This window comes from Sesamum indicum, linkage group LG12 (assembly GCF_026168435.1).
Source record: "Sesamum indicum cultivar Baizhima isolate 11 linkage group LG12, ASM2616843v1, whole genome shotgun sequence".
In the NCBI taxonomy this organism is placed as follows: Eukaryota; Viridiplantae; Streptophyta; class Magnoliopsida; order Lamiales; family Pedaliaceae; genus Sesamum; species Sesamum indicum.
In genome coordinates, this window is record NC_142668.1 from 9,917,654 (window position 1) to 9,989,742 (window position 72,089).

The 72,089-nt window shown below is 31.8% G+C and overlaps 5 protein-coding genes and 8 non-coding genes across 13 annotated transcripts; 9 read left to right on the plus strand and 4 right to left on the minus strand.

Moving 5' to 3' along the window:
- Positions 1-2,159: 2,159 nt before the first annotated feature.
- LOC105178438 (general regulatory factor 9) lies at positions 2,160-6,632 on the minus strand. Its single transcript, XM_011101902.3, has 7 exons — positions 6,420-6,632; positions 5,455-5,761; positions 5,276-5,363; positions 4,186-4,295; positions 3,951-4,099; positions 2,627-2,676; positions 2,160-2,544 (listed from the first exon to the last, which is right to left on the minus strand). The coding sequence occupies exons 1-7, from the start codon at positions 6,490-6,492 to the stop codon at positions 2,542-2,544; spliced, it is 780 nt and encodes a 259-aa protein (XP_011100204.1). The 5' UTR covers positions 6,493-6,632; the 3' UTR covers positions 2,160-2,541.
- Positions 6,633-9,586: 2,954 nt separating this feature from the next.
- Positions 9,587-9,658, plus strand: TRNAG-GCC (transfer RNA glycine (anticodon GCC)). The gene has a single exon. It is a non-coding gene; the product is annotated as a tRNA-Gly (tRNA).
- Positions 9,659-9,670: 12 nt separating this feature from the next.
- LOC148784846 (small nucleolar RNA snoR114) lies at positions 9,671-9,758 on the plus strand. The gene has a single exon (XR_016063462.1). It is a non-coding gene; the product is annotated as a small nucleolar RNA snoR114 (small nucleolar RNA).
- A 2,593-nt stretch (positions 9,759-12,351) lies between these two features.
- TRNAG-GCC (transfer RNA glycine (anticodon GCC)) lies at positions 12,352-12,422 on the plus strand. The gene has a single exon. It is a non-coding gene; the product is annotated as a tRNA-Gly (tRNA).
- Positions 12,423-12,438: 16 nt separating this feature from the next.
- LOC148784847 (small nucleolar RNA snoR114) lies at positions 12,439-12,526 on the plus strand. The gene has a single exon (XR_016063459.1). It is a non-coding gene; the product is annotated as a small nucleolar RNA snoR114 (small nucleolar RNA).
- Positions 12,527-15,317: 2,791 nt separating this feature from the next.
- TRNAG-GCC (transfer RNA glycine (anticodon GCC)) lies at positions 15,318-15,388 on the plus strand. Its single transcript has one exon. It is a non-coding gene; the product is annotated as a tRNA-Gly (tRNA).
- Positions 15,389-15,399: 11 nt separating this feature from the next.
- On the plus strand, positions 15,400-15,485 carry LOC148784848 (small nucleolar RNA snoR114). Its single transcript, XR_016063463.1, has one exon. It is a non-coding gene; the product is annotated as a small nucleolar RNA snoR114 (small nucleolar RNA).
- Positions 15,486-17,525: 2,040 nt separating this feature from the next.
- Positions 17,526-17,596, plus strand: TRNAG-GCC (transfer RNA glycine (anticodon GCC)). Its single transcript has one exon. It is a non-coding gene; the product is annotated as a tRNA-Gly (tRNA).
- Positions 17,597-17,611: 15 nt separating this feature from the next.
- On the plus strand, positions 17,612-17,700 carry LOC148784849 (small nucleolar RNA snoR114). Its single transcript, XR_016063458.1, has one exon. It is a non-coding gene; the product is annotated as a small nucleolar RNA snoR114 (small nucleolar RNA).
- Positions 17,701-20,217: 2,517 nt separating this feature from the next.
- LOC105178437 (ATP synthase protein I-like protein) lies at positions 20,218-24,329 on the plus strand. Its single transcript, XM_011101901.3, has 9 exons — positions 20,218-20,693; positions 21,151-21,200; positions 21,290-21,362; positions 21,454-21,549; positions 21,702-21,782; positions 21,873-21,964; positions 22,304-22,396; positions 23,882-23,950; positions 24,058-24,329. The coding sequence occupies exons 1-9, from the start codon at positions 20,340-20,342 to the stop codon at positions 24,194-24,196; spliced, it is 1,047 nt and encodes a 348-aa protein (XP_011100203.1). The 5' UTR covers positions 20,218-20,339; the 3' UTR covers positions 24,197-24,329.
- A 509-nt stretch (positions 24,330-24,838) lies between these two features.
- On the minus strand, positions 24,839-30,772 carry PPC2 (phosphoenolpyruvate carboxylase 2). Its single transcript, XM_011101900.3, has 10 exons — positions 30,291-30,772; positions 29,131-29,522; positions 28,862-28,946; positions 28,185-28,407; positions 27,967-28,070; positions 27,779-27,866; positions 27,499-27,653; positions 26,168-27,166; positions 25,674-26,060; positions 24,839-25,310 (listed from the first exon to the last, which is right to left on the minus strand). The coding sequence occupies exons 1-10, from the start codon at positions 30,453-30,455 to the stop codon at positions 25,008-25,010; spliced, it is 2,901 nt and encodes a 966-aa protein (XP_011100202.1). The 5' UTR covers positions 30,456-30,772; the 3' UTR covers positions 24,839-25,007.
- An 11,364-nt stretch (positions 30,773-42,136) lies between these two features.
- On the minus strand, positions 42,137-46,383 carry LOC105165631 (trihelix transcription factor ENAP1). The gene is made up of 2 exons (XM_088876783.1): positions 45,157-46,383; positions 42,137-42,490 (listed from the first exon to the last, which is right to left on the minus strand). The coding sequence occupies exons 1-2, from the start codon at positions 46,232-46,234 to the stop codon at positions 42,477-42,479; spliced, it is 1,092 nt and encodes a 363-aa protein (XP_088732909.1). The 5' UTR covers positions 46,235-46,383; the 3' UTR covers positions 42,137-42,476.
- A 5,713-nt stretch (positions 46,384-52,096) lies between these two features.
- LSH10 (LIGHT-DEPENDENT SHORT HYPOCOTYLS-like protein (DUF640)) lies at positions 52,097-56,954 on the minus strand. The gene is made up of 2 exons (XM_011084706.3): positions 56,286-56,954; positions 52,097-52,321 (listed from the first exon to the last, which is right to left on the minus strand). The coding sequence occupies exon 1, from the start codon at positions 56,815-56,817 to the stop codon at positions 56,299-56,301; it is 519 nt and encodes a 172-aa protein (XP_011083008.1). The 5' UTR covers positions 56,818-56,954; the 3' UTR covers positions 52,097-52,321; positions 56,286-56,298.
- Between the last annotated feature and the right edge of the window lie 15,135 nt (positions 56,955-72,089).

Here is a 72,089-nt window from a genome sequence, read left to right on the forward strand (position 1 = left end):
ATACTCTAATAAATATTACGGACCAAAATGAAGTCTAATACTTTTTTAATAGAAAACACCTTCTGCAAAGAAGATAACAAGTGAAAATTGTTGCAATTTTTATTACAGTAAATGTTCTTTTTCCTAATTCATGATTAACCTTTTTCAATTTGCTAGGAAAATAATTTTTTATCTTAAATATCCAGACCAAATTTTTGTGAACATTCTTGAATCAAATAAAAATTGGCACACATTAAACATAGAATGCTAATAATTTGAACTTCTTTCATAAATTAACTTAGGCGCTACCAAAAATAAAATCTAGTATCAACATGACAATCTTAAAATTATCATGTAATAATAATTTTAATTTTCACATATCTAATTTTCAAGAATTTATTGGAGATAAAAAAAAAAAAAAAATGTGTAAGTTGTTCTTGATAATCAGTAACACATTGCTATAATGACAATTCAATAACAACACAAATATAGTGATAATTGTATTTTTCGGCATTGTATTATCACTTTACACGATCATAGATTATCTTAGTGACAATTATATGCACAATTTTCTTGCCATTAATTACCATTTGTACCAACTTTTACACAAAAATCATTATGTTGACAAAAGAAAAATTCTTTTAATTAAGTACATGTAATCGGTGACAATTTAATACCATCAGTTAAGTTTTTTGTTACTAATATTCTCTCTTTTTTCCTTATGTAGTGTTTAATAGTACAAGAAAAAGATATTATTCAACTTTGATTTCCTTTTTGCCTAAATAGCTAGAAGGGTAAATTACTAGGGCTCCCTTGAGATTTTTCATAATTACAAATATCCTCTCGTTATTTGAAAAATTACAAATACCTTTCTAAAAATAACTAATACCATAACAAATATCTCGTTTTAACAGCTCATTATAGGAGAGTATTTGTTAGGGTATTATTATTTCAAGGAGATATTTATAATTTTTCAATCAACACAAAAATATTTATAATTAAATCAACCCTAAAAAAACCCTTATAATTTACCCTGGTAAAAGGTAGCACATCTTTGATTCCTGCTGCCCTGTGCTAACATGATTAAAAGGAAAAACAGAATGGAGAATAGCATCAAGTATAAACATTGTCAACATGCACCCAGTTGGCAAATTCCAGTACCAGAATAAATCCAGATAAGCAAATACTAATTCCAACCCCACCATCATAATAGATGCCGAAACTAGACCTTGAAAACACTAAAATAGGGACATGTGGGATCACTGACACACAAGTTTGAAGGAGATCTAGCATCTAATTCAAGAATAAGTCATCACCGATCATCATGTCTTAATAATAAATTTCCAAGGAGATCGTATATCTAATTCAAAAATAAGTTTGCAGTCCTTGAATTGAAATTCGAAAAGAAGATTCCTTTCAAAGATTGTAACCTTTTCAATTTAATTTCAAACAGAAGATTACTGTGTCCATGTCTTGTAGCTATTTTTTGAGAATGCAATTATGTGCATGAGCAACTTTATTTATTTGATGTACACTCGTGCATACGATCGGGCTTGAAGCTTATAAATCACTGAATTCCTCTTCTACTGCCGATGCAAACCACCACTAGCCAACATCATTATTAAATTAAAAGATTAAAAGTTTTAAAATTAGATTAAATCTTGCAAAAAGATTTTCAAAAATTAATCTTGCCTTAGCATTTTCTTACTAAACATTTGGAAATATCAAATTTTACTTCTCTTTATCGTAAACAACTTGGAAAAAAGAAAAACTGAAACTGTTCTTCGCTTCTGCTCCCCTTTCCGCTTCTACTATCATCACCAAACGAAGCCTGTTTTTTCTAGTCAATGATTTATTGTCTTTTTTTCCCTTTGGTAGAAATTCAGAAGAGTCATTTACCACTTAGACTGTCAGATTTGACGACACAAATCACAGCTACTTCCCACAAAGCAAATGCCATCATATATCCGTGCCACAATATCAATCAAACTGAACCCCTGTGGCTAATTTATACTTAACATTCCCCACTAGAAATTTCCACTGCACATTTCCATCGTATTTTTCCTTCTAACCGAATGCAAAACTGTTAAAAGAACAAAAGAATACTTAAAATGCTTCACACTTACCGCGAGGCATCCAAGTTTTCTGATTTTAAATGAAATCAATTAAGAGACTCAAAATTGACTGAAAAAGTTCCACATAAACAAGGTAGCCTTCCAAATGTGACTTTGCCACGTGGTCTACTAATCAACAGATCCCGGTTTTGGTGGTCTATAAAGTGGAGGCAAGAATAGATCGTATATGTCCGAAATGGCATGCAAACACAGAGAGTTCGATCTAGGCTAAGGTAGTCGCTAAAAATAAACCACCTATAGGCCACATCAAATTCACAGGCAAGGGGATCCAATATAAACCACAAGCCAACACCAATCATAAACAGTAAACAAGCCATAAGACACGACTGTAAAACGAGTATCCAACTACGACAGAAAACAAACATCCCAGCTGAAATCAATGTTCTCTTTATCCACGGATGTGGCAGGCCCTAATCATCCAGAAGCCTCACTGCAAAGTGAAACAGCAAATCAGAACAGTCTAGCTATATATCAACCTGTGAACTACTACAATAGACATGGAAATAACTCACCTCTGCACCCTCACCTCCAGCTTTGGCAGCATCCAATTTTTGGGCTTCGTCTGCAAGAAAGGAAAATGATGTTAACAAGATTCGATATTTTCAGATACAAGGATAAGGAATTATCCAAAGAGGTTCTCCAATTCAATGGCACATCAAATGAAATAAATTTCCAAGCCACATGAGACTGATACTAGGGAGAATCTTCAATTCTCTTCTCAGACTTGAATGAAACTAATCCAATTTTAGAATCTGTTCCAGAAAGGAGGTTTTGTCTATAGGAAGCTAAGATGAGTGATCTCGTTAACTGTTCCAGGATGCACCAAAATATTACAAATCACAACAGGGATTCATGTTCAAGTCTGAAAAGGACAATCCTCACGAGTATCTTTATCGTGGTGGCTCTATCTATCCGCAGAATAAGGCAAAGAAGAAAATTCAAGTTTTGACACTAACGCAAAACTGGAAGGAGTATTGCCCAGATGCATTTATTATTTAAATGCATTCATTTAACTTAGCAGAGTAATAACTTTAATATTGACAAAGATAAACGTGAGAGTATCATATGCAAATTTGACATAGGCAATATTGACTTTATCTATTTCCTGCAAATGGCAAGTTCTGCCAGTTTTACAACTGCTGAAGAACATTGGAATCTTTATCCAGAAAAAGCACAGAAATATACAATAAGAACCTTGTCTATTTCATTTATTCTCACAGAATAATACTGCCAGTTAGCCACTTCTGAAAAATATCGCAAAAAGTTAAAATTCAGTGGTCCTATCATCAAGAAGTTGCAGGTCCACCTGGAACTAACATCTCATGTATAGGATTTAAAACATAGTTACATATCAATATAAAAGCAACAAATGTGCACCTACAACATAAAACTCAGAATACAGTATCTTAAATACATGTACATCAAATAACCAGAGGCCATGCACAAATAGACACATCTACTGGCTCCCAGGAAATGGTAAAAGGTCACAATATCAACAGCACATCTCTACTCTATTGCATCACGATGTCCACAACATAGGTTTATTCTTTGACATAACAAAGTTTCTTCTTGCTTGCTTGATCACATGATAGTTCCAATTTCACTTGCATTTATATCATGTGTTTAAAACTCGTGGAAATTCCAACACGAAACCAGATTTGACAATTTTGAAGTGCATATTCTTTCTCTGAGAGAAGGTGAGGACTTACTAAAAAGCGAAGTTCATTAGATAATAATGATTGATGATGCCAAGAATAAAAATATTAGTAGTTAAAAGAAAATTATTAAGGGACTGAAAAATTTCTGCTCCAATATTTATCAAGAATACTACATTACCTGCATCCTCCGGGATGTCAGAGGTCCAGAGTGTCAGATTGTCCCTAAGAAGTTGCATAATCAAGGTGCTATCTTTGTATGATTCCTCGTTCAAGGTATCAAGCTCGGAAATTGCTTCATCAAAGGCTTGCTTGGCGAGGTGGCATGCCCTGGAGGTACAGTTAAGTTAGCTGAAGAGTGATAAAGATACAATTCAATACCGATTAGATTCAACAAAAACAAAAATAAGCCAAACCTTTCAGGTGAGTTCAAAATCTCATAGTAGAAGACTGAAAAATTCAACGCCAAACCCAAGCGGATGGGATGTGTTGGGGGTAACTCTGCCTCAGCACTGGTGGTAGCCGTCTTCAAGCAAGTACCAGCAAAAATATAAGCACACAGATGCAGATAGGTAGATTAGTATGTGGATGAAGAGGGTGGATCAAGGTTTCACACTATGCGACAGCCAAAAATGGTTTCCAGAATCCATTAGACCACTCACGTGCGCTACCTAAACAAACTCCTGGCTCTTATAACTTAAGACAAGGCGGGCTTGAGTGGCTATGATTTCCAGAATAACTTAGATATTTCATTGTTATTTATTAGAGTGGAAAAATATTATTCACACTAAATAAAGAAAAGGCCTTCAATTTGCAGGAATTGATATGTTACGCTTCAGCAAAATAGAAGGCAAGAAACAAGAATAACAGCGAGATCAGAAGTCAGGAATTGCAAGTGCAATTTCATATTGAAAGAGACAAAAAAAAATTATATTAACACCAAATACTTATATTCTAATTCAACAGGGATTAAAATATAAGATGCGCTTTAAGCATCATTTCCTTTCCCTTGAATGAATCAAGAAATCCTTTCCTCCTTCTCATACACAAGAATTATGATATAGTCCTTCCAAGTAGAAGTCACACACCAACTCCTTAAGGGAAGGGCCAAATTGGGGGTCAAAAGTGTAGGCAACGCAAGCATAGACTTCCGTTATGCTTCCAATGCTCAGGTTGTTTCCCTATTACAGATGTGATATGAAACCATCCGACGGAAAGAATGAACCAAAATTGCCATGGAAGACAAGTATACTGGTCAAACATATATCACAAGCCCCGCAGCATATAAGAATCTAAGTTATCAATTTCAAGCATCCAGACATATATATATATATTGTTTTATCCATTCTTAGATTCAGTTTTCTAATAGATAGTCGAAGCAATATCACTTACAGCACACACACAAGCATAAGCCCTATAGACATCCTAAAGTTGACTGGGCTGAGGGAAAAAAGAAGGTTCAGACGTGTACATGAAAATGTTAATAAAAATACAAGTGAATTGTACCTCGTATGCTTTCAGTGACTGATCAGCAACCTCTTTCCTATCATTACCCGTCTTGAACTCAGCAAGATACCTATAGTAGTCCCCTTTCCTACAAACGTGAGAGAAAATCAATTCAGCACCAAGTATAAAGTTACAAACTCAAAATTGCAAAATAGAACAGACGGCGAAAGGCTCCTCACATCTTATAGTAGAACACTGTGGATTCACCAGCCGTGCACGAGGGAATCAGATGTTCATCAATGACAGTCATGATGTCACTACAAATATTGGTGAGCTCTGCCTCCACCTTCTGTCGATACTCCTTGATCCGCTTAGCATTCTGCTCGTTCCCTCTTGACTCTTCCTTCTGCTCAATTGATGACAAGATTCTCCATGAAGCTCTTCGGGACCCAATCACATTCTTGTACCCTACTGATAGCAAGTTCCTCTCTTCTACTGTCAATTCCACATCCATCTTGGCCACCTTTTTCATTGATTCAACCATCTCTGCAAAATCCATTTCAAAGGTTTTTGAACCAAAAGACAGATTTATTTTTCATTGTGTAAGATAAGTACAATGGCATTCCACAAAAACCAACTTTCAAATTAACTTTTGGGATCAAGCAAAGGCACCAGTAAGAAATTGCATGCCAGAGAACTTCAGAACAGTATTTGCTTCACAAGAATCAAGAATGTTTTAGCTTTACCATATGATCTATTCATAATTACATCTCTACCCTATTCACATTTTTGCCCATTATGCCATTCCCCAGAGAGGAAACAAATACAATAGATCAAAATGAGAAAACAAATGCACTGCGAACTACTCCGTCAACTCTACAAGGACCAAAAAATCAATTAAAGATAAGTAATAAAAACGAAGACAAAGGAATCAAAACGGCACAAGGAAAACGATGAGACTTCAAACACCACTGAGCTCAAAACCTCAGGTCAGTCACAAAGTCGGAAGGCACTGATGTAGAAATTTCAACTCCCAAACCTCCGAACCATAGCTACAGCAAGCAGCTATATCAGCTACCTAAAGTTCACTTCTTCAAGCTCCCCAAAATTAGCATGTAATCAAACAAAACGATAAGGCAACAAGATCCATACTGAAATACATCTATACAAACTATTACTCTGTCGATAAAGGAAAAGGGCTTACCGTCATAGCGCTCGGCCTGCTCGGCGAGTTTAGCGAGGTAAACGGCGGTCTCGCGATCTGCAGATGAAGCCATCGCCGATCCAAGTGACTGGAAAAATTCGTACTTTCTCTCTCTAGGTTCCGACGACTGCCGATTTATTGCGACTCGACAACGATTTCTACGGCAGGAAATGGAAAACAGGAGCAGTGTGAGGAGAGAGAAAAGTGGTTGAAAATATTTAGAGAAATCATTGATTGTCTGACCGGCTGGTATGTTCTGCTCTTTCCCTCCGGTTTCTTACGTTTTCAACTAAAGTCGTGGGACTTAGGCTCAATAAAATCGATTCTCTCAGCTGTGGCAACCCAAGCACGATTTCTAATCCAAATTAAAGTTAACCCTAATTTAATTGAAAATTCGTCAATTATCATATTAATATTTAAGGTAAATTACAAGAAGTTCCCAAAAGTTTATCATAATTATAAATATCATCTCGTTATTTGCATACGTACGTATATTCTTCTGAAATTATAAATATCTTAATAAACATCCTCTTATAACAGCTCATTGTAGAAAATATTTGAAATTTTAGGCGAGTATTTATAATTTAACAAATAATAAGAAATATTTATAATTAAAAAAAAATCTTTTGAAAGTTTATTGTAATTCACCTAATCTTTATGAAGTCTAACTATAATTAGGTCTTGAGCCTACTAAGTATGAGTACTTAAGGACACTGAGGCCAATTTATTGGTGAAGTTAAGGTTTCGTAATATGCTTTTATACATATCAATTACTTTACTTTTAAATTTTATAATTTAAAATTTAAATTTTTAAAAAAATTATATCCTTTTGAAATACAATTTTTCTGTGTCTCGAGATGGGGTACCAAATTAATTATCAAATAAAATAATATCACTCTCTAACACGGTTAAAAAGTATATTTCAAATTTGATATAGATCGAAAAAAAATATACAACTTAAAAAGATACCATCTAGGGAATAGTAGGAAGAACAAGTTTGAAAAAAAAAAATACACATACTAATGAGGTCCAGAGAAAATATTTTGACTTAGGAGATATTTTACGGGACAAATAATACGAGTTCTTACATGGGATAAAAGGTATGAACTCCAAAAAATCCCGTATGAAGTAGGATTATGAGAAAGATATTTGAGGAAAAGTATAATTTCGTACTTTTAGAGAGGGTCTAAATGTAATAAATTATTTTTTTAAAATTCTGTCGATATTTTATTCATACAAATTGGTAGGAGGATTTCGTTTCACCTTTTTATTTATGAATGTGAAAACGTCCCATTATATAGTTATAATTTTTGGAGTTTACGTATATTACCGACAAAATTAACGTTTTTTTTTTGTGTTATTGATATGTATCTTGACATTTAATGTGGGACAATTTCTTAAAGGTTGTATCAAGATTTAATATTCCCGTCTCTATTATAATAGAAGATTTGTTAAGATTCGTGTCTTTTTATTCAGGTCGTTTCGATTTGATCAAAACTTTATAAGTATGTATGGATTCACTGTAACCAACCAATCATTTTTAAATTTATTATTTACGTGAAATTATATAATAAGAATAAAAACCCGTCCTTTATACCCCATATACAACTTTTGTTATCCTAATATTTCTTACAACCTTAAATATTTCTTCTTTACGACCCGTCTAACTTAGTATTCGAGGGCTATACCCAAGACCTTTTCAGTAGCTTTTTACTATTTTCTATCTTGTAAATCTTCATTCAAGTATATTTGATGAATTTCAAAAAAAATATTTAAATACTAATGATGTAAACAAAATCCCAAGCTAAAAATAATGACATCAATATTGTTGATGGCAAAGATGCTATAAATAATAACAATAATGTGGGATAATTACACTTTTCTCCTGTGTGTTTGATATAATTACATGCAACTCTCCATGATTTGGAAAATTACATCTAACACATTCGAAGTTTGCTTTCGTCTAACAAATAAGTTTTTTTGTTAGACAAAATTCACCAAATTTGTTGATATTAACAAAACCCTTGAATGAAAATTGATATGTGCCATCAATTAACTTATTGCAGGTCAAATAATTTTTTTCGACTAAACTATCGATATAACCGTGAAGATTCAAATGTATTAATGCATAAATATGTATAAAGGTAATTTGATCATAAAAATATTTATTTGACTTGTAATAAATCAGTAATCAATCAGAAGTAAATATAGTTTTTTCTCATATTTTTTAATAATATCATCAAATTTGATGAATTTTGACTAATGGAGGTATTTATTTGTTAGACATAAGCAAATCTCAGAGATGTTAGATGTAATTTCCCAAATCATAGAGAGTTTACGTTTAATTACACCAAACTTAAAAAAAAAAAGTGTAATAATAATAATAATAGATCTACCAAGAAATCAAGTAAATAAATAATTAGTATAAAAGTAGACAAAAGATCTACCCAGAAAAATGACAATTAAAATAATGGACACACCAAAATATTTAAAAAAATTTGGCAACAATAATGTGAGTTATATAGTATTAATTTAATTATTAGGTGAGTGATGTTTATTTTTCTTGGAGGAGCCATACAAGCTTGTCTCATGTCTTGTCTCCCCCTTCTTCACTTGTTACATTTCTTCTTGTCTGCCCAATGACTATGATCAGTTACTTCTAGGCCTCTGTTGCCTAAGGAAAAGGGTTAAATATAATTATCACTTATAAAGTTTTCATCCTACATCAATTATCCTCTTAAAATATTAAAATTTTCGAGAATCTCCTCGACTTTTATTTTTAAGTTTGAAAAGTTATTAATACCCTTATAAAAAATTTGCTTTGTAAAAAAAATAAAAAAATATAATGTCAAAATTACAATTTATTTTATTTTAGTTTCGCTTGTTTATCGAACTGTTTTTATTTTGTAATGTTAAAGTATCTGTCGCTCATTTTTTTTAAATTTTACTTATTTGTCAAATCAAGTTAAAAATAAACTTATACATATATTAATTCAATATTTTTTTATAGTTCAACAGCTCTTTTGGTTTTATTAATTGAATATTTGTTTTAGTAAATATGTAAAGATATACGCATATATAAATTTATTTTTAATTTGATTTTATAAGCAACTGAAACTAAAATAAAAAACGTACTTATGTATATAATAATGCTGTTAAGTCATCAAGCACCAGTGGTCTAGTGGTAGAATAGTACCCTGCCACGGTACAGACCCGGGTTCGATTCCCGGCTTGGTGCAAAGTATCTCAGGTAGCTGTGATGACATCTGCGCCCACAGAGACGGTTGGGTCTGTCTCCTCGTTCCGAAATTCGGATGAAAATGCGGCGTTGCTGAGCTTTACCTGTTTACTTGTTTTTTGTTTTTTTTTTAAATTATGTATGTATTCAATTATAATCACATATATATATATATTTATATTTAAAGAAAGTTGCAATTACATATTTATGTAAAATTCTATATATACATATTTTTAAAATTTTAGCTCTCTAACTTTTTTGGTTAAATGTTGAATCAAATAATAGTACAATAACTGGAAAATGTTAAGAGGCAAATATGGATTGATCTCTTTCATTCATGAATTGATGCTAATTTTTTTTTTTTTTTTGGTTATTCCTTGTATGAATTAAGAAGGGGCATTTCGTTAAATTTATTTAATTGGATAAAATAAAAAAAATAAATTAAAGAATTGATTGAAAGTAATAAAATAAATTTAATTTTAAGTGTATATGAATAGAAAAACAGTTTATTCAGTTCATATCTTATCTATCAAAGATAATTACTCTGAAACCTTAGGATTTAATAAATAGTATAGATATAAATTGAGTGTGAAACTATGAAAAAAGAAAATATTAAAATATTAAAATATTAATAGTAGGATTTTATTCATTATATTAACATGGCATGATCTATGTCGTTTGATATTTTCATATTCAATTCATATAAAAAAAAAAATTCCCTCAATGAATACGGTGATGCAACATGAGGATAATCCAGTTCATGTTTATTATGTGTGTAGTTTGATCCCTCCTAATCAAAGGTACTTAAAACTTAATTACGATGGAGCATCTAAAGGAAACTCAAAGGATGAGGTGGAGGTGGCTCTTTCAAAAACCAGACGAGGTTTGGGTGATCCGACGAACACTTATGTTAAATGGGCTGCATTGAGTTTGGAGCTGGTAAGGGAAAGACCATATATTAAAAAATATATATTTGTTTATACATATTTGATCCGCTTCAGAATTTCAGCCTTGAGCAATAATCTTGATCGTCTGATGTTCTTCAGACGGATCTAAAACCTGAAGCACAAAAGATTAGACTAGTCGGGTTTGTCCCTGATAAGAACACTCCGACGCCCAAGTTAGATTATGTTCTAAACGGAGATAGGTAGTAATAGAATAATGGGAGTGTTTAGAATTTCATTACCTTTCTCAGTAATCATTCCTCATATTTATAAAGCGACTTCGTATACTTAAGGTAAATACACATGTTTCAGATCTCATGCTTTTCTTTTAGATCAAACGATTCTACGTTGATCAAGCCTTCAGAACGCACAGCAGATATGTCTCCTTGATCTAGGGCATAATCCCTGTCATTAAACTTTTTACCTTATGAAGAATACTTGTCATAAAATATGATCTTCCTTGAAATCCTCTTTTCACCTTTAATCAGGGGATACTCTTGCCTTAATGATAACTTTCCATTATCAATATTCTTTTAAAAATATATTGATTTGATATCACAGTTCAATATAAAATGCAATTTCATTAACTAATTCAAATAATTGTAAAACTCAAATGATTTATAATAATTAAATAGACCATAATAAAAAATGTGTTATCCCTTTAACTTATAAATTGGGCTTTCATCCCAATGAACAAAATGTACATATTCTTAGGTTCCAAATCATGAAAATTATTAATGGAATGATAAACTATAAAGCATTGACTATGGCTAATTGGTAGAAGATTCTACACTACTTTAAATTCAATAAAAATTAAATAAATGGATATGTGTATTCTAAAATTCCCATGTATTTGGGTAAGATTCAATACCCTATTTATAAATTTTTAGTAAATTAATTAACTAGATTTACTTAATATTTAAAAAAATTAAACTTTTGTTTCAGAAAATATTCAATTAATATTTTTTGTATATTGATACTCTGATCATTTTTGGCAACTTCAAATTAACTTTTAAGTAAATGTTAATTACACTTAGATCTCCTTTAAAAATACAAAATTATAATTTTCATAATGAAGTTCTAAAAAATTATACTTACACCTTCTAGAACTCACCGTATACACCCGACCCCCTTTTGTTATGGTTTGGACAACAAATGCATACGTTAGCAAAAAAATAGCTTAATTTTTTTTATTTTACCCTGCATTTAGCATTCCTATGTAACGATTTGATACTTATAAAAAAAACATAATAATATTAGATGGATCAATGTTTGAGTCAAGTACATATATATATATATATATATATATATTAAGAAATTTAGGATTCGGAACATTTTCAGAACACTTTGTAAAATCAATGCTCTTGCTTTTGTTAAGAGGGTTCCGAAATATTATTTGATCCACTTAAATCTGTAGTATTGTGATTCGAGGTAGATGTGCCATTATATTACAAGAGACAATTGCAATTGAGTTGTTACCGCTGATGCAAAATAATTTTATTTTAAATATAAAAAATTCGATTATCGCATTCATCATTTTGTTAATATATAATTACTGTGTCAAAATTTTGAACACTTTTATCAATAAATGGAAGGAAAGCATCTCTACAGTGTTAGTATGTAAGCTGAAAATTCATTTATTTGGCTCATGAAGACTGAAGAATGAAGGTTGATTTGTGTGTGTTATATATTGAACAATCCAAAACATTCAGATTACCAATTGGTAGAGAGGTAGAACATATACCAACAAGCACCAGTGGTCTAGTGGTAGAATAGTACCCTGCCACGGTACAGACCCGGGTTCGATTCCCGGCTGGTGCAACCTCAATTATTCAGGCAGCTGTGATGACGATTGCGCCAGTAGCGACGGTTGGGTCCGTCGCCTTCGTCTGATGCTCGGATGCAAATTTGGCGCTGCTGAGCTTTCTGGGTGGGTTGACTCTTTCTTTTTTATATGCACCAAAATGTAGACGTATACATTGTGAGTTATGTGAATTTAGGAAAGTTTTTATAGCTCGTACAGTCATTTCACTTATAAAATTAAGTACATTTTGAATTTCACTTGTTTTAGATACATAAGATAAATTTTTACCAAAATAAATATTTTAAAAAATTGCGAGTAAAAGTTTATATACCAAAAAATTAAAAATATTTAAGACAGTTGTCGGATTATTTGATAGAGAAAGAGAACAGATCTAACTTTTACAATATGAAGTCTATTTATTAGTATCATCTACTAAATATAAATAGTTATGTATGTATTTAATAATATGTGATATGATGTTAGATATTATTAAAAATACACACACACATATGTATGTATATATTCATAATAGAAAAGTTTGCGAAACAATTTTAAGTTAAGTAAGAAAAGTGAATATATAAGATAAAAAGAAAAGTTTTATATTAAATTTAATAATGAAATATGATTTTTATTTTTTTTATTGAAACTGATATGATAATTTAAAGAGATAAACTAGTGATTAATATGAATTAAATATATAATAATTTAAATATTTTCATTAATTTAATTATTTATAAAATTTAATATGCTGAAAAATCTTGCATTAATTTGACTTATGACATAAATATGCAACTTAGTACATTTCTATTATATATCTAGTATTAATTTAGTAGGAACATAATTGGAAAAGATGCAGAAAATATTGATTAATTTGTATAAACACTCATTATACAAATTTTTGTACATTTAAATATTTATTCTAAAAATAATATGAAATATGGAAAAGATAGTAACTTTAAAGGTATATTAATTTTATTCTTATAAGTAAGATTGTGCAAAAGTCATAAAGTTCTTATACTGAATTAATTATTTAAGAAAATTGATTGCAATAGTATATATAAATATTAAGGTCATGTTTACTTCTTGTTATAAAAGGTGATATCTTTATAGACTCTAATAGTCATTTGTTTATTTATTTTTTCGCCAGCCCGTTACAACTTGGGCTGCCCCGATATTAAAGCCAATTTTTGATAATTTTCTGTTGATTGGATACTCACCAACATGGGCCATTTTTCCCTTTTTAGTAACTTCCGTTTTGGTCCTTGAAGGTAGGATGAAATGTTCAAATTGCCCTCGTTTTTTATTGTTATTATACCTGGTGACTCGTCAGGTGGATTTAATGCACTTGACACAAGATTGCGAAACTACTCAACACAACTTTTGTACCCCAACATTTCGCTCACAACAGAAGGCAAACTCCAAGAACAGGTAAAAATGACTTTTTCCAGTATTATGCTGAGAGCTGATTACTATGTTTGGATTTATGTTGTCACATTTTTCGAAAAAAGATAAAACACACCCAATGTTTATTTTTGTGTTTTTACACCTTATTTGTGTGTTTTTTTTATTTTTCAACTTTCTGTATATAATATATATATTTATATATAATATAAAAGAGACATGATTTAACAACAAACAGTGATTTTTGTCTTCCAAATCCCAACATCAAATCTACACCACTTATTTTAAAATATTTAAAATTACCTCAAAACACAAAAACACACCATCTATCTTCAATACACACTTGTCTCTATTTTTTTTTCTCTCCATCTCCAAAACACAAAATAAAATACTCAAAATACAAATCCAAACATTATGGATCTATCTTTTGTTTTTTGATCTGTTAGCCTTAATTTGTTCTCTTTCTTTCTTTACTTTCCATGGAAATTTTCATTGATTTTGCTGAAACTGTTTCTTGGTAGAGTTGTGGTTTTGAAGTATGGAGAAAGAGAAAACAAATGTTTATCCACCTGATACTATTTTTTAGGACTTCTTAAAAACAGTAGAATCTGAAACGAGTTCACTGAAAGTAAGTACTTCAGAATCGAAAGCAGGCAAGAAGGAAGGGAGCACAACAGGCAATGAAGCTCCGCGGCGGAAGGCAACAGGGCTAGGTAAAGCAAAATAAAGAAAAGGGGCAGAGAAGGTGAAGGAGAGATGAGTCATTTGACTGACTAGACACACCAATTTTGTCCTATTCGGAGTTATAAATGTTATTGCACACACAATCACTTAAATAATACAAGGCAAGTAAACACAAAATCATTTGATTGACAATACCTTTAGTTAGTAAATAAATTACTAAATAGTCAATTTGAAATCAATCAAATACACAACACAAGTTAATATTTTGCCACTTGATCCCATCACAAGAAGTAAACATGGCCTAAAAGTACAAGGTTTAAGAAGTGTAGCATATTATTATTATTATCATTGTTATTGTTAATCATAATACAATTTAATTTGCTAAATACAAAGTTAAACTCCGCCGCGATATAGACCCATATTTTATTCCCAGTGGTGCAACTCAATGATTCCAGGTAGCTGTGATAATGACTATGCCCAATGTACAGCTGCAGTTTGTCGCATCCTTCTGAAGTTCAGATAAAAATGAAGCGTTGCTAAGCTTTTCTCTTCACATGTTTTTTAGGATAAATTGCATCGGGCTCCCATCAACTCTGATAATTATAAATATTGCTTGTTATTTGAAATATTTAAAAAAATTAACAATATTCGTTTTATTGTAACGATTGTCTAATATTTAACCCAATATGTTAGTCATCGTTATATTTTTATCTTTTTTTAACTGATCAAAATATCTTGTGGACTATAAATTAATTTTACCTATTTTTTAGAATTTTTTTTTAAAACAATCATGTATTATAAATTAACAATCCTGAAAACATCAACAGGCACCAGTGGTCTAGTGGTAGAATAGTACCCTGCCACGGTACAGACCCGGGTTCGATTCCCGGCTGGTGCAAATATCTGAGGTAGCTGTGACGATGACTGCGCCCACAGAGACGGTTGGGTCCGTCCTTCCTCCGAACTTCGGATGAAAATGCGGCGTTGCTGAGCTTTTACCCTGTTCATACTTTTTTCAATCCTCCAGGGATGGATTTTCCTTTGGCCGGCGGCATATCAGGGAATGTGTTGCTCATTGCATTTATACCATATCAAAAAGAGTAATATGTCTGTTTAATTATATTACAATTACATATTTATGAAAGATTCTATATATTTCTTTTTAAGTTTAGCTCTGTAACTTTTCTGATTAAATTTTCAATAAAAATGAATATTACAGTAATTGTAAAATAAATTTGATACAAAAAATTAATTTTTTCATCATAAAAAAATTATTCACTATAGCTAACTTCCATAGTAAAAACATTTGCCTTTTAGTCCTGACAAATATTTTTGCCGTTCTCCCAAAAATTATATATACCCAACAACAGCTGCATGGTCATGGTTATGGTCAGTAGCTTTTTCCTACTGTTATTTATTATGAACAATACCAATTAGCTATAGTTAAATGTTATATTTCTTGCAGTAAATGTCGATTAAAAATGAAATTTTTGTTAGTTAATTAATGCAGAAATAACATGGCATAACGCCTAATAGTATAAAAATGAGTAAAGTTGACGAAAACGAAACCCAAACTGACCCTATCCGGAGCAGAACCCCAATTTATCTGGACCCATTGCCATGCGTCATAAGCTCTAAACAAAATAATCTCCATTATTTCTGTAGAATCAAAATGAGAAACTCTTGGGACAATTAACAAAGAAACATTTTGAAATATTAAATGCACTATTTGGTAACAAGCATAAGCCTAAAATTCACAGATTAAGAAATTTTATAACGTTAACTGATGCTGTTGACTAGAGATTTTTTCTCAAACCCCTTGTTTAATTATAAAACAACTAAATTATGAATATTTATACGGGTAATTAGGGTTCAGCTCCGATCATTTATACTATTTTTTAATTAAAAAGATACGATTTCAGTATCTTTAACTTTTTGGTCCATCACGTTTATTTTTATATATATTTTTAAACCATTTCGTCTTTTACTTTTATTTATTTTCAACCTTTACGGTTTTTTTCCCTTCTCTTACTCTTTTCTCGATAGCTTCTCATAAATTCTTTTTATAAAATTATTTATTTATTTAAGTAAACTATATTTATTTAAATTTTAAATTCAGTATCGTACACATAAATTTGAAGTGTTTGTTTGCTTATTAGAAACATCGGATTACCAAAGTTTTAGTTTACATGCCTAAAAAAGGACTAAGAATAAGCCCTTTGGCGAACAAGCCACTTTAATGCCTAAAAAAGGACTTCAACGTCCCAAGGTCTTGATGATGAAACAATCATCCATATAAACTAGTAAGCCCCATAATTAAGTATATTTTATTTGAGTACGTAAAGTAAATAATGAGTAACTGACATAAAATTGTGTAAATTCATGATTTGGAAGTACATCGGTTAATTAATTTTGTACACCAACTATAGGGCGATTTGTACAATTAACGCACTTTGTCCTCAGGATCATTCTAGAATTCAGATAGAAGTTTCATGTAATCTTCCTCATCTAAGTCTTTGTGCAAGAATGTGTTATTGAATGTCCGTTTGGTGCAATTTCCGTCCCCATGCAACTACAACAGACGATAATATATATATGCACGGAGCTAGATGTGTTTAGCAACAAGTGCAAAAGGATCATGGAAGTTGAAGCCCTCAATTATGTAAATTAAGCACTTGACTACTAAGCGCTAGTTCTATCTTTCAATTGTGCCCATCATATTTGTATTTCACCTTATAAAACCCGTTTGCAATCAATAAATTTCTTAATGAGCTCTAATGTTCATGTTTGATTTGTCATTCGAGATGCATATCTCTCTTTGCATAACTCTTAAGCTCAACTTTTGAGTTAAATTGCCACCAAAAGCAACTTATGACCTTGACAAAAATTATCAAACATCGCATAATTAGCTAAGGGATAAGTTACTCCTGACCAATTAAATCCTCAAGCAAAATCATCTAACAACTTCCCAACATATAAATCATCTTATTTTTGTTTTGATATATAATAATATGAAAGGAATCCCATCCCAACAGGCACCAGTGGTCTAGTGGTAGAATAGTACCCTGCCACGGTACAGACCCGGGTTCGATTCCCGGCTGGTGCATAATGTCTTCTCAGGTAGCTGTGATGACATCTGCGCCCACAGGGACGGTTGGGTCCGTCCCTTCCTTCCGATGTTCGGATGAAAATGGTGGCGTTGCTGAGCTTTCCTGTCAAGTTTCTTGTATTTTTCATCTTTGTTTAACAATACTAAATTAATTTTATAATAAATGTATTAAAACGTGAAAATAAAAACTTAGTAACATAAGAAACAAATTTAAACTAATACTGTTCGAGCTTTCCTGTCAAGTTTCTTGTATTTTTCATCTTTGTTTAACAATACTAAATTAATTTTATAATAAATGTATTAAAACGTGAAAATAAAAACTTAGTAACATAAGAAACAAATTTAAACTAATACTGTTCGATCCATCATTTTTGAATAAAGTCAATATCATTATTTGGATTTGACGGTTGAGTTGTACTACATGATACTAAGAGTTAGATTTTTATTTTATCCACCTAAAGCTTATAAGAATTTAGTTTAATAACATTCTTGTGAAGCAGTACAAAATATATGTATTATTGTTTCATCTACTTTATGAAATTTTGTAGTTTGAATTTTATAAAAAAATAGAATTTGAGAATTTTATCTTTTAAAGTATTTTTGAGAAAATATAAGGATTAAAATGATGCAAATTTAGTATTTAAAATGCAATTTAATTTCATAACATTTTTTTCATCTACTGTAAATTTTGTTGTCATCAAAACTAATTCTGGGTGAAGGAGAAATTGACAACCAAAAATTACCACTAAATTTGACAGTGTAGAGATTAAAATAAAAGAGAATTAATGTGCAAAGGTAAGGTATAAATCCACAGTCTCATATTAAAAGTTGAGAAGATTACTTGCCAACTTATTTATTGATTTGAACAGTATTGCTTCATACTTCATTGCCCAAGTCTAGTACATAATTTCACCTGTCATTATTTCTCTAGAGTTGAAATTTTGAGTCTTGTTTTAGTTTTTTTCTATAATAATATTAATAATAATGATAATGAATAATTAAATCATCAATTCTACTAACAAAATAAATTACGTAATTTTCAATTAAATTAATGATATTAAAGGCTACATTTGAACTATTGAATTTGAAGTTATATAATTCAAATAACTAGTAACAATTTTTTTTTGGGTAGATAATTTTGCATTTTGGGTGTCAATTTGAATTGAATAATGATGAGCTATATATTCTTTGAGTATGAAATCATGCAGTTGACATAATTTTTTTCAAATCCTTGATATGTATCCAAATTCATCAATCTATATGTTTGCCAAAGAGAATTTTATGCAAACTAAAGATCACATGAAACCTTAAATACTTTTCACACTTTTATAATGGGTATTAATATCTAGGATATTTATTTTTTTAGTCAAAAGATAAATTTTTAATTTAAATTATGTTAAGGAGTCGGGCTCAAATTACTCACATTGACAAGCTCAAGCTCTGTTGGCCCATCAATCATGAGCAGACTAAAAGGGCTATTAGAGCAGCCAATATTGTCGTGTTGATGGGGCACACAGTCCAGACCCAATATTAACAAGTCCAAGGTCCATCCATCTCATAAGATACATCTGTTAGTAAGAGCAATGAATTATTATTAATTAAAATAAATCGATTGCCGTTATTCCTGTTGAATATCCCTAACAAAGATCATTACAGTACTATGCAGTAAAAACACAAAATATAAATCGATTGCAATCATTCTCGTTGAATATTAGTAGAAACACTACCTACTATGCAGTAGAGAATACATACTATGTAGTATAAATACCACATACCATGCAGTAGAAGCAACATTCCACGCATATGGCAGGGTGCGAAACAACTAGGCCTCATTTGGCAGATACGTTATTGTACACATCAAATGCCATCTCATTGTAAAAGCATGCAAGCAAGGACGCCTATGCTGGTTGGATAAAGATCACATGTAACCACTCCCATAATTTTATGCTATTATGTTGCTGATATGATAGTGTATCTTTATGTTGACATGGAGCGTAGATGACAAGGCAAACAGGGATAAAACATTATGCCCATAAAATTGGCATTTCAAGAATTTTGGGATATTTCAACCACTCATAATCGATCCGTAAATTTCTCATAACATGCTTCTATAAATAGGATTCGAGTAAGTCAACAACGTACACCAGCTATTCAACAAGTCCATTCGAATTCTCTCTGTTCTCCATTCTCTTCACACAAGTTTTAACTTACTAGATATCACGTTTAACTTTAATTTCTTTATTCATTTCATTTAGAACACCTTACTAAATTAAGCAATAGAAATGCTAATCTTTCATTCGATAATTTTAAAGTATCAAAAGAATTATTCAACCATTATAATACTATTGGACTCTAGTACTCATCAAATAAGCTCATCGTATTAAAATATTACTATTCTATGTTACAAAATCTCATAAATTCACCAATATTATTATACCATATTATAAGGAATTACAAACTCGGCCATAATCACCCGCCAAGAAAAGGTAAAACAAACGAAACCAAATTTAAAATAAAAAAAATCAATTTACAACTAAATAAAATTATAATTCAATTTCTTTTGTGAAAATTATCTTGTAATAAGCACTTGGAAGAAATATAAGAAAAGGGAAAAAGCAAAACGAGTGGAAGATGAGTTGAAAACAAAGCAATCCTCAACATCACAAAAGCCTCTCCCTGATATTTCCCATTCTCCATCCCACTTCACTCTCCCTCCACCAGAACTAAACACGGAGAAGCAATGTCAGTAGTGAACTGCTGCCTGTCAGTCACTTCCACCGCCGCGCCCGCTTCCCAGGACTCCCCAAACATCTCAGCATCGCCTTCGCAACCTGCAGGCTCAAGGCCACCGACCAAGATTATACTGCCAAAAAAGAAGCCATTGAAATGGTCCACCGGGGTGGCGCCGGGGGATTACGGGGGCCCGCCCACCACTACCAAGCTGAGGAAATACTGGGGTGGAGAGGAGGACCCTCTTGCCTCTGATGACTACTTGTGGAATAAAGATTTCATGGGCCGCATGAAAAAGCTCATTCAAGACCCTGAAGAAGGTGCCGGTGATAGTTCCTCTGATCCACGATATGCGTCTGCTAAGGTCTGTTCACTATGTCGTTCAATTACCCTTTATTTTCAATTGTAATTATCTGTTTTCCTTGTGTTCTTTTCTATTGAGTTGCTGTCGATGTTGTGTTTTTTGTTGGTTTGAGATTCTGCTAAGTGAAAATGGGTCGTTGATAATGACTCTTGGGGTTGAAATCTTCTCTTTGGAATGCGAATTCTTGTTTTTGAAAATTCTGTTGGTTTAAAATAGTTAATCCTTGCTATGGCATTGCTCAAGCTTGTATCTTTTGTTAGTGAATCCTGAAAATTGTTTTTGTTTGTTTGATAATCGACAGTCTGAAAAAGTTCTGCTGTTTCTGTTTTGTAACTTGATTTGAAGCTTTGTGAAGATTTTGATAATAAAAATGTAAAACCAACTTTTATGGCTTTAGATTAGCATTTTCTGAGTGATAAATTGATCACTGATGTTGTTTGGGCCTTTCTCTTAATAGGATGAGCCTTCTGGATTTCTCAGCTTGAATAGAGTCATGAGCCTGGACAAGTATGGAAAGTTTGTGAATTTTAATTATTCTATTTTCGTCAACTGCTTCAGCAATGTACCATGTAAAAGTCCGCTATTTAACTATGCAGTTTGGAAGTTGACTTGAGTAAACAGCTTACGACAGCTTCGGGATCAGTAGTAGAGCAGCAAGTTGAGGAACAAGTATAATTTAGACCTTTAAATCCCTTTGCTTGTATATGTTGTATTCCTGTGCTTTCTACTTGCATACTCATCAGAGTAAAATTATATTTAGATTGTTAAGACTGCTGGTAGAAGATGGAGACCAGCTCCAACTCGTCGTGAGCAAGAGAAGTGGGATAGAGCTACTAAGGCTGCAACTGGAGGCAGTGTAATTCATCTAGTTGTTATAGATTACTACATTTTTCTTATGTAAATGCATAAAAAGTCAGATAATAGGTTGATGTCTGATTTTGAAGCACAATGTATATTGTTTGTTGAACAATGTTATTTTTGGTAATTTTTCCTATTTTCATTCTACAGGATGTCATGTTTCGGGAATCCAGACGCCCCCGAGGGGATCCTGAAGTTTTGGCTGCTCAGTCAAGGGAACAGTACTATAAGGTACTCATTTATAAGAGATGATGCTCTTTATACCTCATGGTGTCCAGTTCGAAGCTCTCAGTTCTCCTAGTGAATGTTTCTCTTTTGCAGTTGAAGAACAAATTGCAAGCACTCACACTGGGAATCGGTGGTGTCGGAGTGCTTTCAGCCTATTTTTCATATTCTCCTGAAATTGCAGCGAGGTACCTAAAGATACTGCATAAATGTGTTTCAGAAACTTATCTACAATTGTGTACCTATATATCTCCTATATCGCATTGCTAGCTATGATTTGTGGATGATACGTTTTGGGTTGTCGACATGTGAATCTACTGCATTCAGGGCATTATCCTTTGCAACTGGCATGCTTTCTAAATAAAATTACATATGAACTTTTTTTTCTTGAATAATGTTTTATTTCTGGTGTAGTAAAATCAAAAGCGATTGATATATAACCTCATCGGAAATGTGCTATGACTTGTTAGTGCAAGTGTTTAGTCTCACTGCCAATTTAGTAATGCTTCTAATATGAATGCATTCAGCTATGGTGCTGGCTTGCTTGGTTCTTTGGCATACATGCGAATGCTGGGCAACAGTGTTGATTCCATGGCAGATGGAGCAAGGGGACTTGTCAAGTATGTTTCCTTCCTCCTTTTTCTTTAGGATGTGAAAAGTGTTACATGATGGCCTATGATGTATATTAAGTTGGGTTTCGCATGCCGCCTTTCATGTTTGATTGCTATTATTTGCAAACTATATCTCAAAATGGAACGGTCCTTGAAAAGTGGAAACTGAATATTAATACGTAAAACAGTTGTTTCCATCAAAATAAATTTATTGGTAGTGTCTATCCGGAAAATGACTTGTATGTTACCTGGTCTTTGAAGCATGAGTCCAGAGTCGATCTAGCATTTCAGACTTCATGCTTTGCGACCAAATAATTGGTCGTCCTGAGAGGTTCTCGCGTGCCAATTTTGAAGAACTATGTTATACGGATATGAGCATATTGACATGAGTATGACATAGTGTGGATGTGGCAGCATGATGAGGATGGAACACAGTAGCAATAGGACATGATATCAAGAAAAGTGTACTCAAACTTACTTATATTTCCAGACGGGTGAAATCTGATTCATTCAGTGTGCCATGTGATTAAGCATGGGGATTTTCTCAATTTGGAGGCGAAGTTCACATGCTTTTTGCATGAGAGGTCCCAGTAGCTACTCCTCAATTTATGGGACTACAATTGACACCACCTCTAAAATTGAAAGCTTGTAACAACACTAACGCTAGTTTAGCTTAGTTTTTCCAACTTGTGAGACTTATTTCCCAAAACTCCATGCACATCTAAGTTTACTTGGGAAAGTCATGCAAGCAAAGCCAAGATTCAAAGGCAGCTTGGGTTATAACAATAAGGTAAGAGTAAATGTATACCCCAACACCCCCCGGCCCCCACGCCCCCCCCACACACAATAATAACATAATAAGCATACACATACTTGACACACTCTACATCTGTTTGTACTAGTAGCATTTGCTGTACATGGTGACAGGCCTACTACAGCCAAGTACTTCTAGAAATTTTGACACTTTGTTTCGCCTCTAATTGGATTCTGTTCAACTTATATCATACTTGTTATTTTCTCCTCAAATATGCATGCGACATTATACTCATAATTTTTCGTTACTAACCTTCCTTTATCAGTAATTTTACGGTCTTGTCAGGTTTTATATACTGTATATTGCATTCTTGTTTCACTTCTCCAGCTTCATCAAGAGAAAGGAAATGAAAGTTATCACTTTTCGCTCTCCAATTAAAAAAGTATACAAAAATCGATCTTTTCCACCCTGAGAAGAAATCATTTACAACTGAAATAATACGTTCAATTATGGACAGAACATAAATTTGTGCAATCCACAAATTTATGCAATATTTGTGTAATACTTAAAGTATGCATGTGAAAACTATGGAAAAGTTGTGTTAACCGATTAAACTTTCATTTTATACAGTTTAAATTTCTTTTAATTAGCGTCATGTCAGATATGCCTTCTACATTTAGAAGGCCAAGATGGCTAGTCTATACCCCATTTATTTGGCTTCTATGAGCTTTCATTTGCAGGGGAGCGATCGGACAGCCACGGCTTTTGGTTCCTGTTGTCTTGGTGATGTTGTATAATCGATGGAACGGGTAAGGCCATTAGAGGGCACGCCTTAGCGACTCTCTTCTGGACATATTTGATATGAAATCCCAATTGCAAATTTGTATATATCTCACGTAAAATACTTCATTGATAGGATTCTAGTTCCAGACTATGGATTCATGCACCTTGATTTGATTCCGATGCTCGTGGGGTTCTTCACTTACAAGATTGCCACTTTCATGCAAGCTATCGAGGATGCTGTGAATGCCATTGGCGAAAAAACACAAGCTTAACTTGACTACCTCTGCTGGTGATGAAAAGATTATAGATGTTTATATGTCTACGTATTGTATATAGAAATATTCTTCAACTGAACAATTTAAGTATATATGAAAAAAGAAAAGGGATCTCACAGTTTATCTCCAATTTTTTTACTTTGTGAGATATATTCTTGATTTGAAGCATCTTATCCTGTTTCTCTACAAATGCAAGGATTATTTTCAAGTGTATACTTCTGTTGGGAGATGCAGCAGTGCTGGTCTCAGGTGTTGCCTGGTCCAAATTAATTTATTTAAAATTTTCTTTTTATAAAATAAGTTATTCTTTTACATAATAATAACTTATCAGATATCAATAAATAATAGTCCGGAGGTAGGGTGAGTTTGGATCTTGTTTTTTAGAACTTGCAAAAATTAAGTGTAGTTGTTTCGAACATTGCAAACTTCGCTCTAAAGTTGTCCCATTCACATTCTTAAGGATGTCTGCGAAAGCTTAAAATAAGTATTTATTAGCAATAAACAATCAAGTTGAAAGGGGTGTTTTTAACCATATTTGAATCACAAAATCCAGATATTATTACCTCCTGAGACCATTGTTCCATTTCCCCTCAGGCATTTCACTCAAACCTCTCCCAATCATACAGAGCTATTACCATATAATAAAAATGACAGATTTCTTATATATAATAATACCAAATACTAATGTTACAGTTTTATTTTACTGCTGTTTTGCACTCTTCATAACAGCCATAAACATACATAACTTGCCGTTCTCTTATAACATAGCCACCATAAACACATCCAACTAACGCAAGATGCCGAGGGCTTAACCAGTGTTCTGCAGTCCGGCAGCGATACCCTTCATGGTCAAGATAAGTGTGTCTTCTAGCCCTGGAGCATACTCGCTCGTAGGGTTCAGCTTCACCAGTTCGTCAGCTGGTTTGCTCGTGTCCATTTCCATGATCTCTTTCGAGAGATGCGGGCCTACAGTTACATTATAACTGGGGTCGCGAATGCGCTTCAGGGTATAGATTTGACACACGTTAAGGACTGTGATATATGGATCCCGGAGTCGGAGCCGCTGCCTCAAGTAGGGGTCTCCCTCAAGTAGTTCCTTGTGTCCAGCAACCTAAACCAAACAAGAGCAATTGAGCTATTAAAAAACAAGGGAAATTGCGCAGACGCTTTCCAAGGTAGAGAGGGTGAATTAATAGTGAAAAATTGGCCAGCATTCTCTGCAGTCATATTTTACATTACAGGTTCACTCTGAAGACTGAAGGGCCAAGGGGGAGATCTATAATGCAAACCATGACTGCATGGAGCATCAGCATATGCAATAATCGACATGAACTCTCTTTTGTACTATACCGAGACTTTGGAAAATGTCCGTAATCATCCCAAATAACAATCAAGAACAAGTAACTCGTGAGCATGCAATCTCGCATACAACTACATTTAGTATAAAAAGTTATTAAGAGGCAAAGCCGCTGACCTGTAGGATCAGGTTCTGAGTTGCTTCGTAGTTGGCCCGCAGTTGCTCTCCAAACGGCCACAAATCTGGCGAGACTAAGAGTTTGTCGTACAAAGCAGCAATTCCAGGGTCTCCCTTTGCCAACACCATTTCAATCAAGTCAATAGTCACTCTGAAGAAAGGCCATTCTCTGTACATATCCTTGAGCATCTGCAGATTTCTTATATCCTTCTCAATAACGTGTTTCATTGCAGCCCCAAACCCAAGCCAGACGGGAAGATGGAATCTTGTCTGTGTCCATGCAAATATCCATGGGATTGCTCGTAGTGATTCTATTCCACCACTAGGTTTTCTTTTCGATGGACGACTTCCAATGTTCATCCGACCGTACTCCAACTCGGGTGTTGCCTGAAGGAGTAAAGAGAACACAAAGGTAAATGCAAGTTGCAGATAAAGAAATCAAGATCCAGCATTCCATCAAATTTCAAATATAACATAAGCAAATAAATACTTACTCGGCGGAAGTATTCGACAAACCGAGGTTCCTGGAAAACCACAGAGCGATATTCTTTCGTGGCAACAACAGCCATCTCATCCATTAGGGAACGCCATTCAGGTTTTGGTGCCACCGGTGGGTGCATTCCATGCTCAAGTGTGGCAGCCGAAAATCGCTGGAGAGTTCTGAAACACAAATGCTCCTCTCCGAATGACTGCTCAATAACTTCTCCTTGAACAGTGACACGAAGAGAGCCGTGAATGGTGTCTGGTGGCTGAGACAAAATGGCAAGATGGGTTGGGCCGCCTCCTCGTCCGACAGTCCCACCTCGGCCGTGAAACATCGTCAACTTTACTCCATATTCTTTCGCCACCTTTACAAGTTCCTCTTGAGCCTTATATAACTGCCACGCTGCAGAAAGTCGTCCAGCATCTTTTCCCGAGTCTGAGTATCCAATCATGACTTCTTGTTTCCCATTGATCCTGTTGCGGTACCAATCTATGGAAAACAGTCGAGCAACGGAAGCAGGAGCGGCCTCGAGATCAGCGAGCTTTTCAAACAACGGAACAACTCGCAGAGGGTTTTTGACATGGCATTCCCGTTGCAAAAGTTCAACTGCAAGCACATCAGATGGGGCGGTCGCCATTGAAATTATGTAGGCACCAAAATTATCTGACGGGAGTTCGGCAATGACATAAAATGTGTTCAAAACATCAGCAATTTCTTCTGTCTTTGGAAGATCAGTCCCAAACAGCGGACGTTTGCCGCTAAGTTCAGATAAAAGCCATTCTTGCCGGCGCTCCTCTGGCCATTCTCGGTAGGACCCGATCTCCAGGTGCCTAGTAATAGCGTCTAGAACATCGGTGTGCCGATCTGACTCCTGACGGATATCAAGTCTCACAAGGGAGAGTCCAAATGTGGAAACTTGTCTTAGAAAATCAAGAAGGCTTCCGTCAGCAATTGGCCGATCACCGCAAGCACAAAGCGATCTATAACACAGCTCAAGAGGCTCCAGAAACTGAACGCAAAAGATAAGCTATCATTAGTTTTTTGTTGAAGATTAGGAAAAAAAAGTTTTGAATGTCATTGCATGAGGAATTAAGAACTACATTTCCCCAAGTCTACTAAATTCAATGCACAAAACGATTTACTAATTTATAGAAGATCCAGATGCATGCTGTGTGATATAAAGCAACTGCAGAACATGTAACAACCATAAAGCTACTTTCTTTTGTTGTTATGTTCAATAGTTGAAAGCTGAAAAATTTTAAGTTATAGAAATGAACTTTTAGTGGTTCAAAAATTGAGAATAGATTGGGGGAAAAACAAAGAATTTTACGATGAGCAGACCTCTTCAACGTTGGTGAAAGTTGACTCCTCGGGAATATCGGAGACTCCATTTGCTAGCAATTGACGAGCACGTTCACGTGTATGATATAGCTTGTCCCTCACGTCTCCAAGTATAACACGATAAGGCTCGTTTGGTGGAACTTGCTTCCAAAACTCTGCAAGAATAAACACAGGAAGATTGCAAAATGAATTAATAACATCAAACTTTCAACATTTGGTCAAGCCTACAAAAATAATTTAGGCCCCTAATTGTTTAGGCACATCTTCAGTATGAAGTTACCTATGTAATGTTTAGCGTTTCTTTTTGAGGACCTGTGAAGTTCATCCGCACGCATGCGAAGTTCATCATTGCAACGCCACATCGAGAGCTTCCAGAGACAACATAATAGAGAAAAATCGCGGTTTGTCAGCCATCAAACATTAAGAGGAAAAATCTTTAAGGACACAAACAAGAAAAAAATTTCTTACCTCGAACATGAGATCCTCTATTTGTGAGAAGTACAGGTTAGCAGCCATCATCCTGGCCAGTAAGCAGACATCTCTTGTAACTTCGGGAGTTACCCTTGGATTGCCTAGCCACCATATACAAAAAATCTTAGCTAATTCTCTTCTACTGAATTGTTAAGAAAATTAAGAATTATTCAAGAAAAATTCACTTAAATATAACTTGCAAAGAGGGACAATACCATCACGATCCCCACCCATCCAGGAAGAGAATTGAATAAGCGGGGCATTGTAAGGAACTCGCTCATTTATTCCAATGTTTTTCAAAGCAGTGTCAACACGCCGCAAGAATTTCGGCACTCCCTTCCATATGGTCTCATGGAAGTAACTCATTCCAGCTCTCATCTCATCTTGGGGAGTCGGAGGATTTCTCCTAATTTCATCCGTGCGAAATGCAGCTTGTATCTGAACAAACCAGACAATGTAGTTATCAGATATAAGCTATACATAACTATCAGGCAGAAACGAAACAAGCATAAACATTTTTCGTATCTTTTGGATTATGCTTTGAAACATTAGGTAGTATTAATATTAATATCTGGTGAACAAAAGTCAAACGAAGAAAGAATTTTGTAACTTGTTGTAACTTTGCAGACTGCTGGGTGATGCAATTATCAGCTGAATATGACTCAGTCATGGTCACAATTTTATTATGGCAAGAGGTTCAAACTGAGCCACAAATCAAAACGTAGATCTTGCATGTCAATGTATTATCTCTTTATCTAAACTCCTTAGAATGTATGAGAAAGTTCAGTCCAGTCTCCTTGAAGTGGGGCATGGTTGATTGATATTGACTAATACAATTAGTATATGTCACCATAAATCAGACAAAGTGGTACTGAAACCATTAATTGCATACCTCTCTTTGCAATGCCTCATCAAGTTCCTGCTTATCGTCAGGGGTGATATCCTTTGCATTTAACTGAGTCAAACAGTCACGGATTCTGGGAAAAATCAAACAGGAGATGTAAGCATTGCTCCTACTTAACCAAATCATTCTTGAATTTCATCATGAAACTAGTAAGCAATGAGGTAATTAGATAAAAGGTGCAAAACAAACCAACAAAAACTATGTTGATAACTTGATATAGCCGTAAAATTGTAAAACTAGTAGCATATATCACAAACCTTGCATGTTTCTGAAGCAAAGATCTACGAACAGACTGAGTAGGATGAGCTGTTAGTACTAAATCTACTGTTTGATTCTTCAAAGCATCAAAAACCTCTTGTGGGGTCTTGTTCAATTGTCCCACCAGCCTCTTTAGAGTCTCTTCAATGTCAGATTCGGTTGTGGCTGATGCCTCATCAGAAAAGTCACGCTTTTTTAACTTAATCCTGCGTCTGTATGCAATCTGAACTTCTTCGGCAAGGTTAGCTAAGTTAAGCATGTTGGAGAAAGATTTCGCAACCACAATAGAGTCCCCAGCATCTAAACTAGTGAGAACTCTCCCGAGCTCTTCCAGTTTCTGCGGGTCACGTTTCCCTTCATACTCTGCGGAAATCTCGTAACAGTCTTGAACCTAGTTTGACACAAAATATAAGTTTGGCATCACACTGTAAACATCCACTAGAACTTGTTTTCATCCCCATCTTCAACTAAGACCAATATTTTCAACCTTTTCTTCTGGCTTGGAAAAGGTGGAGTTACTACAACTAGTATATAATTCGAAAAAGAATTTTTCTTAATCAAGTGGAAACTCAGTCGAATAAGCACAATCCAGTAAGTAATATCATCTTACACATGCAGAATCGGTAAAAAACCACACAAGCAGATTAGTAAAAAATCTTATCCCCTTAACCAAGAAAGCCTTTCAGCATATCAAGGTAGCCTATGTTCTCATCAGAATCAGAAACAAACAGTATAGAAGCCATATCAGAGGAAATTCAAAGCATAAATAAACAAATAGCTATCAATGGATCAACATATACGGTTTTACTTTTTTTTTTAATGTTTTCATAAATCTTACTTCTCAAAGCCAAAACTCAAAAATTCCATGCCAATGTCCAAAACAACACAAGTGCATGAGAATTATCAAAGTATACAAAGAGCATTTGCAAATTACCAAGTCTTATTTCTCATTCACTATAGTCTATGCAAAAACACAACAAGATATATAAGAAAAATCTCCACAAATCCAAAGGGCATTCCCATAAACATCACACAGCACTCAATTAAACAAAGCAGCATCAAGAAAACAACAGTCTTTCCCAGTCAAACCTCATGAGAAACAAATAAAACAGTCATCAAAGTTCCAAGAAAATTCATCAAAAACACCAAAACTGTATACCGTTTCTCTGATTTCCTCCCCATGCAAGTCCTGGAGAATATCAAGAAAACGATCCAAAAGCAGAGCATCATACTCCACCAGCTTATCATCCTCAGAAACCTTCCCAGGCGCCAACAGCCTCAGCTGTGCATCAATCGATGCCATTTTCTCTATCTTCCTACTCATCTTCTTCTCTCTCCTCCTCTCACACTATATAGCCTCCCAAGTTCCGCAAAAAACTTACAGAAAAATCAGCCCTTTTCCTTTCCCTTCGCTGTCACCAGCTTCCCACCTCCAATTCAAGGCAGAAAAACAGAAGGGTAACACGGGATTTTTGAGGTTGCTTCAACTCAACCAAGTCACGGATTAAACAGGAAAAAGATGAACCCAGATGGGAAAAAGGAGAGAAACACAGAAGAAGATTGTAGGAATCACGAGAGAGCGAGAGAGAAAGAGATAGAGAGAGAGTGAAGAATTGGAAGCAGAGGTGGTGGTTCTTGCTTCTTAACTCTGCTTTTATAGAGAGATTTTCTCGAAAGCTCAGTTGAGTTAAAATCTTGAATTTAGATTTATTTTTTGGAGATTTTAACCTTTATGAAGTCAACAGTTGTATTCTGAACAGGAGTAGATTATTGGAGGGAACTAGGAATATGCCATCCTCTTCATAGCAGATTCAGAAACCCTTTGGGATTCTTTTTCCCAAGATTAAGGAGTAGTGGTACAGTTACTACAGTAGTACTTGTAATGTCTTCAAACTACAGTTTTTGGTTTTGGTGGGATTCTTGAGTTTGGTGCTAATTACAAATCTTTATATTTGTGATAAACTTTATGTTAATTTTGTTATATAAATGATTGTTATTGTTTTCAAATTCGGAATCCTGAATTTTTAAATAATCCAATTTTACAATGTTTTGACCACTCCTTTTATATATGATATTTTTAATTTACTTGATGAATTATGGGGGGTGAGAGTGAGGGTGGTGGATTATATTTTTTATTGCAAAGCGTATTTATGTTTTATTTTATTACGTAATGTGTACAAATTTTTTCTTTAAATAAAATATAGGGTGTCATCTTTATACGTGTGGCATGTGTATATTAAAGGAGTAGAAGATGAAATACGATTTGCAACAAAAAAATTCAATCCAAACACCTGTGAGTTTTTTTATTTATAAAAATTGTGATTACATAATTACGTACATCAATATCAATAAATTAAGGAAGTATAATAAACTAATTATACAATAAATTCTAAAAACTCGAACCATGATCTCAAACTTATTCATGGGATTAACCTCTAGGAGTCTCGTACTACCCAATTAATGAGGTAAATTAATATAACTAACCAAAAAATTATCTTCCTTTGCCAAATTAAGAATTAAATAACTAACAAAAAATTGTTGAATTAAATCAAATACTATTTGCTCTAATCACATCTCATGCTGTCTTCATTAAAAAAATTATCACATTCGATTACGTTCTAATTACATCCAAACAATGTCTAACATAGGTCGAAATTATTTCCTCAAAATCCAAATATATTTTTTGTTGGATATTTAAGAGTTTAATTAGTGTAATTGTTTTACAAAAATAAAAGAGGGAAAAAAAATAAAGAAATTGCACAAAAAATTAACAACAATATGGCAATTAGTTAAGATATATATATATATATATGTCAGAGTTGACTTATAAACTTAAATTACATAATAAAAAGTCAGTCCTCACATGATGTGTGATGCAACAAATCATAATGTTTATTATTTACAGCCTTCATTTTATTTTTATATTCTTTATCCCTCTATTATTGAATTAATAATCAACTTTAGTTTGATTCTTCTAGTTATTCCTAATAATAGTTTATTTTCTTTTGTCAATATTAGTAAATTAAATATTTTGTATCGAGCTAGCTCAATAATATGGGTTAATTATTTTTTTATTAATAAAAAATAAATAAATTATATAAATATAATTTAATTAAATACTTTAATAAAAATATGACAAGTCGTGGTTTCTCGAATTAAAAAATAATTTTTTTTAAAAAAAAAACTGGCATGTCGTGGTATGATGATTTATAGTGATAACTTTATGCGCAATTTTCGTCACAAAGAATTATATAGTGATAAGATCAAAATTATCGTCACTTAATAGATATTTTCAGTGACAAACTTAAAATTACTATTTGATATTTTATCATAAATTTATACAAGCAGAGAAACAAATACCCATATATCTAACAAGATTCGTTAGTCTATTTATTTTCATAATTAAGATTCATTAATAATTAATTATTTATGGTGAAGCTAATTGCATCATTAGAAGTCAAGTGAATTGAAGTATATACATTTATGGAATGGAATCTACACCTGACGTGGGATGATTACACTCACCATGCTTCGATTAGTTGGTAAAGACAAACTTAATTGAGCTACTTTCACTACAAATATTGTCGACCACATACCTACCAAAAACATTTGTTTTAATTAATAATAATGTCACTAAAATATAGATGTCGTGACTAGAGTTTCTCTCACGTCTAATTGTTTGTGGGTTTGATTCACAACTCATCGTAGCCCAGTTATTAAAAACAAATGCAGTTTAGTATAAAAAAATTGATCATTTTCTATGTTATAAATTACGACGATTTAAAAATCATTGTAAATCAATACTATAATTACGATCAGATAAAAACATTCGCCATAGTTTAACTATGATCATTATATTGCTGCAGAACAATTAATAATTGTGGTTAATTAGTATCCATCATGATTTTTGCCTTTTAATTATAGTAATTCACATAGTGAAAAACGATATATTTCTTCGAATGGTATTTAAAGAAACAAAGTAGCAAAGTAAGGTCCTCTTTGATTCTTTTTTATAATGAAAGGTATCAATTATATTATTTGATATATTTAAATTTTAAGCACTAATTATATATATGTATTAATAGTTCATATCAAAATATATATTTTAATTAAGGACAAATAAATTCGAAATTATTGTTAAAATAGACAATCACCAACATTACGAATACAATTTTCATATAATTACATGTACTATATATATATATTTTAAATATTAAATAGCCTTCGACCTTAACAACTTTAATTAAATGATGAAATGGTAATTCAGCAAAGACAAACCCTTTAGTTTTCCTTCAAATTATGACCATATAATCACAAGTGGTCTCATCAATTATCCACTTCTTGGGGCCAAAAACTCAAAAAGTATTTCTTTTATATATATATATATATATATTTCGATGTTTGCATGATATATATATATATCACATATAAAGATAATGTGAGATGATATTAGCCAGACAAGAAAGGGGGAAATATGTAAGAAGAAAAGCAAAAGTGGAATAGAAGTTGTCCTTAGAAGGTGATGAGAAGTCAATTTTGAGTGATGAGCTCTTGGAAACTCCCAACAACATACATCTTCACATGAAGAGGCAGCCAACAACTACTTTGAAGTTGAGAGTCTTTTGGCAGAATCCCAATACGGACAACAAAAGGATTTTGCATATGTAATGCAAATCCATGCAAACATGTGGTGCTCAAACCTTAACACCTCTTAAGCCAAGTATTTGTGATGTTTGGAGCAGGCTGTAGCGGAACTTTCCTGGAAATTCAGAGGTTGGCGATACCGTACGTACAACATTGAGTTCAACCATCAAATATATATAGTGGGTCCGTGCAAATCCATCAAATATCGCTTGACGATGCTGAAGCTAAACACACGAGCATTCTAACTTGTGGTGAGAAATTGTCATTATTGATGTAGTATGTAATTATTGCATGAGATATTGTTCACTCTGATTTTATATGAGCTTCATGGTAACTTTGACTTGAAAAGTGTTTTGTTAGGAAGACGAGACTTGGGACTTATAAGTCACCTGATTCCTTATTTACAATTGATGTGGGATGCATACCTACATTATTATTCCTAAATAAGGTATTTAAAAATAGGTATATAGTCTTGTTCCCACAGCGTGCACAAATAATATAATATTAATTCTTAGCAGAAGGAAAATTTGGGAAATTGCCCTCAACTTGTTTGATGTGTCTCAAGTCTTCTAAAGAGAGTTTTTGGCTTTGAGTAGGGTTTTTATTATTGATAATTAACTATTATACCCTCATAAATAAATATTTATTGTTACTACTATGTCCATCAACTGTCACTCACAAAAAATTGTAACATGTGATGTTAGGATTTGGTTGGACAAGCACTCATGTGGCTAAACTTTTTGTTCCATTTTTGGAAATTATGAGGTCTAGTAGCTTAAACATTGTCACGATACCAATATTATGAATTTAAATTCTTGTCAAAGCATTCAAACGAAATTAAACGTACGTTATAATTTACGTATATTGATTCTCAAATAATTATATCTAATTCTTGACAATCGTGAGCCAAAATAGATACTTATCATTGAAGCATTTGGTGAGGATAAATATATATTTTGAAATATTCGTGTTGATTTCCATATAGTTAGGCTCGAACTTTTGGTAGCTATAGGGACTTTGGTCATCACACAGGTACCGACGCAGTTCTTCAAAGTGTCCCCCTATTCTTTTCATATTTATTTTTAAAAAAAGAATTGAATTTTTTTCACTAAAATATTAGCTATAAAAGAAAAAAAAATATATTCTTTTTGTTGTCAAATTTGAGCTTTATAACCTTTATGGAGATGGGCAAATCAATTTTCGTTTTTCTCCATTTTTCTAACTTGCAAGTACCCACTTTTGGAAGTGTACGATATTCTTTCCACGTTAGAGTAACAAACACAATTGTCCTCATGTTCTTGATTTCATTATGTCGACAAATATTCCATGAAAATAGTGTTTGATTTGCACAATTCTATACTTCTTCATTCATTTATGTGTTTAAATAAATATGGAGGTGGACTCTATTTTCTTGGATTTTCTCTTTTCCCTTCACTTCTTTTCATCAATTCTTGAATTTAAATGGAACCCAAGTAAATTTATAATGTTTTTAAATAATAGGTATAAACTCTTATAACTAAAGAGGTAATAATAAAAATAAGTTTCTCTATTTTTTTTCAAGAAAACTAATTAAATAATTATATCGATGCAGAAGACGTTAAATATCGTCAACGATTTTGTTGAAATATTGGCGATAAGGAGACTTTAATACTCCGCACATAAGATATTTTGAATTTGAGTTCGACATATACTTAGAGATTAATTTAAATTATTTAATTTCATACTAGTTTCTTTTTTCAAAAAAAAAAAAATCTTCTAGTGTCAAAGTTATTTCCTAATTTAAATAATTTGTGATATCATCATATTAAACCAATATTTATATAGTTGAGAAAAATAATCAAATAATTGTTTAGAGGAAAGGAAATGATTCCAAGGCTCTAGGGATAAAAAGAAAAAACCCAATAATAGCATATACCAAAAGATATGCTGAAATTGGTGTAATTAATCAACTCCTTTTCCATGATTTCCTAATAACTCTATTCCAAAACTAAAACAAAACAAAGCATAAGATCCTTTTCTTGCACATTACCTTTTGAAAATCCAATCCACAAAGCATATTCTCTCACATCAACCATCTATTAATGCTAAGATTAGGAAAGAGAAATTGCATAAAGGATCAATCTTTTTATATATAGAGGAATAAATATGGTTACAAAATGAGATATAGAGCCCAAAAATTAATCACTTTTTCTATTTTTTAATGCCCCTTGAGGGTTAGTGATGGCGCGGATTTCAAAAGAATAAAGAAGTACTTGTTTCTAATATTCAGAAAACTCGAATTTGAAATATTGTATTTTATTGGTAAAGAAATTTCATAATAGAGTTTGCAGTTATTTAGACAGATAAATCATAATTTAGGTAAAACAGGCCTGAAACGAATTAAATTTTAGATGTCTTAGAAACCCACGAAATTCAACCAAAGAAAACCCTATTATTCTAGCAGTAACATGGTAAAAATATCAGACACAAACGACAACTATAAAAAAAAATGAATATTAACTAACTAACTGAAAAATAAAAAAAATCTAAAGAAACATTTGGGCAATGGCCGAAATTATGAAATTTCTCGACAAATAGTGGTCACTCACTACAAAAGTGGTGAGGGTATGAGTTCTCCTTGAGAAGGTGATTGAAATGATAGGTAGATCTCTTCTTAACTCCTTTTCGATAAAAATTATGATCGCTTGAAATTTCACAATTAAACAATGCGAACTAAAATATTAATTAAAGAACAGAAATATGATTTTATATTATGACTAAGTACCATGATTAAAATTAATAAATTAAGATGAATACTAATTTATTATAATTGTACAATGATTATTACTTTTTATTTCCTCAAGCGAGGATAAAATATTCGTTGTAGCTAAAAGTTAAAAAAAATATTTTGATCATAATTAAATTTAAGACAAATATTGATTCACAATGATTTTATTTGGTCACGATAGTATCCATTCATAATGATTTTACTTTCATAGTTATTAAATAAAAACATAATTAATTTTTTTGCAGTGTTGTAATCACTTGTTAGGAGGTGAAATTATTTTTCACTCATCTTATATGAATCATTACATTCCATTATTAATAAATTATACAATTAATAGTATTTAGATCCCATTTAAAAATATAAAATTATATTTTTTCTTCAAAAATAGAATTACAATTACAATTACACCCCTTTAAAAAAAATTTATTTACACCTGACTCCCTTCTGTTAGGGTTTTAAAGAAAATGCTAAGACAGTAAAAAATTATATAAATTTTTAATTTGCCCCTTATTTAACATTCTCAATAAAATATTTTATACCACTACCAAAAAAATTGAGTTTTTGTTACTCTATAAATGACCACGATTTAAGAATCTTAGTAAATTAATACTGTTAACCACGATTAAATAAAATCAAAGTAAAAACTTAAAATTTTGCCACAATTAAGCAATGTTCGACATGATCTTTAACCGTAGTTAAAACATTTGTCATAGTTTGGCTATAGCTAATATTTTGACTATACTTGTAGGAACATGACCAATGACCGTAAAAAAATCGTGATTGATTTATAATTATCACAATATTTTATTTTAACTATAGTAATTAATTATAATAAAAAAATATATACAACAATATTGATCACGTCAAAGTCATAAAATAATAACCAAAATTCATTGCAGGAAAAAAAAAAAAAAAGTCAAAGAAAAAGGAAAAAACAATAGTGTAACAGAAGTAAGGGGTTGTAATGAACCCACGTGACCTCCAAGGAATTGTGTCGGCTGCCTTCCACAAATACGACACCAACTACTATTTATTGCGCTTCTCATAGACGTGACCTCAAGTTCAACTGTGCAGCTGTGCCTTTACTACAATCAACCATGAAATTCCGTATATAAAAGGGTTTTTCAAATTTGTGATAATTATAAATATTTTTTTATTATTTAAAAAATTATAAATTTATTAACAAATACTTTCTTATAATAATTTTTTCATAAGTAAGTATTTCTTAGAATATTTATAATTTTAGATAGTATTTATAATTTTTCAAATAATGAGAGAGTATTCGTAATTATTACAAAATTCAAGAGAACCCGTGTAATTTACCCATATATCAAATTAGGCCCGTTTACTTCGTGTATCTGATTAAATTAGTGATAGTAGGTATTTACAAGTGAGCCTTATTTTTTGGCCTTTTTAGGATTACTTTAAGTGTATAATATCAAATTTTTCCTTTTTTTCACGTTTAAATATATTTTATCTTTCTTTCATATTATTTTAAAAATTAACTTATTTACATTATTATTTATTTAAATATATTTAATTAATTTAAATTATTTATTGAGTCCAAATATATTACAATAAATTATATTTATTTATAAACTATATTAATTTAATATAAAAACTCTTAAATTAAAATTTTGAATTAAGAAACACAATAGAAATTTAATATACTAAGATATTAAAACTGTTTCATATTTGAAATTTGAAAAATTAAATATTTTTACTTTACTTTTAAAAAAATAAACTTTTTTTTACATCTTCTCCGTCGCCGAAACGTAGTGGCCAGGTGTCGCCCCCTTCCAGAAAGAAACGGCGGGGGTGACTAAAAAGGGTGACCTTATGTTGCCCATTTGTGAGCATACAACGTCCCGCCTATAGATACTTATATATATATATATATATATATATTTATATATACTATACATACACCACACATACACCACACATAATATATATATACTATACATACACCACACATAATATATATTATATATATAAATATATATATATATAAGTATATTTTAAATTAAAAATTAATGGTTATTAAAACAAGGTTATAACGGAAAATTCAGCAAATATTGACATCATTAGGGCTTAACTAACGGAAGAGGAGAGCATGCAACATTTAAAAAATATAGGAATTTTTTGCCTATTTTTTTAATATGAGGAGTTTTTAACTAAATTTTAAAAATACATGGGGGTTTTATGCAATTTACACATTTCTTAAAGCACTAGATGAATTTCTTCAACAAGACATTTTAAGAAATAGATGCAACACTGAATTAACTTCACTCCATCTATAGAAAAAAAAACAAAATATAACTAGATATTTTCATTCAATTATGATTACTTTATATATAAACTATAATTTCATACCCAACAATTTATTATAATTACATCATTTTGATTTTATATATATTGCATTTACCAACTTACAATATATGAAAATTTTGAATGAGGGATAAAATTAAAAATTTATATAATATTTTTATTGATATCAATATTTTTTGTTCAAATCCTAACGGAATGGGGTTAGGTGTAAATGGTGAATTCTCAGAGGGGGTGTAAATTGTAATATTGAAACTTAGTATAATTTTGCATTTTCAGAGGGGGTCTAAGTGTAATTAACTCTAATTATAAATACCTTATTGTTATTTAAAAAATTACCAATAATCCTTTGATTTAGCTAATTTTCTAACAACTAACCAATTTTTTTTGTCTCTATTAGATTTTTATCTATTTTTGTGATAAACTGACAAAATATCTTTACGTACTATAAATTATAATTTTACTTATTTTTTTAAAAAAATTAATTTTTTTATGAATTAAGTGAATTATCATTTACCATTTAAAAAATTTTCATCCACCTCGTATGAAGTTTCTAAAAAATTTCAATTTTTTAAAAATTAACAAGTTTAGGTTTTCATCTAAAAAGTATATAATCTCATCAAACATTAGGTGGTACCGTAGTATCTATATTTTTTTTAAAATAATAAGAAGTATTTATAATTATACCAAAATTTAGAAGCGATTGTTGTAATTTATCGTTTCATAATTCTTGGCAAGAAAATAAAAACTTATATGGAAATTTGGAAAATCATATCTCACATTTTACTTCAACCATCTTTATACGGCGGGCCATTGATACGCTGCAGCCCAAGGGAAAAAAATCACTGGCCCAGAAGAAAAACTCGTAGGCCACTCTAACTAGCAGCATGGATGATTTCCACGTGGCCAATTATCCTATGGCCACAATTTTTTCATAGACTTATTTGTTATATAGTCCCTTTTTTAAATAATATTTATTACTATATATATATATATTTAAATTGTAATGTGGTCCAAGTCACATTGTTATTGTTGATAATTAGTCAACTTATATAATAATTTCTTTTATTAATATTCGTATCTTGACATACTATAAAGAATATTCTTTTGTACCTTATGATTTTAAACATAAATATTTCAATGATAAAACATTTTAATCCATTGTTCCAAAGAAAATAATAATCCAAAAATATTTTATTTTGTCACATATTTTTATAAGAAAACCTATATTAAACATCCTAATATAAACATATTTTAAGATAATCATCTGTTTCCTTTTATAAAGGGGAAGATTTTATTAATCCATGTCAAAATGAAAATGACTGATATTTTGTAATAACCCCATTCGTATGAAAAGACATGACTCCAGCTACACAATGGGTCGGGCAGATCTAAAATCGGCATAGATCAACCCCATAAAATGTCCGGCCTAATACTGTTTTGTCAGTTATTAAGTGGTTTTAAGCTTTTAAATGGGTTTCAATTCGATCTATTTTTAAACCTTAGCTCCACCCATGGACAGACCATGTTAAAGCTCGATTATGACTTTTACTTGAGTTTTTCTATTGAATAATTACTTAAATTTATTATTGTCTTATGCAATACATAATAATAAATTAGATTAAACAAAAAATTTTAACTAGAAAGAAGAAAGCAATTAAAGCACATAATGAATTAAATAATTATTATAACAAACTTACAATAAAAAATTTATATAAGAAAGCCAGTAAAATACTTAAAGTAAACATTGAAAAGATAAACAAAGGTATTAATGAATCAATGTAATAAAAATTAGAAATAGAACAATCAGGATAAAAGTTTTAGAGTTTCAAATGTTTAAATATCTACTAGTATAATCAATTTACAAATATAAAATAAAAATACATGCCAAATATTATTAAAACAAAAATAATTCGCCTAGCTGGGCTGCCCCATTAGTCCGGATCGATCAGCCAGTCTCAGGATTAGGCAGTCTTGGGTTACTAAGTTGAGCCGATCTCAAGTATTGATAATAAGGATCGGGTCAAGAGTAGTCCAGTTCAAATTGGATCTAGATCCAATAAATTTTTATTCTATTTCACATATGCATATCATATGTATATAATTTTAAAAAAAAATTATATACATGAAGTATGTATATAAAAAAAAAATAAAAAAGAGTAGAACTATAATGCGAAATTTAGTCTGCTCCAATGGCTAGTTTTTGAGGTAGGGTTGCCCCAAAATCATAGTTATGGTGATGATCGCCATGGACGGATTAGATTAGACTAATGACATAATGTTTATAAAATGTGGCCTGTATATGTGAAATACGCAATAAGAATTGTAATTGACCTAACCCTAAGCAGCGATGGCGGCACCACCACATACCAATAAAATTCCAAAAATCACCAAAATATTAGGGTTAATTACACTTTGACCCCCATTAGAAATTCAAAATTATATTTTTACCCCCGCCCCCACCCCCCCCCCCCCCCAAAAAAAAATTGAATTTACACTTATTCTTTGATTGACTTGTTCCCGGAATATTTTCAAGTCCTCAATTTTACGAACTTTCTCCAATTACACTACCCGAGAATACCGAGAACTTGAAATACTAAAAAACAAGACAATCAAAGAAAAGTATAAATTTATGGAGGCTTAATTTTATTTTAGAAAGCGTGTTGAGCCTAATCATTAATATAGTGAAAAGATAATTGGACTATAAAAGGCAAAATGATCATTAATTAGGCCTAAGAACTAAAACCGTTTAATATGTTAAAAATTGAAGGACTACAATAGAACTCCTAAATATAATGAGTGGCAATATATGAATAACAAAACCGTAATTATCCCTCATCAAACATTGTATCTGTGTATTGCATGTAGCTGATTTAGTGTTGTTCCCAAGCCCTTTAAGTTTCTTCAGGCATTTCCTGTCATATGTCGACCTCAGGTATACAATTTATGCACCAATCTCGTCACGGTGTGCTCTTATTTTTTCAAATTCGTGTTCACACAAATGCAAAGAATACAACATATTTCACATTATACCACCTGATTAAATAGATCGAAACCTATCAATCGAGTAAATACAAGTGAACTTTTTGAAAGGTACATAACAACAGGAACTATGTACCAAGATCCGAGAAAATCATCATACGTGTAATGATGAGCAAAGGATCTAGTACTTCTATTTTATCCTCGTCCTTCGGTTATGAACTAATTAAACAATAGCCGTGGCGTTATATGTCAACAACATAGATAGCATTTGTTTGACGCTGCAATAAATTAACAAACATCAAATTCTATTTTTAGTGACATTTCTATACTGTTTACCAAGGTCCGGCAGAGTAAGGAGACGGATTTAAGAATGAAAAGGAGTAGCATCTAAGAGAGAATTAATAACTTGTACTGAGTAATGTGTCGCCTCATTAAGCTAAAAACACAGAAGCACTTCACAATATACTCCACCCCAGAACAGAACTAGACGAACGAAGCTTCACGCTGAGTATCTATTGTAACATCTAAATTAGGCACACCTGTACGTATATGCAGAGCTAACTGAGATCTACTGCTATTTTCAAGAATCATTAGCCGATCACTTGCCAAATCTTGCGGCCGCGTCTACAAGTAACTGTCTGTTGCATGGAAAATAAGATAACGTCAAAAAAAATTCATTTTGGAAGTAGCAAACTTTGTGGGCATAACATAATTGGGCATGAGGGATGACGAATTACATGAACAGAGATATTTGTGAGTTCAAATCAGTGACAAATGATAAAACGAAAACATGAAACAGTAAATGTACTTTCAGCAAATATTATAGATGAAATAAATCTCTCAATTCAAATTCATTTGCAGGGGGAATATCAAGACTTGTTGGCTAAAACAACTAGAAACAATATCAGTTTGGAGAATGACATTGGCATCAGTTTGCAGTTAAGTACTTGCTAGCATTATCAGAAGAAAGAGGCAAAACGTTTATTTAAAAGAGAAACAAGCCGAGTGCATTGTTCAACCTTATTCTATATGCTTTCTATGTCGTGTAGAGTGTTGGCCAGCAACCATAAAATGATATACGGCAGACACGATATTTCAGTTATCAACAGAATAAATTATGCTACTGCAGTTTGATGAGCAACATGATTAAAAGTGAAGAACTGAAGTTTATAGATGCATAGACAAATTTTTAGATTCATGAAATGCATGTTAATATAGAGAAGGATCAATATAAGGTTATAAACTACTGTTATTCCCTTCAGACCAACCAATCTAAATGAAGATGAAAAGAATCAGGAGAAGAAATAGACAAGTACTCGTGTCATGAAAGAGCACATGGTCATGTTTTTCATGTCAGCAAAGTGGAAGACAATTGTGTATCTAACTCAAAAACCAAACAAAAAAAGATTCAATTCTCCATGGAACTCACAGGATGCACCTGAAAGACTTAGAACTAACATCAGAGGGCCTCAGACACTGGAGGAACCGAAAACTTGTTATTGGGGGTGGTTGGTTTGAGGACAATGACATGCCAGCTATTATCTTTGCAATAAATGCTTACAGAGAAAAAAGATGAAGAATCATCATCATTATTATTATAAACTTCTGAAGTTCAACAAGTATAGTATGTGAAGAAAACAACAGAGAGTACCACTTTAGTAGAACATCAAAATCCTTTCCTAGTCACATGCATGATTGAAAAATATTAGTAATTTAATTCACAAATACGAACAAAACTTTGAAAAAATAACGAAAAGGAAAAAGGAAAAGTGAGGGCACAAACGTGAGACTATACTAAAATGATAATTTGACAAAATGGCAACTATGTTTTATCATTAAGAAAAATTGTTAATAATACATAATACACAGATAGATATAGATTTATCTATAAGTAAGAACTTGAGGAAGGGTTTACATGGAGCCACTGGCTTGCCTCAACCCCTCACCCCACCCTCACATCAGGAGAAGGCATGCAGAGGGAAAACGGGGAAATAGAAGAAGAGTGTATGTCAAGTTTATTAAGGTATCAAACATGCATAGGCATTTATCTAAATATTCTGTTGCAGCAGGAAAGTAATAAAACAAAAGGCTGCAAGAGAGTATACCAGCAACAGGATCCATATCTGCCTCTTTTGGGCTCAGCCCGAAGTGATGGAGAATGGCAGAATAAACTAACTTGCGAGGGTCGAAAGGCAAGGCATTCAAGCATTCCAGCAAGTTGATAGAAAATGGGAATGATAGGAAATGAGGGAATTTCAAGATTAAGCTCTATAACACTAATCAGTTTTTCAGGGTGTTATTTTGATGATATCATTATGTTCCTTGTAAGCAGCAACTTCCAAAAATGATAGCATGAACAAGCAACTTCATCAACATCTACTTCACTGAGGTATCACATTATTCCTTTCACATAATTCTCATCCAAAATTTTCAGAATAACGACTCCATGGTATCCAGTTAAAGTGCCCTCATTTCATACCTAGATGAATGTGGACATATATCCCACAGTAAATCAAACAATAACCAGACAGAAAAAATTGTCTGTACACCAATGCAGAAATAAACTATGACCTTCAATGCAGAAGCCTGATTTAATGCTAGACAGACAACAACCCAACTTCGATCCAAAGGAACAGCAGAATAGCAAAATGCAGCCATACTGAAAATACTCCAAGTTATCCACCTTTCTATTGTATATGCATCACAGAGGATACTACACTGACTTACTGATACATTATTTTGTAGCAAACATGCAACGAATATGTTCAAGAGACAGATATTAGCAGATGTTGCAACTATGCGCCCAGCAATAACATGGTATGATTTTAACAGCGAACAAGACTAGAGTGGTTGACAATAACCAGGAAAGTCCCTGAAAATGCATTGTAACATCAACAACAGCTACCCACAATAAAACATTCAAATATTTCGAAAAGGAAATTCAAAATGTCAGGAAGTGATCACTGACCACTGATCGCATTTCGTTTGTAAACCACCAACAAAAAAATAAGACAAGAGAATTTCAGCATTGAAATGGTGACCATCAAGTTCTTGGCGGACACAAAATTTCATCTTCATGCTTATGGAGCATATCTCTGTCTTAACAGTTAGCACCACTTGACCAACAATGCCAATGCCAATCCCAATCCCATTAACTAACATAAAAGCGTTTGGAAAAGGCCAGCTTTTTAATAATATACATACAGAAATCACTTCATCACTTAATCAAGAAATGAGCTGCAGCTTTTACCCACAGCAAAAAGAAACATCAACCCAAAAGCAAGAGGTGTTCCTTAACACTTACCATTTTCCGAATTCCGCTTAACGCGTTTTAGCTTCTCAAGCTGGACCTGTGATTCCATGAAAACCTTCATTCTCTGAATCTCCAAATCCTTCGCAAATTGCATTCTTTGTTTCTCCAACTCCACCATCTGCCGCTGCTTTGCCTCCTCAACTTTCTCATATATCTTTGCTAACCTCGTAATTGCCTCTGCCAACCTCCAGTAGCCGTCTCCCACCATTTTTCCCTCCTCTTCCACCGGTCCCTTCCTTTTCCGTCCCAGCCGACCACCCCACGCTCCGGAGTCCTCATCGTCGTCGTCATCTTCCTCATCATCTTCAGCCTCCATAGCCGCTGCCGCGGCTGCCATTACGGAGAAATTCCGCTCCGTCACGCTCCCGGGCCCAGACCGCTTTGACCTGGGCCCCACCGGCACCGACCACGGCAGTCTCAGGAGATGACTCATGGCCGGATCTCTCTCCGGGTCATGAATCACCGGAGAACTCTTCCGGTGCTGGGTCATCATCTCGGGGAGCGGCGGTGGGGACGGTGAAAGCTCCGGCGACGGGGAAGCTCTCCGGCGAAGGTTTCTGTTGTGACCATTGGCGTTGTTGCTAGTCTTGGAGAAGGAGTCGCCGATGAGGGAGTCGAGGCTTTGGAAGTGGGGCCACGTGGAGACGTAGCGGCCGTTAGATTGGACGACCTTGGACTTCTCGATCTTGTACTTCTTCTTGGTTGTGTCGATGCGATTCTTACACTGAACGTCGGTGCGCCGGAGCTTGGCGGAGGTGGCGTGAATGCGGTTGACGGCGTCGGCGACCTCCTGCCAGTGCTTCTGACGGAGGTTGCCGCGGTTGAGCTGAAGGTAGTGAGCCCCCCAGGCCTCAATCAGCGTCCGGGTTGCTTCCTCGGACCAGCAGTCCTCCCGGTTCGGGAAAGCCGGGGTCCGTGTCGCCGGCGGCGTGGGTTCCGACGAAGGCTCGGGTTTTGCGGGAGACGGAGGAGACGAAGGGGCAAGTTTGTCGTCGTCGGAGATGGGGCGGTGGGGGGAGGGGGAGGTGGTCGTTGACAGGGGAGGGGAGGGTGTGGGCTGTGAAGACATGTCGGCGGTGTGCGGCGGAGGTGGCGGTGGTATTTTCAAACAGTGTGTGTGCGTATTTGGGCTTTGAAAATTGGAGGACCGGTTCGAGGCCTTGTCACCGGTAAGCGCTTAACCGAAATAAAAAACAAATTCCTTTTTGATTTTCTTTTTTCTTCAACAAATAATATATACTGCAGTACGACCACACTCGATATATATATTTAAAATTTTAAAATAATATATTATTGCCGTATTCACATACTCCATATATATATATTTAAAATTTTAAAATATATAATATTTGTGACCAATTCAATACGTGTATAAATAAAAATTCATTTCATAATTATATAAATATATTTTATTAATTAGATAATATAATGTAATCCCGATCAGAGGAAAAAATAATTTGAAATAATATAAGTAAAAAATTCAATATATTAATATTTTTAATTAATCAATATATTCGAAATAAACAAACACGTAAGACATTATTGTTTAAAGTGGACTACCTAATTATATTTATAGAACTTAAATTTACAATCTTTTAACTGCAAAACCTCAATTTCACCGCTCGATCAACGCCGTTTATACATAATATGTGTGTGTATATATATATATTCTGATTTTGAGTATTTAAGGCAAAGGGGAGGTGGGATTTTGGAGGGAACAACCTAAAATCTCATGACTTTAGAGTTTTTCCACATACACACTAACTATTCATCATTTACTTAAAAATATAAATATTAAAATCATCCAAGTATTTTTTTTCTCACAAACGACAATTATGATACTACAATACCAATTTTAGTGTTATGTCAATAATACATCTTAAGTTGATTTTCTATTTCTTTGTTGCTTTTTTTTTTTGTTTTCTTTTTAAAAAATATAATGTGTTGGTGATATATATATAATCATAATATATTTTAAAATATAAAATATTATCTATATATACATACAAAACAACGTGTCACGACAGCTAGTATTCATAAATGCTGATAGTCCCTTTAAGCTCTTTCCATATCACAATAGAATTTGTTAAACTTAATTATTTAATTTTAAAAATTATAAATCATCCATGGTGGAGAATATCCAATATTATTATTTAATCTAGAAATATTAAATTTTAGATTATTCGTAAATGATTATTTTATATTCTAAAATTTAAATTGTAGAATTATTTATTTATTTATTCTTTTTAAGAAATGCAATCTCCCATCCCTGCAGCACTACTATGATTTAAGATAAACTATAATGAGTTATCTTGAAATTTAATATAATTACAAATTTCTTTATTATTTACAAAATTACCTCTATTTTTTTTATTTTAACGGCCGTCTAATAGTCAGCCAAATTCATTATTTTTCATTAGTTTTTTTTTTTTATTTTTTATAATGAATTGACTAAATTGTCTTTATCAATTATAAATTATAATAATTTTGAATTTTGAACTAAGAGGATAATTTTTTCTTTAACAATTTTCTAAATTCTTCCGTCTATACAGTCCGTTTTATATATATATAATTCTTTTTTAAAAAATAAAATTCTAAATCTCAATTAAGAGATTATATAATTTTACAAATATAATAAAAATTATTGTAATTTTTTAAATATTTGAGAAGAACTTGTCATAATTTACCCATAAATAGATGGGTTCAGGACAATATACCTATGACTTAAGCCCGTAAAGGGATGGGCTTCTATTAATTTTATAACTCCACATTAGAAATATTTGAAAACGATAGCCCTTGATCCCTTTTCTTGTTTCTTTTTTTTTTTTTTTCCTCAAAGAATTAAAACTTAAATAATTAAATTGTTGTGACTACTCCAATTAAATAAATATAAAATCTAATTACAAATCCCTTTTAAAAATATAAATTACACTTTTCCCTGAAAAGTTTCAGAATTTATATTTACACTCCATCTAAAAGTTTACTGCTTATACATGATCTTCTTTTTTTGGTTTTGGACAATCAATGCTGACATTAGTTAAAAAAGAATTACACAAATTTTCAATTTTACCTCTTATTTAATATTTTTATGTAATAATTTTATCATTTTAAAGCAAAAAATATAATGATGTTAACCTCATTCCGCATATATATATATATATTATATAATTCTTTATACGTATAAAAATATATTTGAAAATATTACATAAGGGATAAATTAAAAATGTATATATTTTTTTTGCTAATGTCAGTATTTTTAGTGAAAATCCTAATGAAAGGATGTTAGGTAAATTGAGAATTTTCGGAGGGGTGTAAATGTAATTCAAAACTTTTTGGGAGAAAGTGTAATTTCACATTTTTAAAGAGAGTCTAAATATAATTAACCCAAAATATAATTGCTTTTTAAGTTATTATTGCTTATTTAACATATCTTTACAGTTACATCACAATCAATTCAATCAATAAACTAGTGATCGAAATTAAATATTTATAATTAACTACCAATTATAATTAAAATAAAAAAATAAATATTATTATAATAGAATATCAACATATGTATGGACGAAATGCGAAACCGTAATATTATAAACATGGGGGCCAGCTTTCGTAGTAGGAGTTAGGCTAAATTTCATTTTATCTCCTTGTATTTTTTTATTTTTAAAATAACTAAAAACTTCTATGTATTTTAGAAATAATCTAAAACTCCTCTATAATTTAATAAATTCATCAAATTTTAATATTTTACTTATATATAAGTTAAATAATTTATTAAATTTGAATTTTTTATTTTGAGTTTAATTGATTAAATCTGACGTTGATTATATAATTAACGAAGATCCAATAATCTTTAAAATAAGAAAATAATATATATTAAGTAAGGGTATAATAGTTTTTTTTTTTCGATAAAGGTAAATTTCATTAAGTGTAAAATGTACAAACTATACAATTATATGGCTGAGTATGTGTATCATGGAATTCGCCACAATCTATACAATGCAATCGTACTAATTCTATTAGGTAGCTCAGCACTAAGTATGCATAGTCTAAATTCATCTAGAATAAGGCGAGTAAGAACCGATGCGTCTTGCTCCAATTGTTGACGTTTTCTACGATTCCGCTCCTACCAGATGTGATGAACCAGAGATGCCAAAAGATTTCAATATGCCGCATTAACAACATGCTTTTCCCGCCATCAATTTTCATAATTTATGATTAAATGCATATTATAACTAAAATTTAAAATTAGCCCCATGCTTAAGTATTAATGAAATAACTAAAAATTAATTTAACAAAAATAATGGATAATTAGATGAAAAAACAATTGTGTTGGATTTAGAAGCTATAAAACCGTCACTTTTGACCATAACGTGATTCTTGTGTAATTCAATTCAAAAGTGATTATTAAAAAGAGAGTCCAACTCTACAAGAAATTAGGTTCGTACTTGAAACACATTTAATATGTTCGATTGTAGGACCAAATGCTTACATTCATTTCCCACCAATACATTTTCAGTTTAATTCAAATTATTAATATTTAAATGAAATTTTAATAATTGCATTGGCACTATAAAAACAATTAAGATTAGCAACACAAAACATAGTCATAATTTTACTATTGTCACTAGTAATAACTATTTAGTGGTAAAAATTATTATTTTGTCATAATTATAAATGTTATAATTTTAATAGTCATATTTATTTTGTGGAAACTATTATTAATAAAAATTAGTTAAAAAAAGTTCCATATAATAGTGATTATAAATAATTAGGAAGATATCACTATTAAAAGCCCATGAAGCCGCCCCATTCAATTTAGGTCACTATTTGGGCTGATCCAGAGTGGGCCTGGGCTCCTAACTTTTACTCCTCCACACGCATCAATTAAGCCCAATCAAGCTGGATTCATGTATGCTTTATATTTAAAACTAGCAGTCGTGGTATGCTGCTTTTTTTTTTAAATAAAATAAATATTTTTTTTATATTTTAAAATATATTATAAATAAAATAATATATATAAACTAATATATTATTTAAAAAATAAAAATAAAAATAAAACTAACTTCAATTATTATTGACACAATAAAGATTGGTGTGTCACTAGTTGTGTTAAAATAACGTGGAGTCATTTTTATAAAAAAATAATTATTATAATTATTTTGTAAAATTATAATTGTCAAATTTAAAAATTAGTGCGATAGTGTCATAAACGGTTATTTGTAAGTGTAGAGGCCTTTTTATGTTAGTATAGACGTTGCAAAATTATGGCAAAAATCATTGTAAATTTGCAACGGAATATCCATGAAACTTCCGTTGCTATAAGACTGTCTTTCTGTAGTGGGATACAAGCAGAATATGAAGAGAATAAAAGCTGTATAACATTTATGTATTTAGGAATAATATAATAGACACAATATTCTACAAATTTCCAAAGTTTCTTAAACAAATTTAGAAAAGAATAACTAAGAGTAACGGTGTACATTAGGCTCATATTTTATTTTATTTTATTTTTGTCAACTTAATCTCACCATAAAAAATTGACGAAACTTAGCATGTGTTCGTTAGTTTACCTGCTGAAAGGGCCTAACACGATGAAAGCCTAAATTTTTATAAAAAAAAATTGAAGTAAAGAATTTAAAATGACTATTTTAAAAAGTATGGAATGAATATTGTATATGGTATAGTTGGGACGAAAATTACAATGTTGTCTAGCATTTTAAGTAGAGGATCAAACAAAGCTCAAGCATCTAAGTTAACTCTTCCTATCTACTAATTTCAAATTCTAATACTTAAAGGTTATATTGTAATATTGTTTTATGATTATAGCAGACATCTATCTAAACTATTATAAATGAACATTTTATATGGTATTAATTTTTGAATACTCAAATCTACCCTTTAATACATTATTTTTTTTTAAAAAAAAATTTGGTCAAATTAATAATTGTAATATATTTTAATAATCTCATAATTATACTTTTTTCCTCTTAACTATCCACTACTCCGCATTTATCTCTAACCTTACTTCTCCATATTTATTACAATTTATAAATATTATAAGGTTGTTCTTTTCACAAACTTATTTTTTCTCATCATATCACACCAAGGTTCTTTTTATATGATCGTGGGAATCACGTGCGACGATAACTATTATATATATATATCGTCTAAGTAGCTTAAATATATTTTTGGTCCTGTAATTTTGACACTTTGGTATTTTTATCCTCTATCTTTCTAGGATTATAAAAATGTTATATATTTTTCTGATGTTTCATAATTTTGGTCCTTTTGGTGCCAGATTTTGCAAAAATTGCAGGAACAAATCATGTGCGCTACACGTGGTTAATTTAAATTGGAGCTTTTATTTTGATTAGTTCACTTTTGTCAATATGGATGAAAAATTAAAAAAAAAAATGACATGGCGCATGATTTATGCCGACAAGTTTTACAAAATCAGCACCCGAAGGACCAAAAAATTGTGAAAATGTCAAAAAGTTATAGGACACTTTTGGCCCATAGAAAAATATAAAGGATAAAATTATTAAAATTGCAACGGGCACATAATTTATTCTTGCAACTTTTGCAAAATTATTTGTTCTTGCAACTTATACAAAATCAGGCACTAGAAATATAAAGGACCAAAATATCAAAATCGCAAGGGGCACATGATTTATTCTTACAACGTACTTTTGCAAAAATTAGACACTAGAAAGACGAAAATATCAAAAAATTACAAGAATATTTTACTACCCAGAATGATAAAAGATAAAAATATTAAAGTGCCAAAATTATAGCACAAAAAATATACTTAAGCCTCGTCTAAGTAGAAATTCCACAACTCAAAACTTGCCATAAACTCTCATGTAATTTTTCTATATATATATATATGTATATATCATTCGAAAGAGCAAGAATTGACAGGAGAAAGCGAGAATGGAAATAGAAAATTACAACAATACAGTAAATGAGCAGACAAACATATGGGAGAACGTATGTTCTTACAGGACTTAAAAGAAATCCTCAAACAGCTGCCAAATGCGGAATGCAACGTACGTAACATATGATGAGTTATTTGGTGCAAAAACATTTTCGACCACCGGAAATTATGCTGCTCCATGCACACACATATGCCTCCTCCTCCTCCTACCACCACATCTTCCTGTTAAGAAATTAAACCAAACTTCCATATTAACTTAATTATTACACTGCTTGGAGGATCTCTTTCTAACAACATATGATCAAAGTTTTGATGTACGATGTGTAACTAGAATGACACTACCTATATCTATATATGCACCATTGAGATATTATTGCATTTATGAAAAAATTTAGCTTCGGATATAAATATATATACATACATATATATATAACCTTTTGTGATATAGAGGTGAAGGACAAATGTATAACCTTATAAGTTATAGGATTAAAATGTCAAAAATATATAATTATAGGATTAAACATGCAATTAAACCTATAAATTAGCTAGATCTTTGACAACTTGATCTTCATGAAGCTTTACATACTAATATGCTTTATGACAAGTTAAAACACAAATTCAGAAGCTCGATCAGCATTAGCTGGTTCCAAATCTGCAAAACACTACAATATTCTATATAATGTGTACAAATGGAGGGCCTAGCTCATCATATCACAACAACTTAATGTTTGATTCTAATTTCCACTATCTTTGTTATCAAGAAGGAGCTCAGTCATAAATCCATCCCTAAAAGAAAAAAGCTTTACTGGTGATGGATATCGGTATCTAGTAATAACCAGAATATGACGAAATTATAATTTTAGTCTCATCGGATAAGGGGTTAACACTTTTAGTTTTCTGCTTTACGAGATTTTTAAAATGGTTCCGAAATTAAAAAAAAATCGACACGTTTAGTCTCATGTCTAAGTTTTCCTCAAAAAATTATAGACAACAAGAACACATGCAATGTCCATGTCCATTAATTGTGTGTGCAACCAAGCTAACGAATACACGCATTGCATTTGTGTTTGCCATCTATTTTTTGACGGAAACTTGAATATGAGATTAAATATGTCGAGTTTTTTAAATTTTGAAATCATTTTAAAAATGCTGTTAAAGATAGAGGAGTAAATATGTTTTATTTTCTAATTTTAGGACCATTTTAAAAATTTTATAAAACAGAACACTAAAAGTATTGAATCACATATTTTAATGCAATAGGTAAAGAATATGTCGAAGATTAATGTTAACTATCAGTCAAACATGAAGTGCACGGAATCTCAAAACCATGTAAAGGAGAACAATTCGGGAAAAAGCATCAGACTGAAAGTTAACTTCAAATTAAGTTATTGAAAGGTGCAGATGCTGATTTAATGGCGCCTCACATAAACCCTAAGGGAAACCCCTAATTTGTAGGTCTATGGACCAAAACAAGAATGTTACATGATCAAACATGGAACATATGTGATCAACAAAAGTACAAATTAAGAGGGTTTGTTTGACATACGTTTTAGGGTTAATAATTACACTTACCCTCTCTAAAAATGTAAAATTATACTTCCCCTCAACGAAGTTTCAAAATTGCACCTACACCCTTTCAAAAATTCGCTGTTTACATACCTAACATCCTTTTGTCAGATTTTGGACGAAAAATACTGAGGTTAGCAAAAGAATTACATAAATTTTCAAATAATAATTTGTACTTATAAACAGAAAAATATTGATATTTACCCCACTCCACTAAGGATACTACAATTTCTCTTCCCATCATGCCCCACTAAGGTAGCAAACAAAGGGCAACCCGACTAAACCATGACAACAGGTATGTAAACATAATCTTGATCAAAAGTTTAAGACAAACCACTAAGTTCTAACAAGTGATTGTAATAATCTAACGTCAAGAATATTAATTAATACCTAATTGATATTTCATTTTCCTACAATTAAGTCCTTGTAATTCTTTCAATACCCTACTCATTGTGGGGGCAACATTATACTCTTGCCACATTAGTCCTAGCTATATATTTCAATCTTCCTCAGGTATGATTAAATGTCCACTACTCGATGATGAAAAGGCGAAAAAAGGGAAATAATGCAAATTATATTCTAAACTACTGTCGAGTAATTGTAGAACCCAAAATTTTACAAATATCTTAGATACAGTACAAGAAATAACGTTAATAGTAATGACATATATTCTCTGCGAAATTGTGGAATTCGTTGTTAGTGTATATTAGCAACAAATTTAATAAGAATTTTATTTGCTAATTAACTTAATACTAGTTTCAGTATTAATTTTCTTTCATAGCTTTTGAGTTATTTTCTTATAATGATACTATATATCGAATACCGAATTCCACCTTCAACATGCCCACAGCTCTAAATAAGCTCGACGTATTGCTAAATTTCGGTACTTGAGGCCTTATTATATAGCAAATGAAGAAAACTAAATGAGAGACAGACAAGGATGAAGCCTCAAAATTGATGTATGTAACCCAGTTTCTGCACTGCAGAAAAAGAATCAAACCATGCACATCATTCTTGCAGAATAAAGAATTGTAAAGCTGGGAATAATAATAATTAACCTCAAGAACTTTAGAATGGTTTTTTTAAATGAAAAATAAATAAATTAAGCATTAGGACAAACTTGAATAATTGTGATGTCCCACAGAATCTGAACAGACAGTGAGGCAATCTAGTAAAGATGGTAAGGACAATTAACCATAGAGATATTTCTTGTTTCTGGATTAAAAAAATAGAATTATTTAGTGGGAAATACTGCTATTGGGGCTGTTGAACAGCAGAAGATCCATCAAAAGGTAGAATTAAATATGCATTTCTGGTTTCTCGTACACGCCCTACACTGAGGGAATAATGTAATGATGAGACATGAAAGCCCACAAAAAAGACATATATAGATATATGTATGTGTGTATATGTATGCATGGGGACGAAATTAAATACTATAATTAGGTTGAATCGGATTAATGGAATTTTTAACAAAAGTAGGTAAAAAATGATGATAAAAGTGCTGATTCTTGATATAAAACATGCAAATGCGTCCCCCACCCTAAACCCTCTAACACAAATGACAATCTGTGGGGGCAAAAGATCTGCCCACAATCTCAAAAGATGCTGGAAAAATGGAAGGCTGACACGCAATGGAGAGGTACTCAAAATTGGTGGGATCTTCCTATTTCTTGTTTTTTTTTTCTTTTTATTTTGGGAAAAAGTACTTGAAAAGAAAGGCCAAGATCTTCTTTCTACCTGATGTCAGTGACAAAAAAACGTCGACGCCAATAATCTGAGCTAATTAATGTTGTCGTTAATTCCTGAATTGGTGTGGGATCATAATTATTGCATTAACGGAATTTCTAAAAACACTGCATTTTCTTGCAGACAGTTCAGGGTTTGTTTGTGTTGTAAGAGTTTTGTCATGGATGGTTCGAGCTAGGGTTTATGGTGGGGAAATGATGTTAACTCATCGTCAGTGCTCATGTAAATACATTGTCTGTTCTCAATTTGTTTCTATCCCATATATAAACATCTAGACCAGTACTGTTTTTCTTGAAACACAAGAATTCTTTCGTTTCTATTTCTCTTTCGGGATTATTTACAGTCCTTGTTCTTGTTCGTCTTCTTGGATTAAGATCTGTAACAGAGATATATACACTACCAGAAAATAATTCAATAACTACGAGAAGAATTGATTCTAAAATCAGTATCGAGCTAATTAACAAAGAAAATTCTTACTAAATTCATCGTTAATTTATATTATTTAATACAAAAAATTTACTTACCAATAAATTTAAGAATAAATTATTTAAATTCTTGCTAAATTCATTGTTAAATTCGTTAGCAAATAAATTTCTTATTAAATAATGTAGATTATCAATGAATTTAATAAGAATTTTCCAAATTAATTTGTTCGGTACCGACTTTAGCATCAAGTTTTCTCAAACTTATTGAGCCATTTTCTCATAGCGACAGCCATTTTCTTATAATGACAACCTCGTAAAGACCTGAACCTTGATACATAATGGAAATACATACATGCAATCAAGGCAAAAATAGTGTATATATAACCAATCGACCGATCCCAGTTGAAGTCATGTCGAATTAAAAGATAAAGGGAGCATCAATTTACCTGGAAATTGGAATCAGGAGAAGGGCATGGAAGAAGAGTGGGATTCACCATCAGGCTTTCCAGGGCCTTTCTTCTTCTTCTTCTTATAAGGGATCCCTCTTGCCTTTGCCTGACACTCCTTCACTTCCCTCAAGTAAATCCTTATTGCACCACTAGCAAAGGGGTTGGTCTCCGGCGATCCGCCGTTCTCCTCGTAGGCGGCGCGCAGCCTCCCAATAAGGGCATCCAGGCTGCCCCACGCCTGCCGCAGCGGACACGTACAGGGCGCCGGCGGCTCAGGCTGCCCGTAAAAGATGCAACCCTGCAAGTGAACCTTAGTCTTACCGAACTGATCCAAATACCTCAGGAAATCCAGCACGTGGTTGCTGTTGCACTGGGGCAGCGCCACCGGCGGGCGCTGGTTCTTCAAGAACTGCCCGAAAGTGTTCCAGTCCCGCCTCTTCTGCGACTCGTAGCGGCTGGGGGCGGCGGCAGCGGCGGCCGGATCGCCGCCGGAGGGCGACCCTTCTGCCAAATCTTTCCCTCTCTCCATCTGTAAAAACTCCAAGAAATTTTGTTTATCTCAGGTCGATGCTAAATAAGGTAAGGTTAAAGGAATAGGGGGAGCAGAGATAGGCAGATAAAGAAGATCACATCAGAGAGGCTACTGAGTTGACATGCAATGGGCCACCATCGCAGTTGCTTTCTGCTTCTTTCTTCACCATTTTTGGTAGTATTGCTAATTTTCTGCCTTTTTTTTATTTATTACTACCTTATTAATCCCTAACTATACGTTTTCAGGTAGCCGTTCGCCATACCCCACTCAGACATTGATGACTTTCATTAACAAAAAAAAATATGTGAAGAAACAACCACTGCTTATTTGGTTCAATAGTTTTTTAGAATAAGGTACATTGGCACATCTTAAAATTATAATATATTATGAGAATATTGTAATTTTAGTTTTGTAAATATGAGAGTAATTTTAAGGCATGATTACATTTTTGTTTTCTGTGATTTGATATAATTATGTAGAATTTCTTGTGATTTAAAAAATTATATCTAGTAATCATAAGGTTTGCACTAATTTAACAAATAGTTCTTTCCATTAGTTAAAATTCACGAAATTTATTGGTATTAACAAAAAAAACTAAATGAAATTTGATACTTACCCGTGATTAACTTATTCCAAGTCAAAAAAACAAAAAAAATCCTGACTTATAAAGGTGAAAATATGCCTCCTCAATGCATTAATATGTGACGATGTATAAGGATAATTTGATTATAAAAAAATTTATTTGATTTGCAGTAAATAAGTAGTAAGATAAGTGAGGATAAATATGAATTTTTATCTTATTTTTTTTTTAAATAATATCAGCGAATTCGATAGATTTTGACTAACAAAGGAACTTATTTGTTAGATAGACGCAAACATTATGAGTGCTCGATATAAAATTTTCAAACACAGAAGTTTTTATATAATTACATCAAACCTCAAGTGAGGGGGTGTAATTATCCCTAGTTTTGATTTTGTATGAATTCATTTCGATCGTCACATAATTTTGAAGACAAAAATGATAAGAATTTAAAATGGAAGGAAAAGTTCATCGCGACATGCATATGACAAGGTCAATTAGGTGTACTTTTTCATTCATTTTAGAAAATTTTGATCATCTTTTCCTAAATGTGTGAATTTTATAAAATTATAGGACAAATATGTTAAAATAGATTCGTATAAAACTAAAATCGCAGCCCCAATACTTTAATGATTTAAAAGTTGCACTTTCCCATCTAATTACAAAAACACTCTTTCTCAATTATAAAATTATAAGTATAGCCCTTAAAACTATATAATTGTAAGTACCAGCCCGCCCCTACGCAATAGCTAACTTTTATACAGATACCCCGTGAAGTATATTACATGATTAACACACCTCAGAGGGTGCACCTATAATTTTATAAATGTTTGAAAGTGTTTGTGTAATTAGATCTAATATCAAGAAATCTCAACGTAATTTATCTATTTTTTTGTTCTTGAAATATCTTTATTTTTTTGAAATATTATAAAAAAAAAGATCATGGTGTGCTATATATACAAATATATGCGTGTTTATATATTTATGCACACATTTATGCCATTACGTAATCTGATAGCATATATATTTTGATGAGCACTATTAATTAATTAAATATTTTACCAAAATAAATTTTAAAAATAATTAATCAAATTATAACAATTTTTTTTAATATTTTCTATGAAGCAGTTTAAACCCAAATCCTAAAAGATTGTTGAAACATATTCCATATAGACAGAATTAAGGAAATTCCAGTTTCACACAGATGGTAAAAAATAAATAAAAAAGAAACAGGAAATTGAGTAGAGGTGTTCCTGAATGATCTGCAATTATTATTTGTTGTTTTTGTCAATACTATGATCCCCACTACTGCATACAAATAACCTCAAAAGAAATATTATTCCCACTAGTTGACAATTTGTAATCTTCATAAGTATCTCCCAGCCACTGACTGCCAATAGCATATATATATATATATAAATACACACACTATGTATATATATATATATATTATATATGGGATGGATGACTTGTGTTTGCATCTTGAGTAGCTACAGTTTGGCGTTGATTCATGATTTGATTTGCTTTCTATGACTCGTTAGTTTTTGTTTTGTAAAACTCGTCGTCATGATAAGTTGTTTTTGTGTATACAATAAATGATTTTTATATTTTAAAATATATTATAAATATGAGCGAAATATATAAATCAACATATCATATTTAAAAAATAAATAAAAAGCTAATTTATCAATTAAACTTTGGGAAGTTGAACGAGTTAGTCATCTTATCAATTGAAAAATATTTTTGAGATCATAAAAAATTAGTGCAGCAGTGTCAAAACTATTATTTTGTGTTTACAACACTTCTTTTTTTATTATTATTATTATTTATCATAGTGTAGATAATTCTGCACAATATCGAATATTGATTATTTGTTTAGAAAATTGCATTTTACGTTCCATATATCCTCTTTGCGATTCTGGTCTCATTATATTTGAACTCATTACATTGTATCCCATAACTCCAAGAAGCTTGCAATTTTAGAATTAAGGTTGTTTTCGTAAAAGACTTAATTAATGAGGTTAAGGTTTGGAAATTAAAATCATAAATTTTTTGGAATTATGGGATATAATGTGATGAGCTAAAAAATAAAGGGATTTAATATTGTAAAGGAACTAGTTTGTGCGACGTAAAAATGTAATTTTTGTTTTATCTGTTCATTTATACTATAAATACTGATGTAAGATCTAATTAGACCAAGTATTTTAGGTTTTCGAATTCTAAATCAGGTCCAAAGATTATTTTTGGCACAGAGGCCGCGAGCACAGTATTGTAAAGACTTCACTCATAGCCACTCGATTTTCAAGTTAGTAAGATTGTTTAATTAGAGGTTAAGCTTGTAGTTAGGGAAAGTTAGCATCGCAAAAGACTTACGCTTGTGGCGTTAGAGAGCATGTATTAATTAGAAGTATGGTAAAACATACGATTTCACGTAAATAATTGATGCCATTATGATGAAATGATTGTAATAAATTCGTACATACTTTAAATTTGGATTGAATTGAGATTTGGACTAGTATAATTTGAATGTAACAGGCCCAAAAATAGAGCCTGTTAATATAAATCAACGAGAAAGTATTCAATCGTTTTAGGGTATTCTGAAAATATTTTAGAGAAATACATTTTGAGATTTTGTACTAGCAAATGTAGTGTAGAGTATGAAAATGATTTCTGTAAGAGATAGATACTAAGACTAATATATTCAACTCTATAACGCCCACGCACAGTCCAGACGGGATGGGGGCCGGTGGCACGCGTGTGGGAGTTCTACAAGTCCATAAAAATGTTAAATTTTGGACTTAATATAAGGAGATCATTTCTTTAAAGGATTTTCAATATGGGCTAAGAGTGAACTTTATATCTTACAACTCTACTTCTCTATATACTTCCAGAACTCAACTCAATCCTCAAAACTTTCCATGTGGGATAATAATACATTCTCATTCTCTTTTACCATCTAATATATGAATTTATTTTAATTAATATCCAACTTATTAAATTAAAGTTGTATCAAATTGACATTTAATCGTATCAATTACAACACAAGCATCATAAACTATTTGGATTAAATGCAATTTTGGTTGTGTAACTATAGCCAAATTCTATTTTAGTCTTTAACTTGTTAAGATTTGGATTTGGTCCTCTATGTATTTTAATTGCTCAATTTTGGGACTTTTTTCGCTGAAAAATATCCATTTTCGCCCCTAATTTCACCGCCACCTTCTTTTTAAAAATCTGCCGCCGTCACTCAAGATTGCCGAGAGCCACATATACTATTTGATTTCCTGATCAAGACGAACAAAACCCCTCAATCAATTTCAGTTTCGATCACCACAAAAACTGCCGCAGCCTCTTCGCGTCTATTCGCCGCGGTCCGTACAAACGGCGGTCACGAACCACCACAGTTCGACTCGCCTCTTCCTTGCGAGTCTAACGAGATAAGTCCCAGCTATTTTCATCAACGTGGTGCGGAGATCCAAGAATTTGAAGTTCACGGCCACCGTCCGAACGATTCTCGATCGCACCCCTCTTTTTCCGCCTCTTTCTTTCTAAAAATTTACCGCCATCACTCAAAATTACCAAGAGCCACATATACCGTTCAACTCCCCAATTCAAGACGAGCAAAACCCCTCAATCAATTTCAGGTTTCAATCACCACAAAGACTGGGCTTTTACCTTCACCACCGCAGCCTCTTCGCGTCAATTCGCCGCGATCCGTACGAACGGCGGTTGCAGACCATCATAATTCGACTCGCCTCTTCCTTGCGACTCTAACGAGATAAGTCCCAGCCATTTTCATCAACGTGGTGCAAAGATCTAAAAATTTGAAGTTCACAGCCACCGTCCAGCAGACTGAACCAAATCCAAATCCTAACAAGTTAAATGACTAAATCGAGATTTGACTATAGTTAGACGACCAAAATTGCATTTAATGCTAAACTATTTACATGAGCAGTAAATACATCATAACAAAAACAAGTTATGAACCATAAAATATGAAGTGCTAAATTTAATGCATCAGTATTCACTGCTAAAAAAAACAAATCATTAGCCATAGAAAAAATTCATCCCATGTTGTGATTGATTTTGCGTCATATTTGCGACAGTACCCAAATGCCCAAGAATTTCGCAGAATTTATCGCAAACTTTTGGTGAACTTTTGCAGCGCATATTTATTACAAACTTCGTTACAAAATTTAGAAAAATTGCCCTACACTCACAGCACACGTGAAACATGCTCAACTTACTCCTAAATTTTCTCGTCCCTTTCCTATCAAAAGAAAGAAGAGCAAGTAGTCAAAAACAGATCATACAATCTTGAGATACTCTTGCATACTTTTGATCACTTGTTGCATGAATTCTTATAATTCTTCACATGGTCGCTTAATATATATATTTAGTGACAATTTAAAAATTTTATTTTGTATTTTGTCGTTAATATAATATTTTTTAGTAGAGAGATTTGAAAATATATGTAAATTATTTACATAAAAATCAGCCGAACTTCAAATTTTTTATTGAACATATGAATTTATTTAATTTCAGTATTTAATAAAAACATGCGCGAAGCTTACCGGAGTTCAACTCCATAAGGGGTCAACGGGTTCAACTGAAGATCCTAAGGGAATTGAAGGGACCAACTTGCAAAACACATTAGCGCTCGTACGCTTAAATTAATATCATTCTGAGCTAGGAATCAAGCAAAAACATATTGAATTTGCCTAATAATATGCAGAATATAGTATTTGGTTATTATACATGAATTATTAATTGTGTTTAGTAACAATTTTCTACAAAATAATAGCAATTATTAAAATCATGAAATTTAATATTTGATAAAATAAAAATTATTGTAACTAAATATAAATTGTAAGAAAATGACAAATTTTAACAACCAGGTGGGCTTTTGTGTTAACTAGAGACTAGGATGAACTTATGGAATCCCCACACAAGCGCCCCCGCCTGTCCCGCCCCGTTCGAGCTCTGGTATTAAGGCGAACGACTCAATCTTTGTATTATCTTTTTACATAAATTTTGAATAATTCAGAATTTAAATTTTTTATAATATCAAGACGTTTTTTAACAGTTCCTAAACGTTTTCAAACGTAACGATTTTTGGTTTAAATTTTAGATTAATAGTAAAGACTTTATAAATAGAGTAGGCTGAAAGGAGATAGATAAACACTTTTGAGAAATTTGCTTCTTTCTAAACTCTCCCGGATTTGGTATTTCTTTCTCAAACTCCCGTTACCGCTATTGATCGAGGAGGAGTCCGACATGGTACAGCATAATAATCTTATCTTGAAAAAATAACGTAGCATGCAGTGCACTTGAAAACAGGACGTCTAATTTCTATACAACTCGTAATTAACTAAATTTAAATTTACTATTTTGTTGTTTGAGCGGAAATTACAAATTTATTATTTCATTTTTTGCTCCTAACTGTTTGTTTGCTAATAATCTTCAATCTTTTATATTCCGAAGTTTCATTTTTTCTCAAACACCGTACTTGACATATTATAGTTTCCAACAGCTTGATGTGCAGTTGGGGTACATAGATCTGAATATCATAAAGCAACAGCGAGCATCCGATATTCACTGTTGCTAGCTGATCAATCGTATACTTTAGGGCTGTCATTTCAGATGGAATTGGAATATTGGCTTAGTCCCCACAACATTTATGGAAACTGAGGCTCTACATATACACTTTGGGCCATTTTCTTCAAGTATCCCACTCCTTTTGTTTTGATAGCCCAGTAATTTACATATGATTATTAATATTTTTTATTATTTAATTTCTTAATATTTTTATAATATTTGAGGAGATTATATAATTCTTAAACAAAGATTTGGCACTGTTCACTTTTTTCTTGATGTGTTTGATTTAAAACAATTTTGATAAATTGTAAAAAATCGAAGGATGAAAAAATTTGAAAAATTGTCCACTTAATCATAAAACTTTTTAAAAATATTTTAGGAAAAGAAGTAACATTATAATTTCTATTCTACAAAGGGTACTTTTTGTTAGTTTATAAAAAAAAAATTAGATAAAAACCTAACGGACAATAACAAGAATGAACTACTTGTTGGACAGCCATTAAAATTAGGAGAATATTGATACAATATTTGTAATTATATCAAATTTTAAAAAAGTTTATTATAACTTCCATTGATAGATTCACATGTAAAATTTATACATATAAAATTATAATTATTTGAGGCCTAAAGTTCGAAAATCACGAAATATTTTCCTTATTTAAAAGTGCACATCTCGTGTTTGGGTTGGTAATGAGATCGGAAGAATATTGAAAAATATTCGTATATAAGGAAAATATGGAAGTTAGTTAATTGAAAATTTTCAAACGACACGCGTACGGTCGAAAATTTAAAAAGCGTGATTCTCCTTATAATAATAAAGATGTGATTGACCTATGTATAAATCACTAGAATTATTAATGATCTTGACTATATAACTACATTTCAAATATCAACATCAAATATTAGACACTAAATGGTAATTTATTATAATTAATTGTTGTTAAGTTACCAATTAATTATTTAATTATAGTTGTGATACATATCAATAACATGTGAATTGTTTGCCGGGGCAAAGATGGTTGATTCTTGATTTAATACTTCCACAAAATTGGAAAGCCTGCTCTCTACGCTAAGTTGATGGAAGTGACAGCTGACCAATTTCTAAGGTCCCATTAATGTACGGATTTTTGTCTTATTTCTTCATTTTTTTTATTCTGCAATTTCTGGAGAAAAACAATTACAGTTGGCAATAAATAATTTAATAAGTCATACTTAGTACAATGAGAAAATATTTTATTTTTTAATTGAATGGATGTAAGTACACTACGTTTGCATTCATATAATTTTTTATTTTTATTTTTTTTCTGAGGAAATGTATGAAAATAGAAAAGTGCTGGGACTGGGATATATATTCATAAAAGTTTACTTTGATTTGACATGATAATAACTTTGATGAGAAAATACATTTAACTTATTTTAAATAGAGAAGTAGGATTTTTTTTTGGGTAAGTATATGTTTATTTCATGGGACAAGGGTTTGACATTCCATGTGATGCGAACAGAAATGCTTGGGTTTTATAGTTTAATTTGAGATCTTTAAATCTTTGTTTGCAAGCTCTAAAAATTGTAATTTGTGAAATAAATGTTAGCACTTTTTAATCGTTTTCTTTATTATACTTTTTTATATTTTATCTCTATTCTCTCTAAAATCGATTGTTGGTGTTTGTTGAATTAAGTGTTTCATTATTGAATTAATGTATATGATCTTATATTTTAATCTACATAAAGTTATGAAATTACACTTTTAGTCTCATTGGATAGGAGATTCAAACTGTTCGAAGAACTGAAAAAACTAGACATTTAGCCCTATGCTTTATAGAATTTTCAAAATGATCTTAGAATCGAAAAAACTCGACACATTTATCCCATAAATTTCATCAATCATAGGACTAATCGTGTAAAGTTTTCTGAATTTTGGGACTATTTTGAAATTCATGTAGAACATGGGACGGAATGCATTGAGTTTTCAATTTTCAAATCATTTTAAAAATTTCGTAAATGGAGAACTAAAAAAGTTGATTCTTTATCTTATAAGATTAAAAATATAATGTTTCTGTTATAAAATATGACCCATGATCCAAAAGGTAGGCCCAGCTCAAATCCACCCCAAAACTCACACTTGGATGGCTCAACCCAATAAACTGTCTTGACCCTTTCCTTCGGCTTAAGCCCACTTCAGCCACCTGGCCCATTCCCCAACCCGGCTCCCCTGTTATATATACCTCCTTGTTTAGTAGGTGAAAATCCTAACCCTAATTTGCGCTTCTCCTCGTCTCTTTCACTTCTCCCTCTCTCTCTTTTCGATTTTCTTCCTCCGCCGTTCTTCTCTCTCTCTGAATTAATATTTTTCCCCTATATGTACCTCTGGTGGTTTTTGATGTTGTTAATAACCAGAAAACTTCTCTCTTTCTTTTTCCCAATTAAAAATTTTTCGTGAACAAATTTCTTAGTGGAAATATGAGTGATTTTTTTTAGTGGTCCTTAGTGGATTGAGTCTTGGTGGTTTTTTGAGTTTTGTAATCGTGAGGGGTTGTCGGCCATTGGGTGGTGTTTGGGCTCCTGTGTACCGAATCTGGTCCTTGAGCCAAATATTCGTTTTTATTCTTTTTATTATTTCTTTATTATTTTTTTTAGATCTGTAATTATTCATTATTATTTTTTTTGTTGATTTTTTTCCCCATAGTTTCGTGCCTCATTGGTATGACGTAATTTTGTCGGTCTTAACTCTGGTGAAGGGAAAGGAATTTCAAGAGAATTATGATCCATCATTGGAGACCAAGTTCTTCTTCCTATCCTATCACTTGAAAGTCTTCTCTCCACCGTTAATGCATTGTTTGCTTCGAAAGATTAAACCCAAAAATGTACCTCTGGATCAGAATTGTCTCCGTCATAATTTAGGCCGCGCCAATCACGCCTTTACCTGTTATGTCTCATTGCATGCTGCATGATTAGTGTTAAGTTTGATAAAATTGATGTTTCTTTGTAACACGAGCGATAGGTCCTGAACATCACATGGATTTAAGTTAACTAACTTTATACATTTTTACACGTTAAATGCATGTAAGGAGGTACATGATCACTCTTATTTTTAGTTAGAAAAAAATTTGTTTGACCTTTAATAAGTCAATAATAAAGCAATCAGGGGTAAATATGTACTTTATTCAATTTTTGTGCTACTATCAATAAATACGATAAATTTTGACTAACGGAGTGATCTATTTATTAGACGAACAAATATTATGAATACTATATGTAATTTTCAAAACTACAAAAAATATAACTATATAATTAGTGGAAACAATTACAAACCCATTTTGGATAAGACAATTACAATGAAAATTATAAATATTTGAAGTGAGGGTAATATTCTGAAAACCGTATAAAGAATCCTAGACTCCAATTTCAAATTGCCTGCGGACAACTCTAGATCCTCGAAATACATTTTGGGTTGTCTGACCCAGCCTCGATACCGATCAAAACTCAAATATATATGGGCTCATTGTTACCAATGGATCATTTTCAAATATATGGTTCAAATGAAATTGTACAGTTAGATAAATCTATATGCCTTATGTACAACTTTTGTTACTCTAATATTCCTTACCACTTGAGTCTTTCTCCTCTATGACCTATTCTAATTTAGATAGCAAAGGGCTATAATCCAGGCCTTTTTCGTATGATTCTGATGATTTTATGCCTTGTCGATCTTGCACATAAAAATTTTAGGCATATTTAAATTATTTAAGAAGCACAATTCTTATTTATGACTTAAATATAAACCAAGCTAAAAATAGTAACAACAATAGAAAAAATTATTTGTTTAGTCCTTTAAGTTTGCCTGCTATTAATTTTAATGCTTTAAATTTATCCATTTTAATTTTAGTCCAATAACTTTCAAAATTGCTTAATTTTAATCATTTGACCAAATTTCAAATAATTTTACCCTACACAGCTTTTCAAGAGCAACTTTGTATATAACTACTCATTTTACATCTCGTAGCGAATGCTCACCTAGAATGGTAAGAGTTTAGGTTTATTCAAAAAATATTTATTTATACTACAGTTAAAGCATTATGATGGACTATTTAGTATTTATCATCAAAAGGGCAAAATAATCATAAATTAGACTAAAGAACCAAATTTACGCAAATTATTAGTAATTAATTGACGGGGTAATAAGTTTAATTTTATCACTTCAGTCTCTTGAATTTGTAAAATTATCGAATTAATCCTTTTCTACACACAAAAAAAAAAAAAAAAACTTTTTTATATTCTTTTATGCTGATATATTATAATTATCTTATGTAATAATAGAAACTTTCAACTCTTGTGAACATAATAATAATAATATATTACTTAATTTAAATAAACAGTCTCTTTCTTTTAGTAGTTAAAAAAATCAAAATTATGAATAAATTTTATAAAACTTATCTAATATGAAAATATAAAAAAAAAAAAACCCAAGTCACTAATTTTTATATCAAGAGCTAAAGATAGGTTTAAAAAAGTTAAACCTTAACAATACTTATAAATATTTGGATTTTCGAACAAAAATTTGATAAGTTATACTTTTTAACTAGATTTTTTAATGGATTTCATATAAAATTCAATTTAAGATGTTTTCTAAATATATAGTCCTATTTTATAGAAAAAGATCTACAAAAATCTCTTAAAATGAATTTTATATATATATGAAATCCATCAAACAATCTAATTAAAAGTACATTCCACCGACTTTTCCTTCAAAATCGTAACTATTAATATTTAATAACATTGTTAAGATTTAATTTTATTAGACATATCTTTAACTCCTAAGATAAAAAATCCTACTTATATTTTTTTTATTATATTTTCATATTAGATAAGTTTTACAAAATCTATTTATAACTTTGATTTTTTTTACTTTTGAAAATAATTAAAAAAAAAGAGACTATTGCAATATGTTAATACTTTATTCACAAGATTTTAAAATTTTTATTTTTCATAGTCATAATTCATTGGTTGATTGTATCATTAACCATTTCTTTTTGTTGGTACGAGGAACTTATCATGAATCCACTGATTTCTGCTGCTTCCGTTATTGCTGCTGGATTGGCCGTAGGGCTTGCTTCTATTGGACCTGGAGTTGGTCAAGGGACTGCTGCAGGTCAAGCCGTAGAGGGTATCGCGAGACAGCCCGAGGCAGAGGGAAAAATACGAGGTACTCTATTGCTTAGTCTAGCTTTTATGGAAGCTTTAACGATTTATGGATTGGTTGTAGCATTAGCACTTTTATTTGCGAATCCTTTTGTTTAATTGTTTAATCTTAGAAATAGGAAAAATAATTACATCATATTCACCATATAAAAATTTAAAAAAAATAATTTTCTTTCAAAAAAAAGATTAATTTGATAATTTTATAATCTTAAGGGACTAAAGTGATACAATAAAACTTAAATTGACCATTTTACCTTCGAGAAAGTCAAACTCCAGCCATATTTTTGCCAAAAAATAGTCAGAGGGATCAAACTGAAACACAAAATAAAATTTAGGAATGCTAAAGTCAAAAAATAAAATTAAAAAACTAAAAAATAAAAATTTAAGGGACCAAATCTCACATTTACCCTAATTTTAGCGAAAATTATATTTTTTTAGTCTATGTTGATACTAAAATTTTTGGGATAAGTTTTTAATTTAAAGTTCGAATAAATTGATTACTAATTGGATTCAATCTAAAGTTCGAATAAATTGATTGCTAATTGGATTCTAGATTGAAATTTATATCAAATTTGTACCTTAGTATGATACCCAAATAAAATAAGAAATTATTATTTTTTTTAAAAAGAATTGATTGGCTAATGCGGGCAAAATATGTATGAATATAATGCGATTGTAGAAATAATTCACCAAAGTGTACTGGTCTTCAATTCCAAATAGAAGTGACCTCCATGCCGGCAAAAGAAGCAAATATCATTGATTTGATAATTCTAAATGGCATCTTTTGATTAAAGAAATGTCAATCGAATCATGAAGTACTATCTATCAAATCGCGCCACCTCATTAACCAATCATGACAATAGAAATCCTTTTCAATTCAACACAAGTTAAGTTAGATAGCCAGTCAAGTCAGACAACAAGTCAAGCCAAGATACACACAAGAAGTCAATTCCAACAAAAAGCCAACACAAACATCAAGTCAATGGACATACAACACATTAGCTCAAAAATCATGTCCAAAGCTCTGGGCCGGAATAAAGCGTTGGAAATTGCAAAAGTTTAACTCTTTATCATCAAATTCTTAAGGTTTTCATATCAAATTTCGACGTAACTCATAATTTGCTCCCATAAATTCAAAAGAGATTATACATTTGTATCCAAAAAAGAGAATGGGCATGAAAGAAAACGCTATTATGTCCTCCACGCAGCCACTTCACCTTACCTCGTTGTTTCTACAGCAATTCCTTGTCATCAAAGCACTCCTCAAGTTCGTTGCTCGACTATAATTAGCAACTAATTTCGAGTTGCCCATTATAGTGTTTCACGTAGTTTATTTATTTGTTGGTCGTTTTTAATATTATTATTTTTTTTTTCTTGGTATTGTTCCCAAACTTGTGTTTGCTCCACTACATTAGTCCAAGTTAGTATCCTATAACCTTACCTCAAAATCTCTCATCCTCATTCCCCCACCCCCCACCCAACTTGTTGCAGTAATCTGTTTGCACTTTGGCCCGCAGCCAAGCGGCCTCAAAGCAGAACTGTTGCTTTCATCATGAAGGTACTATTTGAATGGATATGTGCCAATGCAATTAGAGAAGTCGTGTGGTCAGAGCAGCTGATTGCGCATCTCGTGGGAAAGTTGTTGCGCAGCTCATGTCGCAACATGCACGATTTACTCTTTTCATCAACGGTATGAGAATGGCTAATAGCGTACGTACTATGGTTAAAAAAATGAGAAAGTGTAGCCAACACTAATTAATCACGGGTTTGTAACGGCTATTAGCTGTTGCTTCTGCTAGTGAGGAAAAAATATTAACCATAGCTAAAATCATAGCAAATATTCATTCACCGTCCTCAAATATTTAATTTTTTATATCAATTTTGTTTGATTGTGGTGGGATAGTATTGATTTATTATAATTTTTAAGCCGTGGTCATTATAATGTAGGGAATAATTTATTTATTTATATTTAGTGCTGTGATATTTATGCTTAATTAATTTCTAAAATATAAGGGCACAGATCAAAGTGTACCTTTTACTCCACTACTATTTTCATATATATTCTTGTGTTGATTATTTATTTTTCCATGTTTTAATCCTTGTGAGGAGTCACTATTATAACATGGAATTGCAAGAAAAAGGTGGAAAATTGAAATTGTATGGAAAATATACATGACAAGGAAGCTAAATATTATACTATATATTGCTTCTAAAAGAAACTAGAAAAAAAAATAAACTTTCTAAGATTGATGTTTGACAAGCATGCTCCTTGCTGTAAATCCTGAGATAGGATGAGAAACAAGAATATTTTTTTTTTTTTGTGAGAGATAAAAACAAGGGAAGATTTCTAAGATTTAATCAGTCTACTGGTTAAAGTTGAGATTTTGTGAAAAAATTTAATTTTATGAGTTCGAGTCTCATCAGATGTATGATTATTTGTTTTACACTTGTATGAAAGTTTATTGTCTTTGTTTCGTTATATTGATGTTTGATTGAATATTTGTGCATTAATTAAACTGGTTTCTTCCTAATTTATTGAAATATTAATGTCTGTAATTACCACTTTAAAAAAAAAAAAACTATTTTTCATCATGTAACTATCTCGAATGACACTTTTGATCTACTTCAATTTTAATTTTGCAATTCGGAATAATAATTTAAAAAAAAAAATAGCACATCAGGTCCAATTTCTATCAAAATACCAATTTCACTGTTGAAAAAAAAAATATCACGTGCCAAGTACATGCTAATTTTCAACGGAATTGGCGTTTGTCTGTAAAACTTGGACCAATATGCTACTTTTTTAAAGTATGTTCTCAATTGTAAAATTGAAATCAGAGCCGATCAAACGTGCCAATCAATCATAATAACATGACAGGGAAAATGGGTTTTTCCCTAAAATCAGTTTAATTAAATTAATCTTAAATTAAAATCAATATAATTAAAAATATTTGATGATTAATACTAAACTAAAACAAGCAGCATCTGACTGACGTGCACTTGCTTTTCGATCCATTTAACAACAAAATGAATATCAAATGAGAAAATTAGTCAAACTCCACATGCATTGTCTTAACGTGCAGATTGATGGCTCTCTCTTTAATTATTATGTAATTATTAAGACTCACGCACACAGTATAATTGCTGTATGTGTCCACTGGTGAAAGAATCATTGTTGCCTACATTTTTAACGATAAAATTGTGAGAAATAATTATTATTAATTATAATTAAATAAATTAATGAAATTTAGTTTAGTTGGTGAAATTAAAGCCATAATCTTAGAAATTATTGATTCAAATCCACGATATGTATGGGATGTTGTTTTTACTGCATAGTAGATATTGTTCCTACTATATAGTAGGTATTGTCTACTGTAATAATAGGTGTTGGTTAAATTTGTAATTTATTTATTTCAATTAATAATAGTTTGTAGCTTTTATTTCAAAAAAAATTATATTTAGATAAAATCGATGCAAAAATTTAATTAACTTTTCCATCTATTTTTATGCCATGGTAATATATGAGTCATGGCAAATATTTGTACCATAGTTTTTAACCATGACAAATATTTTAGCCACACTCATAAAATTACAACTAATAATCATTGCGTGATTGCGATCAATAATAATTCATTATAATTAATTATAACTATAACAATTAGTCATAATTAATTAAATGTTATATCTCTTTTAGTGTTAACACTTTTTCTTTCTCTTTTTTTTTCCAAAGAGGGTGAGTCATCCACATATGTTGGGAAACTAATTTAATATCAAGCAATCATTTTGGCAATTTGTGGCTATTTTATCTATTTTAATAGTTATTTGTTGATCTATTGGAATAGTAAATATATATTGGTTAATTATGCATAATTGATATTGATAATTAATATAATAG

Bases quoted from the DNA above. Each gene is read 5' to 3' on its own strand.
- LOC105178438 (XM_011101902.3), bottom strand. From the start codon at position 6,492: ATGGCTTCATCTGCAGATCGCGAGACCGCCGTTTACCTCGCTAAACTC. The intron at 5,762-6,419 runs GTAAGCCCTTTT...TGGATTTTGCAG, and splicing joins GCAGGCCGAGCGCTATGACG to AGATGGTTGAATCAATGAAA. The intron at 4,100-4,185 runs GTTTGGCTTATT...CTGTACCTCCAG, and splicing joins ATTTTGAACTCACCTGAAAG to GGCATGCCACCTCGCCAAGC.
- LOC105178437 (XM_011101901.3), top strand. From the start codon at position 20,340: ATGTCAGTAGTGAACTGCTGCCTGTCAGTCACTTCCACCGCCGCGCCC. The intron at 21,201-21,289 runs GTATGGAAAGTT...TTAACTATGCAG, and splicing joins AGAGTCATGAGCCTGGACAA to TTTGGAAGTTGACTTGAGTA. The intron at 21,550-21,701 runs GTAATTCATCTA...TTCATTCTACAG, and splicing joins AGGCTGCAACTGGAGGCAGT to GATGTCATGTTTCGGGAATC.
- PPC2 (XM_011101900.3), bottom strand. From the start codon at position 30,455: ATGAGTAGGAAGATAGAGAAAATGGCATCGATTGATGCACAGCTGAGG. The intron at 29,523-30,290 runs GTATACAGTTTT...GTGTCAAACTAG, and splicing joins GGGAGGAAATCAGAGAAACG to GTTCAAGACTGTTACGAGAT. The intron at 28,408-28,861 runs GTATGCAATTAA...TGGTTTGTTCAG, and splicing joins ATGAGGCATTGCAAAGAGAG to ATACAAGCTGCATTTCGCAC.
- LOC105165631 (XM_088876783.1), bottom strand. From the start codon at position 46,234: ATGTCTTCACAGCCCACACCCTCCCCTCCCCTGTCAACGACCACCTCC.
- LSH10 (XM_011084706.3), bottom strand. From the start codon at position 56,817: ATGGAGAGAGGGAAAGATTTGGCAGAAGGGTCGCCCTCCGGCGGCGAT.